At 39.0% G+C, this 72,089-nt stretch overlaps 4 protein-coding genes across 7 annotated transcripts in view; 2 read left to right on the forward strand and 2 right to left on the reverse strand.

Moving 5' to 3' along the window:
* Positions 1 to 1,785: 1,785 nt before the first annotated feature.
* Positions 1,786 to 21,884, reverse strand: LOC119656593 (60S ribosomal protein L12). Of its 2 annotated transcripts, none has more exons than XM_038063020.1 (4): positions 21,870 to 21,884; positions 10,825 to 10,888; positions 10,636 to 10,709; positions 1,786 to 2,211 (listed from the first exon to the last, which is right to left on the reverse strand). In XM_038063020.1, exons 2-4 carry the CDS (start codon positions 10,859 to 10,861, stop codon positions 1,825 to 1,827), a joined length of 498 nt encoding a protein of 165 aa, XP_037918948.1. In that variant the 5' UTR covers positions 10,862 to 10,888; positions 21,870 to 21,884; the 3' UTR covers positions 1,786 to 1,824. The 2 variants fall into 2 exon arrangements, with proteins under 2 accessions (XP_037918948.1, XP_037918937.1); XM_038063009.1 differs by lacking the exon at positions 21,870 to 21,884 and adding an exon at positions 10,961 to 11,010.
* On the forward strand, positions 15,553 to 37,103 carry LOC119656583 (store-operated calcium entry regulator STIMATE-like). 2 transcript variants are annotated; one of them, XM_038062986.1, is made up of 5 exons: positions 15,553 to 15,929; positions 35,935 to 36,201; positions 36,273 to 36,460; positions 36,531 to 36,629; positions 36,826 to 37,103. In XM_038062986.1, exons 1-5 carry the CDS (start codon positions 15,791 to 15,793, stop codon positions 36,973 to 36,975), a joined length of 843 nt encoding a protein of 280 aa, XP_037918914.1. In that variant the 5' UTR covers positions 15,553 to 15,790; the 3' UTR covers positions 36,976 to 37,103. The 2 variants fall into 2 exon arrangements, with proteins under 2 accessions (XP_037918914.1, XP_037918923.1); XM_038062995.1 differs by having other exon boundaries at positions 36,781 to 36,826.
* Positions 37,104 to 56,632: 19,529 nt separating this feature from the next.
* Positions 56,633 to 66,357, forward strand: LOC119646154 (UDP-glucose 4-epimerase-like). Of its 2 annotated transcripts, none has more exons than XM_038046526.1 (7): positions 56,633 to 56,899; positions 57,278 to 57,568; positions 65,120 to 65,591; positions 65,647 to 65,735; positions 65,803 to 65,939; positions 65,994 to 66,049; positions 66,130 to 66,215. In XM_038046526.1, exons 2-7 carry the CDS (start codon positions 57,326 to 57,328, stop codon positions 66,204 to 66,206), a joined length of 1,074 nt encoding a protein of 357 aa, XP_037902454.1. In that variant the 5' UTR covers positions 56,633 to 56,899; positions 57,278 to 57,325; the 3' UTR covers positions 66,207 to 66,215. The 2 variants fall into 2 exon arrangements, with proteins under 2 accessions (XP_037902454.1, XP_037902453.1); XM_038046525.1 differs by having other exon boundaries at positions 56,639 to 56,921; positions 66,130 to 66,357.
* LOC119646156 (N(6)-adenine-specific methyltransferase METTL4) overlaps positions 66,309 to 72,089 on the reverse strand; it is a 7,585-nt gene continuing 1,804 nt past the window's right edge. The window contains exon 4 of the mRNA XM_038046527.1: positions 66,309 to 66,511. Coding sequence (XP_037902455.1) covers positions 66,357 to 66,511 — 155 coding nt within the window. The 3' untranslated portion in view covers positions 66,309 to 66,356. The remainder of the gene's footprint in view (positions 66,512 to 72,089) is intronic.

Here is a 72,089-nt window from a genome sequence, read left to right on the forward strand (position 1 = left end):
CGGTTGCTCCCTGTACTTTTCGAGTTCACAGACTTCTTGGTTCCCCCAGGCTTCCTTTTTCCGTTTGTGAAGTCGCTTCTCCACTCGACGGAGTTCGTGATAAGTATCTGCGTGTGCCCGCGTTCTTTGAGAAAGTAACATTACTCGGTATGCGCCATTCTTCTGTTCCGTAGCTAGCTTACATTCATCGTCAAACCAGCCATTCCGACTTTTTTTGTGGCTGGGGCCAAGTATCTTTATGGCTGTGTCAATGATAAATGATAACGTTCTTCAGATGGTTGTGAAGATCATCTATTGATGCTTGATCTCCAGGACCTCTGTTGACTGCAATTATTGCGCCCCGCCTCCATTCGTATATATGACCCCTTAAACGCCACGCAGAATGATCGTTACATGTAAAGGGTTTCACAGAACACATATTCTCACCAAATTTCGCGTCGATAGCTTCAGCCGTTTCTCAGCAAATCAAATGTGACAAACAGGCATTGAATTGATTTTAATAAGGTTTTTTTTCACACACAACTTTGTGCCTTGAAGAAGATGATAGTAATTACAGAAATGGTCCTAATCAGCTTATATGAGTACATTAGAAAGTGACTAAGACGGCACCCGCTTGTTATAGGAGGTATTTGTACCATTGAGCTGAAAGATTCCCTGCCTACCAGACCTGACGGCCCGGACTAGAAATTTATATGAAAAAAAAGATAATAGGGGGTCTCACAATTTTTACCCCAGCCGCGTTTTCCACATAATTTTCACCCCTGGCCCGGATATTCTTTCTACGGCCTCCTGCCTGCAGAATATAGTTATATTCTATATATAGAACTACGCAGGTATTTCCGCAAAACGAAAAGCTCTCAAATGAAAAAAGTGGAAGCTTCAGGAAATTCTAACGGAAATCTCCCTCCAAAAGTAACACGTCTTCGAGGAGCGAGATTAAAGAGAACGGAGATTGTTTTCAGGAAGATTCCTTACACACGCCGTGCTAGTTCAAACACCTCCTACTGTAAAGATAACAAATTACAACTTAGTAGTTTGGACTCCCAAATTTTTCTCAAGATACCAAGGATTTTGAGGATCATTTCGCGTCCCTGGATTATTTTAGCTGATTAGCCACTTCATGGTGCGAACTGCCAGCTTCATCTTTAAAAATTACCTGCAATTACCAGGTTTTGTAATACTTTCTCGCGCAGTTTTAGTTTTTTAAAGTTGAATCATAATTCTAATTCCTAATGCCCTATGCCAAACATATTGATGATTTGGTGAACGTTAATTTTACAATAGGGCTCAGGGTAGAAATATGAGCACTTTTTTGTTTATGCCGAGCCGAGTACTGTAGTCTAAACACTTTCTCAGCATTAACTTTAGTTATCAAAATGAACATTATCAACCAGGAATTAAAAAATATTCTCCTTAAAACACGATATAACTTCCCTTAATCGCACAATTATATACACTGTATAAGAGATTCGCTGAAAGATCTGTGTGAATGGAGATTTGGAGACTCATCATAACGACTACATTTATCATGTTGAAAGCAGTTGCACCAAACTGAAACGTCAGCGATGAACATTATTTTATCTGTTCATCTCCATATTTTATTCAGTAGTTGCTCGGAAAATAACGGGCTTAGTTGGTTAATGATATTTGAAAACAATCTCAACTTTTTAGAAATCGCATTCATATCCTTCTGTTACGCCCCCCTGTTTTAATGAGACATTTTAGTAATGTTGCGATCTTAGACATAAAAATAATACCAATTTCTTAGAAAATTGAAAAACCATCTTTTTTCTTTCAATTTATTTAAAACTTTAGTGTTTGTATTTATTCAGCTGGACATTCGATGGCGCCGCTATCAATGTCCTCGATAATGTCGTGTGGTGGACGACCATCAACTGTGCAACCAACGCTCTGCGCTGTACCAAGGATCTCTTTGCAGGTTCCTTTTAATTCACGTGCCATTGAGCGGGGTCTCATCGTCCGGGCAATGGCTAGAATATCATCGAAAGCAATATTTCCACTGTGTTTAATATTCTTCTGCTTCTTCCTATCACGTGGTGGTTCCTTAAGAGCCTTGATGATGAGGGAAGCGGCCGATGGGACAACGGAAATTGTAGCTTGCCTGTTTTGGATGGTCAAGCACACTGTGATCTTAAGACCTTTCCAGTCTTGGGTGGCCTTAGCGATATCATCACCAATTTTTTTTGGGGACTGTAAGCAAAAGGAAAACATGTTAAAATTTAATTACGCTGGATTATTTAAAACTTCATTAATTTACATTGTTTATTCAACAGAATCAAAATTCTAAATGCGGAGTCGATACTGGACTTTCTATAATATAGTTAGTTTCAAACGTACAGTGAGCGAAAGTGAAATCCGGACACCGTCGTACGAAATACATGTGTCGGAAAGGGGGTAAAAGAGGTGTGTGTTTTGTTTTTTCTTTACAAGAACGTTACGTACAGTTTATTGGATTCAATGCAAAAAGAATCAACGAAAAAGGATAAAATAAGACCCTTGTTGAGGGCGAAAAACAAAGAAACTAAATTTTCCTATGCAAAATTAAATTCCGGACAGTGGCAAAAAATGGTCGTAATGACATTAAAAACTGACTGAAAATGACTAGTTAATACTGCGTATGGAGACTTTTAACATCAGATACATCCTTCACCCGACAGTGGAATGGATTTGACCAAACGTTGGAGATATTCGGATGGAATTTATCTCCATTATTGCAAAAGACGTTTTTTTTTTGGTCAAAATGGGACCTTCGCGTCGACATAGCCCTGTAGGTTCTCAATAATATTGCACTCCGAGAATTGTGGAAAGATTCTGGCTAGCTTCGAACAATTGAACACTACCACATGCGTGTCTTCATGCTTCATATTGCGGGTCATTGTTTTGGCATATCTTGAAAGTTTAACAAATACCCAATTTCGACTGCGCTGGTATGCAGATTTTTTAAAAATATCTATGTATATATAGGCATGTATATTCTCTTCCACGAATGCCGCAGAGCGCACTGTGATCTTGACTCTGGTTCAAACCTGATGTTTTATTTTTTTCTTGCTTTTTCTCTCAAGTTTCACCTCCTGTGTTAGTCTTTTTAGCTGCCGTGCAAAGTGAAATAGGGCCTCGTCGCAGTTGGACTGAAAGTAGTGTCACGCCGCGTAACGAAGATGCGGTTGAACCTTTAAAATCAAATCATCTTTGAAAAATAGTACTTCAGACTAATATGACAGGGACTTATCTAAGTAGATTAAATCGCATATCTAGAAAGGATGGAACGCGAATCGGTATAAGTGCTGCTTATCCCATTTGATATGTTTGCGCCGAAGAGCATTACTTCTTATATTGACCCCCGTGAAACAGGACAGGACACTGAAACTGCCAGAGAACTGTTGCAATCAATGGGCCAAGTATATTTCGTTTTGCATAATAAAATTGTTTTACGAACAGTGTGAAGGTACGACTCCATTTACGCTACGCAACGCGACCACAAACCACGCTGCCTGTTAAAATATATTTATATGGTTTCTTAGGCAGCGATACACACTTGAGCGACACTGCGACAGTCAGCCAAGCGACGCGGCGCATCCGAGTTGCCTGCCAGAGAATATTTTGCAGTGTCGCGTGTCATTTCCATATAATGAACTCAAAGCTCAAAAATCGTAGCAGTCAACTACTGCTACGATTTTTGAGCTTTCGTTTGTAAAAAAATGGTGAAATATAAAAATATGTATAGGGCCTACAAATAAGTTCTGTCGGTTTTTTTGTTAAATTTGAAGCTTTATTGTGAAAAATTGGTTATACATTCATTGTTCAAAGTATTGCCCATCGCTAGCCACAACTCTCTTCCATCTTTCAGGCAATTCATAGATACAATCGCGCCAAAAATTGGCCGGCTTGGCCGCTATCCACTCATCGAGCCATTTTCTGAGTTCCTCGTAATTGGAGAAGTGCTGGTCAGCCAGGCCATGCTGCAGCGACCGGAACAAATAGTAATCAGAAGGAGCAATGTCTGGGGAGTACGGCGGGTGGGGTTGGACTTCCCATTTCAACGTTTCTAGATATGTTTTAACGGGCTGTGCAACATGTGGACGAGCATTGTCATGTTGCAAAATAACTTGATCATGCCTTTGCTGGTATTGCGGCCGTTTTTTCTTGAGTTCGCGGCTCAAACGCATCATTTGACGTCGGTAGAAGTTGCCCGTGATGGTTTCGTTCGGTTTTAGCAGCTCATAGTATACCACACCCAGCTGGTCCCACCATATACACAGCATGATCTTCTCACCATGAATATTCGCTTTGGCCGTCGATGATGAGGCATGGCCGGGGTATCCCCACGTTGCCCGACGCTTGGGATTATCGTAATGGATCCACTTTTCATCGCCAGTAACTATTCGATGCAGAAAACTCTTCCTTTCTTGTCGTTGGAGCAGTTGTTCGCACGTGAAAAAACGGCGTTTGATGTCTCTTGGCTTCAGTTCATACGCAACCCAATTTCCGACCTTTCGGATCATTCCCATTGCTTTTAAACGGTGGGAAATCGCTTGCTGAGTGACTCCAAGTGTTTTTCCAAGTTTTTCTTGCGTTTGCGATGGATCTTGGTCGAACAATGCCTCTAATTCTTCATCTTCAAAAATTGTTGGCCGTCCGGCGCGCTCTCCGTCTTCCAAGTCAAAATCGCCACTTTTAAACCGTCCAAACCGCCTCTGACACGTTCGCTCAGATAGAGCATGGCCACCATAAACTTCCACCAAAATGCGATGACTTTCGGTTGCTTTTTTCTTCATGAAGTAGAACTCCCCGCAAAAACACATTATTTGGTACAAAATTGGCCATTTTCGTTGATGAAAAAAGTATTGTTGTTTACACTTCAATTAAATAATTTATACTGACGTTTGTGCCTATTGACAGTAGCTTTCCGATGAATGTTTGGAAATGTGGTTCAATGGAATAAAAAACAAGCTACGCCATCTATTGTGAAAACCGACAGAACTTATTTGTAGACCCTATAGTCGTTTGTAGTTGGCTGCCGCGGTAGTGCAATATAGGCACACCGCGTCGCAGCAGTTGTGCTGAATGTAGTGTCGAGTAGCGTAGCATTTATGGAATCGTACCTTGAATGACGCGATTCTTTATACCTAATGACAGAAACGAAATTATCTGGGAATATAAGCTGGACTTTTGGATTTCTGAAAAGGAATCCACCAACGGAATTGGAATTGATGTATACGTCACAATGAAACAAAAGCTGAAACAATGCACTACCGATAAAGCAATGATCTCGATAGTAATTTATTTCCAACTTCAACAATTTCATTTGCCATACTAGATTCGTGAAGAAATTCGATATGTACAAACAACTTCCTAACCGAATTTGCACGTGCAACTTTTGAAACAAATCCTCCACAATTATATTGAACTGAGCTACGAGCTGCTCCAACCTGTTTGATTTCTGATGCCAGCAACTAGAGATTTTTTTACTACATATAAATTGATTAATTCATAATTATCCCAGTCAATATGGGCGCGTTAGTGAAAATTGGCGAAAGCTGGACACTTCAGACATTCAAGATACGTTCATCCTAAACAAACATTTGGATATTGCAAGTTGCAGGTAGTACGGTACAAAACTTTTCGACGTCGCACTTTTTTGGTCGAGATAATAAAAGTATTCATGCTTGTTGACCAGATGAATGTAAATCTTAATGTAATGAGTAATTTTAAGTAATTTGCGAATACCCAATGCCCAACTCTGTTTGGAGGTCAATGCAAGAAGAAACCAAGCATCGAATTTCGACGATCAAAAGGTGCTGACAGAGGATGGAATCATTAAAATTTGATTACTAGTTCGAGGTTCGTCCATCGTTTGGAAAAGCTTAATAGAATAGTTCAAATTGTCTGGATGAATTGAACTCTTTGACAGTCACAAAGCAAAACGTATCTGAATTTTCTGAATTAAGATGAAAAGCCCGCCCAAAAGAACAACATCACCCTTGACAGCGCACTTCTACCTTGTTGAGTGCCACATTCAAGCTATAACCGAGACAAACTTCTACAAGTACCTAAGAAATCTGCAAGGAACCCATCCCCAGTTTTTCGATCGATGTTCTGCTGTCCTAATTCCTGCGAAATGCGAAACTGGTGCTGAAATCGCATCTCTCAAGGCAGAAGAAAGTAAGTACATTGATTTTGTTCGCCATTCCTTCACTAATAGTGTCCCGATATCTGCGTGATTAGAGTATAAGGCTTTTGTATGGAAGGTCGTGGTTCGAATCTCACTGGTGGCAGTGCGATTTGTATCGTGATTTGACGTCAGATACCAGTCGAATCAGCTGCGAATGAGTACCTTATTCAAATCAATGTAATAATCTCGGGCGAACGCAATGCTGACCACATTGCCTCTTACAGTGTACTTTAGTGTACCGTTACGGTTTTGAATGAAGTGCTCTAACACACTTCAAGGCCCAGATCCAAGGCTTATGTATATCGATCCAGAAGCAGATCGATGAGTGTAAGTCGAAGCCCGCCGAATATTTACTGAAACGGAAGGATTTATGTGTGCCATTCTAATCGGAGTAATCACCGATTCTTATAGAAAACTTATAACGAAAGAGCCGATGGAGAACGACCAATGCAAGATGTGTGGTTTCTGGTTTCTGTCTGCAATGGATGTCGTCGGTGCAACACGCGTTCAGGCATAATGCTCTATTTAAGGTGATTCATCAAAACTTTGCATACAACCACGGCCTGATCCCCAGCAACTTGTCCAAAAATGGAATGATCGGCTCACGCAGCACGATCTCAGATGGAATCTGATTAAAACTGTATTTTTGTCGACCGATCACATGAAACAGACACTATCACTGTCAATGGCTCGGATTTCGGATCAATGCTATCAGCCATTGGAGAACTTCGTTATGAAACTGCTTCACGCATGAGCGCAACCTGGATGAAGTGGCGTTCCACAGCTGGCGTTCTTTATGATCGACCAATCAACGAACGTCTCAAAACTAAAATCTACCGTTCTACTGTCGTCCGTCCTGTCGCCCTCTATAGTTCTGAATGTTGGCCGACTATAAAATACAATGAACGGCGTTTTGCGGGGTTGTTGCGTAGGAATAGTGACGTAACACGCCTTGATCACATCCGAAATGGGAATATCTGCGATCTATTTGGGGTTACGCGGATTGTGGAAAAATTGCGAGAGAAGCGTCTTCGATGGTGTGGTCCTGTAATTCGCGAAAAACGAAAAACGAAAATTCACTTCCCAAGATGGGTCTGAACATCGAAGTCGATGGCAAACGACCAACAGGCCGGCCGAAACAACGATAGATGGTGATTTGAACGTCTCGCGACTACATCCAGATCAGCCTTTTGATAAAATAAAATGACGCAACTGATCATGACGAGCCGACCCCACTTGTGAATGGGACAAAGACGAAAGAAAAAAAAAAGTTGGAAGCAATTGAATAGTCCAATGAGGAAAAATTGAGATATATTTTAATTTTTGAAACGCCTATCTATTCACACGATAAACCCAATAGATTTATGTATACAGGTTACCTGTGTTGGCAAACCACAAAATGTGTACAAGCCACAATAGGCCGAATTGCACAGGCGAGTCGACCTGAGCGCTTGTGGGAATCACTCCGGCACGAGTAAAGGAGCGGTCCCACTTGAAATGACATGGCAGAAAATTGCCTAGGATATTTATAAGATATACTTATAGAAGACAATATCATTAACTTAACAAACAAATAGACAAATGTCTGTGCCTGCCTTAGACATCACGGCCTGTATCAGACATCAAACATATAGATGTCTGAACCAAACAGGTGGTTTTGTCTGAATTGAAGAATAGTATTGTTTCCAATGCACACGCTCCATGCTTTGCTTGACATCTATCGACTGAGAAAAATCATAACGTTTTTGCCGGGCCTTACGGGCACCTGCTATCTCTTCTAATGTCGGTCATTTCACTATACTTGACGAACTTCGCGAGTTGCAGAGATAATTTAAACCCTTCATTTTTGCAATTTGTTAATTAATTCTCGGGAATTCATGGGGGGAATTAAGTGCATTTCAGATAATCGCGAGCGATGGGGCGTAGGTGCAGTTGTACTGCTATATCCCACCAATTAATGAATGGCAACCATATATTTATATATATATCAAGTTTTGCACCGAGCCCTTTTGAGAAATTTAATACTGGCCAAATCTTTATGCACGAACGTGTCGTCCGAACAGCAAACAATTGCTGAATGACATATGAATAATAAATACGCCCAGATCTTGCTGTAACAACTAAAGCCACCAATAAATATAGCAATTGTAAATTTACTATTAATCTAAATGGGATCGGTTTGATTCGTCATTGATCGTTGCGGGTAAGTGAAACTCATTGACCTCACTGCAAACTATGCGGAATACGAGAAGTTGAACATTGCAAAAGGATATAAACCTTGCAATGTGCTGTTACAGTCCCCGTCATTCTTAGCTTTTTTTCATATAATGGAACAAGCTGATCATGGCATTGTGTCAACAATATATCACTTCATTTCCGACAGTTGTTTAAGCTCTCCCTGCATCTGAGGTTCCTGTTGATCAGAGTATTGCTTGATCATCATCATCAACGGCGCAACAACCGGTATCCGGTCTAGGACTGCCTTAATAAGGAATTCCAGACATCCCGATTTTGCGCCGAGGTCCACCAATTCGATATCCCTAAAAGCTGTCTGGCGTCCTGATCTAGCCATCGCTCCATCTTAGGCAGGGTCTGCCTCGTCTTCTTTTTCTACCATAGATATTGCCCTTATAGACTTTCCGTGTGGGATCATCCTCATCCATACGGATTAAGTGACCCACCCACCGTAACCTATTGAGCCGGATTTTATCCACAACCGGACGGTCATGGTATCGCTCATAGATTTCGTCATTGTGTAGGCTACGGAATCGTCCATCCTCATGTAGGGGGCCAAAAATTCTTCGGAGGATTCTTGTCTCGAACGCGACCAAGAGTTCGTAATTTTTCTTGCTAAGAACGTAAGTCTCCGAGGAATACATGATGACTGGAAAGATCATTGTCTTGTACAGTAAGAGCTTTGACCCTATGACGAGACTTTTCGAGCGGAACAGTTTTTGCAAGCTGAAATAGGCTCTGTTGGCTGACAACAACCGTGCGCGGATTTCATTATCGTAGCTGTTATCGGTTGTGACCCTAGATCGGAGAAATTATCAACGATCTCAAAATTATAGTCTCCTATCTTTATTCTTCCCTTGCGGTTTAATGTTGTTGGTTAGTTGGTTTTTCGTGCTGACGTTGCCACCACATATTTTGTCTTGCCTTCTTTGATGTGCAGCCCAAGATCTCGCGCCGCCTGCTCGATCTGGATGAAGGCAGTTTGTACGTCTCGGGTGGTTCTTCCCATGATGTCGATATCGTCAGCATAGGCCAGTAGTTAGGTGGACTTGAAGAGGATCGTACCTCTTGCATTTACCTCAGCATCACGGATCACTTTCTCGAGGGCCAGGTTAAAGAGGACGCATGATAGGGCATCCCCTTTTCGTAGACCGTTGTTGATGTCAGGTATTACGTTGCTGAGTACCATCTATAAGATATTCTCCACTATCTTGCTAGGCCGGATAGCCCCATACGACCAGAACATCATTGGCCCATACCAAAGAGGCTTCACTCCAGGCAAATCAGCAACAGATCAGATTTTCTCTCTGCGGCAAGCGATGGAAAAACTAGTGGAATATGGACAACAGTTGCACCATCTGTTCATCGACTTTAAAGCCGCCTATGATAGCATAGCCAGGGTAAAAGTGTACACGGCCATGAGAGAATTCGGTATCCTGACGAAATTAATAAGACTGACTAGGCTGACCCTGACCAATGTGCGAGGCCAAATAAAAGCAGTATTGCTTAAGGCGCTCTTTAACAGAGGTTCTTTCCAGCTAGAGAAAATGAGCTTTTAAAGAATGTCCTTATTTGGTAATGGCAGAAAATTAGTATATTCCCAACACAAATCTTCTCAGCTCTACTGTATCCGATGACCGTGTCCGGAAAGTCTGACCTGATTCGAAACATTTTGTTTGAAAAGCAGTTCGAAATTTGAAAAATGCGCCATACATGTCCTTTACGTACTCATTTTCGACGGTTCACTGAGAAAATGATGCTTTCTTATCTCGACTGCGACAAGTAGTAAGCCGCTCGTATGACGAATATTTGTCTCCATACTTCAAAGCTTTGGATGTTGGAAACCCTTTTTCATGCCAAATGTAAATCGTTCTCTTCTAATAAGATTAAAATTAATCCACCGACATGGACTTCGATTATAGAAAAACATTCGCACTCGTGGGAAGCACACTGTTCTAGTGAAGACGTATTGACACTTCTGAGATGCTGCTAGTGAGGACTCAACACTTTTCTCCGGAACTAGTATGGATCACAGTTTTGTAAAAAGCACTCTGGGTAGGATTCAGTCATTATTTTGCATCATAATCACCGTTCACTGCTCTATATTAAGTCCCGCCGCTTCCACATTAGCTGTCAACTCCATTCAATTTGTCCCAGGTGACAACATACACAAATCTTTGCCAAAAGGTCAATAAAATCGAACTTACCAAACCGAGTGGACCAATTTTTGGAGCCAGGGATGAGGTAGCACCGACTTCTCCTCCGACACATTTCAGGTAAACTGTGAAAAACAAAAAGGAAAACAACAATTAGCACAAACTGCACATAACCAACATCACCTCCGCCGGAGATGTCAAAATTTCAAACCGAAATTTCACTAAGTTTGCAACTCGTACCTAATTTAACTTCAGTAGGATCGAACTTTGGCGGCATTGTTGTTTCTTATTGTATGTAATCAACCTGGAAAAAGGGACCGATTTAGAAGATATTCAATGATTTTCGTCCACGGTCAATACGCCGACTTGTACTTACAGCGCGCAAGAAAAAGAAAAGGAACGGAACACCCAAACTTCCGGTGGCAATGGCAATTTTGACAGCTGGGAACTGTCAAATAACTGGAACGTCTATTCACAATAGCCGGAAGAGTAGATCTAATTTGTCATAGTTTTAATGCAAAGGTCGTTTATAGAAAACTTTAAGAGAAAATAATTTCTTGACCGGTAAACAAGTAGGTAAATATATTTTTAAATGCTGCAATGGTACTTTTTACAAAAATTAGGAAACTGAACGGTCGTTACTTTTCAAAGATGAGGTGCACAACCCTTTAACTTTCCCAAGAAGTGAAATAACTAGGATTTATTCTAGATAAGAAACTTTCTTGGAACAAACCTCCAGAGATGAAGATGAAAATACCTCTCACAGTTTATGGGCTGTGCAGGCGGGTCTTTGCCTCGATACAGAGATTTAAATCTTAGGTAGTAATATGGTGGGGTTAAGGTGAAAGAAAAGAATTTTCACTGAAAGCTGGGCGGATTACATGGTTTTATTGGTGCTATAAGCACAATATCCGGGGCAGCGTTAAATGCACTACTCAATTTGCAGCCCTTGCATATTCATTCAAAGCACTGCAATGAGAGCAGCTCATAGACTAATACGTTTAAAAGATTAGATTTTCGTCTAATACTTGTTGTCCAGCCTAAAACTAATAGGCAAGGAGTCGTTCTAAATGTATATATATATATTTCGGAAGCGACTTACCCCATTCTTCAGTACAAAGCTACTAAAAACAATCGGGATTATAAGATTCTTTTATATTATTCACTAATTACTTTTAAAAAATTTAAACTAATTAACTGCTAATTGCCGCGGTGAGTCTTATTAATTTCTAGGGGCAGTTACCTGAATCTGTGTTTAATAATCGCGTTGCGTCTTCTCTCAAAATTTCTGAACTTTCCCGAGGGTCCAAGGTTGTTGTTAGGTTTGTATGATGCAAGAGTTCAAGATTTTCCCGTTGAATGGTATGACCTGATGACTGATGATTTTATGCACGACTTTTGTTTTCGGACAATATTTATCGCTTCCTTGATGTGTTCGTTAAATCTAGTCGTTACCATATCACAGTCGGTCTATGTATATCTTATTACAATCGCTGTACGTTATTTGGTAGATCCCGCTTTTTTCCTCCGCTGCCAAACAATTCTTGACGATTCTCAGTACATTCCGCAAGGACGATCGGCTTGAACATACAACTTCCAATTGAAACTTTTTTATCCAATTCTTGATGTTGTTAAATAGGTAGGAATACGGGATACTTATCCGCCTCGTGGTGGCCTCCTTATGCTGACAGAATAGTGTTGTATAAGCATGCCTATTGTGTTGCTTGATTTTCTTTACGATCAGGTTCTCAATAGTCAATAACACATTGTCGTTCCTTATTGAAACCGTATTTCGAAAGTGGCTATATGATCAGTCGGTGAATCATGTAATTATAGGCTCCCATTTTTTTGGGAAAATGTATAGTGTGAAGTTGCTAGTATCGTTCTCTGCGCTGCTGTTAGCTTACGGTATATCTATAACTTAATCTTCCCACCCCTATCCTTTTCTACCTCTAGTGTAAACTTGATTTTATGATGAATCTTGTTTACCGAGGAGATGACTTTGTCTATATCGTCTCTTCTAACAATCGCAAAAATGACTTCCACATACCTAAACCATACTTTAGGCATTATTCTCCTCAAATCAATTTCTTCTTCGATTGATGACATGAACCTTTCATCGCTACTCCCGAAGTAGTTTTGTAGAATCTATCCCGAAACGTCAAATAGTTTTCGTTAATGCAGAGCCTGGCAAGGTTTGCATAGATTCAAAATTTTCTTCTCCATTCCGGGCCAGATCCAAACTGGCTCCGCCATCTTTCGAGTCCGAAAATTGACTCTTTCACTGGCATGTTGTGAAAAAATGCCTTCACGTCGAACGATAACATCATCTTGTCCTCAGCCATCCTCTCAATGCGTTGCAGTTTCTTTATTAGTGCATGGGAGTTAGCCATTCAATAGTTACTACTCGTCGTCCCAAGGGCCTGGCACACTGATCAATCACTTGGCATTTCTCGGGGGAGATACAGGGTACAGAACTGAATTCAGTTTTTATAATGCCTCTTAATACTAAGATCCTAAGAAGAGATGAATTATCGAATGTAGAGGAAAGGGGAACGAATTAAAAGAATGCGTGGCGGGATATATTGGGATTTTCCACACCAATAATCACAAAAACAGAACAGGTATCCGTATCGGGAGTCTAGCTTTCGAATATAAACGAGAAGTGAGCTTCTTATTTGGGAGAATATGTTATGGTCTTTCAGGCTGGAGTGTAAGTGATCTTAAAGGCAGCAGTCTGGGTGTTTGACGAGCGCTTAAAGGACAGGCACATCGCAGGTTACAGTGAATTCAAACACTCAGGAATGTAGCAAGCAATTGAATTCGGTTTCTACATTCAATACAATGTAACTGCTCTGGGTACCAAGTCACTGTAGTGCAGAGGGAAATGAAATCTCAGACGCCTTAGCAAAAGAGAGGTATATAGATTTTGTGTTCATCTTATATGAAAAACTCTCTATGCACGATTTTCCATTCGTACATAGATAAGAATACAAAATATTCCTTCATATTTTGCCAAACTCCGGTAAGTACATACATATAAATACACATAAATACTGTGTTCATCCTAAATAAACAAACATTGTCTATTACCACATGGCGATGCACACAATATACAAAATATGTATATGCATCTAAATTAATCTGGCGCATCTTCACGCATTTCTACTTTACTCCATGTACAAAAGTATACATACATATGTTATGTACGTAAATTAATAACCGGTGGTAACCAGGCACACACATGTCTATAATATTAGTTACTACCCGCAAGCTTAATTAGCATATACACACATATGTCTACCTTGAGTAATTGACATTGATATGCAACTAACTAAAAAAAGGCAAACAAAAACGTCCCCATGAATTTTTTACCTCTAGGATGAACTTAAGGGGGGTTTTCCGGTAAATTTCTAAAACATGGTAATATACTATTATTAACTTTATTTGTGCAGTTATCCGAATGAGATGTATTTTCAGGCCTAGATTTCATATAGTTGCAGATTTTTCGGTTGGGTAGGTTCTGAGAACGAGACGAACGAGTTTCACTTCACTCACACACATTTTGAGCGCTTTCTCCCCTGTGTTTTACATTATCAGAAATAAGATTAGTTTCGATTAGTACTAATCGAGCCCTTTCATATGATATCCCACATGACAATATTCTGTGAAAAAAAGATTTCCTCCCCCCTTTTGCATGTTTGGAGAGCTCCCCCTCAGACTCAACAAAAATGGCGCCAATCGATGCATGTAAAGGGACACAAAGACCACATGTGCTCACCAAATTTCGTGACAATCGGTTCAGCCGTTTCCGAGTAAATCACGCTACAAATTCCACCGCCACCAGTGAGATTTGAACCGCAAACTTCCGTACGACAGCCTTGTTCTTGTGCTCTAACCACTCAGCTGTTCGGCCACAATAAATTCACTTGCTGTGTCCTAACCTTATCGTAGCTATGTACCTTCTGACGATATTGTTAGAAATAAGTTTCAATGCAAAAACTCAACGTTATTATCAACCGCAAATTTCCATCACGTCTCTGCCATCAGTGCGTACCAATGCAAAAGTAATAAATGCAATGGTAATTAATTGTATAAAAGTTACGCAAAGAAAACGTGGAATAAACAAAAATTGCATAATTATACGCCAAGCTGGAATTATTGTTGCGATTATATTGAAGTTTAAAGGAAATTATAAAGTGTGCAGCTGACCGGACAAGAAAAAAACATATTTGAAAACTCTAATTTATAATTCAGGTCGCCTTAAATTATTTTTCTTAGGCTGACCATTTTGAGTTATTATTTGTACTGTGCTTTCCTTTCACCTAAACATTTGAGGCAAATAGGTCCAATTTCTTAAAACCGGAATCTTATTATAAATATTATTCTAATCACTTTTTTTGTATTATTTGCAGGGTTTTTGTCATTGCCATACGATTTTTTTAACCCCAAAATTTGTCTAGTTCTTCCAATTCAAAATTCTCTTCTACAAAAATCTTGTATGGAGAAAAGAAAAAATGGTTCTCGCAAGTTTTTACATATATGCAGCAGTTTTACACAATTTTTAAACAGGGAGAAATGGTATGCTATTTAATATTTATAAATTAGTTTATACTTTCTATACTTTGGGGTGATTTATAGTTAAAACTGTTTACTGCATACAGTAGAATAATGAATGTTAATCTACTTAAATAGAGATAATTACATTCCTTAGAGACTGGAATGCAAGAAAAATTATCATTTTCAATTTGAGAATAAAAGGGAAGCTGCCCTTTAATCCCAGGAATATTGAAAACCACTAATATAACGAAATTATTTTGAAAGGAAAATCGAATTTATTTAAACGTTGAACTGAAAGTATATCAAAGACAAGATAACTGATTTTCCAATTGCATTGGAAAGCACACTCATCAGTTTCCAATTGACATCCACATCTTTGAAAACACACCTTACAATTTCCATATGTCAGACCATTCCCACTTGTCACATACACGTCTTATTTCTTGTCTATAACAATGACGGCTCTTTGATTATTTTCGCCTGAACATTGACATCCAAAAACTTTGTGAATAATTTAATTTTTATGTTTTAATTTCGGTCGCGCGGCATCGTCCAGTCTATCCGCATCCTATCGTTATCGCGAGAGTCGGTGAGCAATAGGAGAACATTGCTAGAATCGCGGAAAAGTCATGGTGAAAATCTGCAAATGAATTCGTCGTCACTTTTAACTGTGCAAGAAGAAATCCAGTGGACGAGCCTGCATTGTAGTAAAAATGCCCTCACCGATTTCTTCGGATGGTTTCTGCAGGGAGTCCTAGCAAGCCTAGCATTCACGTGCTTAATAGGTATTTGGAATTTTTCTAGTACTTCGTAGTTTAGTGCGATTTCTCTGCGTGCACTTGTACCGACGAGGTAATAGCTTGGAACCGGTTGAACTATGGCCCCCGAAAAGATAACTGTCGTAATAACTATTGTGATGAAACCTCAGCATGGTGCTTGGAGCGTTGCGAGATTTGCCGCTTTTTGTTCGTTTCAGTTTCCACTTTGATAGTATTTCCTAGTTTTCAATTGCGCGATCTAATTTCGATGTTTCATTTGGTAACAAGCGTAACGACTGTGTCGATAACGATTTGTGCGTTTTGATTCAGTTATTCATATTGGGTTTGGAAGTGAAGCGTCGATGGTCTAAGTGGCGTCGGTTTTACTTTCTTCGAACGTGCTGTTTCCGATATCGCGATCAAGGCGGGTGTAAAGGGAGCCTGGCTACAATATCCCATATACAATTTTAAAGATATCGTCAATATTTGCAATGAATACCAATTATGGCATTAACTTGTGGATGTGTTTATTGTTTGAAAGAAAAACCCATGCAAGTGCTAGCCGAAGGTGACTTTCCCTTGAGATGTTTGGAATATGTCGGAAAGCGGTAATTGAACGGTAATTAAGACTCGCTGAAGTTATGTGCGGACCAGATGCAGATTTTATAGAAATAATTTCTATGAAATTTGAGTAAGCTGGGATTGAGAAACCTTACAAATATCGGGGATGGATTTCTAAGAATCTGTTTAGACTGTCGATAGTAATTTTGGATAAATATATATATGCAAGACTGTGTATATCTGAATACTTTTCATATTATCCGGAAAAACATCTTGCTATAATTTCTTCCTGCTTGCGTTGAGGCTATGCTCTACCTCTACCTGTCACTATTGCGATTATATGCAACTTTGTCCAGAAACACAATCAAGAAGTAAGGGCAAACCATTCTCAGTGCACCATAATCTAAAGATTAGTGAAACACATTTACCAGATTCTAGAAGAATCAGGAAGCTGCTGCTCTGAATGTGAACTTGATACTCTTACAATAGCAGTCGCTCTGATGAAAAACGATGAATGTTCTGAACATACTTGTTTTATGGGCGCTACCATTACAAAGTGGCTACATATGGGCAAATATTTTATGTACATGATACTGTTGTCATCACCAGCAAATGAATGGAATACCGGGCCAAGATATTACTGTTCTCACATTTGTAAATGAAAGGGCAAATATACATCAATTGTAAAGCTCGATTGTATTGGGGAAAAATTGTGCAAAATTACTAGTCGATTTTCCCGGTATTGTGGTAACAGATTCAAGAAAGTCATGGGGTTAAACTCATCCGCTCTTCAGTTCATTGAAATGCGCCTCAAAGCTGGGATTTAATAGACTTCGAATGGGATCAATGCTCACACTGTATACTGCGTACAGTACGTATGACAAGGTAACAGGACCAAACTTTTCCGAGCAAAATTCAAAATTCCACAAATTTATATCACACGTGAAAGGAATGTCATTCCAGAAATGAGGTGAATATACTGACAAGCTTTAAACTGCGCTGAGCTAATTTATTCAGATAATGATAAAAACTCGATGACGTTAAGACGTAGCATCAATAAGAAAAGAATCGCTGGAAAATCATAGTTTAGGATAAGTTCACAGCCTTTGAACACAGTGGACAATATTTCCGCCAAATCAGGCCCTCAAGATCGGTTCACTATAATTGGGATAGCTGAGAATGTGTAAGAATCATACTTTGATGGTGAATTCGAGTGAGATGTGAAGTAAAATTCATTCAGTGTCTTCAACGCTCGTCCTAGATAGTGAACAATTTGCCTTTTCTTTAAAAAAAAAAACATTTGGTGCTTCATTCTAACCATATACAAGGAGTTTCAAGTAGGTTTAAAAATGTCAAACTAATAAATGGCATATGTAATCCCCGCCACTGTTGGGGTTTTCTATGGTAAAATTGATTTTTTTTTATTTCTCGTTATTTCTTTAATTAGCTTAAATTTAAATAGACAAGTTAATTTTTGGAGGAGACTAGGCCGTTGTAAACTCAGTGTATAAAAAGAAAGGCTAAGTTCCTATTTGCGCAGAAACCTTTTCTAAGACCAGGGGCTAATTCTTTTCAGTTCTCTTAGCCATTGTGTTGAGGTGACCCTTCAGTCGGTACTTCCAACCCGGAAACTCAAATTGTGTCAATATTGTTAAAGATTCTGGATCTTTAAGGAGATGAATCAGCTAGGAAATTTCACTGAGAACGCTAAGATAGTTGGTTGCTTTGCCAGAATCCATAGTTCAACTCATCTGTAAATATAGCGTTAAGGGGGGTTATCTGCCTTCGAGTCGAAAATTGAAATATGCTTTCATAAATTAAATGAGATAAAATATTCCTTTTTTTATATAAAATTCGTCTTTACAAAAGTATTTTTGGAAATTAATAATAATCCCTCCTACGACCTTGAAATGTCCTTGACTTCGTTATTGCAGAAGAATCACAGGTGACTTTGTGGTCATCTAACTTGCAATATCAGATCTGAAGCTCTCCTTCGTCTGGGGAATTGCTTATGGTCAAATTTTATCACCAATTCAGGAAAAGTATTTATATCTGAAAAAGAATTTAAAAGTATAGAGCGTTCAATGCCCGTAGAAGCTATGTTTCTGGTTTCATATCCTTACGAAGGAAAATATGTATCACAAAATACTCCAGATGGCATATTTCTCATTATGTCAAATTTTTGAACATAACTTGAAGGTTATTTTCCTTTATGTGCCGCTGAGTGGTTAAGCACAACGCTATCGCACGGAAGGTCACGGTTCAAATTTCACTGCTGGCAGTGGAATTTGTATCGTGATTTGAGGTCGGATACCAGTCGAATCAGCTGTGAATGAGTACCTGAGTCAAATCAGGGTAACAATCTCGGGCGAGTGCAATACTGACCACATTGCCGCCTAAAGGGAACTGTAATCCTTTAGTGTACCGTTACGGTCTTGAACAAAGTGCCCTAATACAATTCAAGGTCCTGATCCAATTGGATTGTTGTGCCAAAGATTATTCTTATGTTATCACAATCTCGGCAGATGCCGGATTTTACCTAATACTAGCACTAGGCTCGAACGACCTAAACTACTTAAGTTATAAAGGGGCGCTGGCGGTAGTGGCCGATGGTAGATGAATGGGAGAATCCGTCAAGAACTTCCCGCAACATCGAGCACGTATGCAGAATGGTATATTTCTGTGTGGTCCACTCACCATGCTGGGTGGGTAACCCCCAAAATCTAACCCAGTATTCTTTCGCTTCCATTACCGGAAACTGTGCTGTCTGGACACTCTATCGGGTTTCGTTGAGAGATCCGCTGGGTCCTCGCGTACATTGCATTCCGGACACGTCTGGAGTGACCTTTGCCATATCGACGTAACCGACTGCATAAAAGTTTCTGCTTTAGTGTGTCCAGAATTTTAACTACGGGTGTCTCACTGGGGATGGTGTAGTTCCTGTAAACCCTCTGCACTTTATTCCTCACCCGTCTGCTGACATTGGGAGCTGAATTAAGTCAGCCTAGCAATGTTCTGCCTTAGTGAGTCCACCCAACCCAACTACTGGCCTATGCTGACTATATCGACATCATGGGAAGAACAACCCGAGACGTACAAACTGCTTTCGTCCAGATCGAGTAGGCCGCGCGAGATCTTGGGCTGCACATCAATGAAGGCAAGACAAAGTATATGGTGGCAATGTCAGCACCAAAAACAACCAACCAACTACATCAAACCGCACTGGTCAAACGGGAAGAATAAAGATAGGAGACTATAACTTTGAGAACGTTGATAATTTCTCCTATCTAGGGTTGAAAATCTTAACCGATAACAGCTACGATGATGAAATCCGCGCACGGTTGTGGTCAGGTTGTGGATAAAATCTGGCTAAACAGGTTGCGGTGGGTGGGTCACTTAATCTGTATGGATGAGGATGATGAAGCCCGGAAAGTCTATAAGGGCAATATCTGTGGTAGAAAAAGAAGACGGGGCAGACCCTGCCTGAGATGGAGCGATGGCGTAGGTCAGGACACCAGACAGCTTTTAGGGATATCGAATTGGTGGACCTCGGTACCTCGGTGCAAAACCGGAATGTCTGGAGTTCCTTATTAAGGCAGGGTTAGATCGGATACCGGTTGTTGCGCCGTTGATGATGATGATGACATAGCTTCCTTCCTGGTCTATTATTTATTGTCGAATTACTTTTTTTGTAAAATTCAGATGTCTTGGATGGACAAAAATCTGTAAGCCAGGTTTTTAGAGCGCGCTCGTTAAAAATTCCTTCATTATAATATGATTGTCCAAAGAGGGAAACAAGTAAAAATCTCATGGTGCAAGGTCAGAGTGGTGCAGGAGTTGGACCAACTGTAGTCAACCTATCTCCGCAATTTTCTCTGAATGGGTTCACCAGTACGAGCCCTAGCATTATTATGGTGAAATATCATCTTGTCTATTCACTAGAGATGGACATTTTTCCTGCAACACTGCCTTGAGGCGCTCTAGATATTAGATTTTAGTTCCGAGATCGAACTCATACAGTAAATAATGTCTTAAACGGGTTCAATCCTGACAGGGATCAACTACTCTTCCTTAGCGGTATGTTTTAAAGATACTTTTCGCAGTCACTCAATTAATAGAGTGCTTTTGAAATTGCGATGGAAAGTAATAAAGTTAGAATTTTTTATTTAAAAGATAAAGAATGAAGCCAAAATAGAAAAAGTGTCCGGTTGCTGTTGACGTTGTACACAGAGTTGTATTAGACGTTGAAATTGCCATTTTTTTCAGACTGGATCCAACTTCACTCCGTGGTGAACGTCGTGACACTCAATAGTTTATGGAAAAAACGAGGGGGCGGGCGTTTGATTTTTCTGACAAGACCCGCGTGCCAAAACTTGTCGAATTCTTGCGCCACATCTGGGAATACTGCTGTGCAATATCTTCCTCCTTTTAAATCGTAGTTTATTTTTGAAATCCGAATTGATGATCGGATATCATGGAAATATTATAGTTTCTGGAGCAGACGTTTTTCAAATTTCAAACCTTAATTTGTTTTGAATGCCATTCTCTCCAGGTTTTGGAATCATTGTCACAATTGCGTTTGTATTTGGAAAATATCCGATTTTCAGGATTGCACTGAAAATACAGCATATCGGTTGAGGGTTTTTATTGGCAGCTGTTTTAATATGAAAGACATGACCTAAATTGATAAAAATCTGTGGGCCAGCCACCTCCATATATTGACAGGTATGAGGGTGGTCTTGAAGTAATGATAAATGGATATTTGCATTTTCAATAAAAATATGAAAAAAAGTCTGCCTGCCTCCACCCTTTTTTATAAGGGCGAGCCCTAGTTCGAGTACTTAGGTGATACTATCCTATTCTCTTTGGACAATCACAAGCATCTATGATCGAATCCGGGGCTCGAGGTCGATATCGCGAAGCTGGTGTCTCATCTATCAGTATTATTGCACCGATATCTCTATTCCTTACTAGTTATATACCCGAAAAATCAGATAAATAAGTCATGATTTTTGTGAGCTGCTTTAGCTCGAATACTAGCAATTCTAACTAGTTCTGTTTGAAAAAAATTCTACTAATGAAATACAGGGTGCGGCAGCATAACTTCCTTTTTTCAAAACTCAACTTTTTCAAAACTATTGTATGCATCGGAAAATATTTATTTATTTTTTATAATGTAGGTACATGTCTAAAGTTTTGAAGATTAAATCTGTTAGGTGACGTCCCCCATTCTCCATACATTGCGTAAACCGATTTCTGGCGTTTGTCATGACTCTTGTTAGCATAGCAGGTGTTATGTAGGCAATTTCTTCTTGGATGTTGGTCTTCAAATCTTGTAGGGTTCTTGGACGGTTCACATAAACACGGGATTTCAAAAAACCCCATAGAAAAAAATCACAAGGGGACAGATCGGGAGAGCGTGCCGGCCATTCCAAATCGCCTCTAATTGAAATAAGGCGCTCTGGAAAGTGTTCCCTCAAAACAGCCATCGATGCTCTTGAAGTGTGTGCTGTTGCACCATCTTGTTGGAACCAAGTGTCCCCCAAATCCAAATTTTCTAGCCGAATTCACTGTCACTGTAACCTCATTTTCCTCAAAAAACCAGGGACCAATAATTCCAGCTGAGGAAATTGCACACCACACTGTGACTTTGGGTGAATGCAAAGGCTTTTGAAGCAATTCTCGAGGGTTGATGTCAGCCCAGTAGCGCATGTTTTGTTTGTTAACCGACCCACACAAATGAAAATGGGGTTCATCGCTAAAAAAACAATAGCATCCTCGGGAACGACATCAAGAAGAAGCTCACACGCGTTCATCCGAGAATTGAAGTGACGTTCTGAAAGTTCCCGCACTATCGCCATCTTATAGGGATGAAAATGAAGATCATCACGAAGAATTCTTCTCACAGAACGATCGGATAGTCCAAGGGCAGATGCGTGTTTGCGCGCAGAACGCCGTGGCGATCGCAACATTGACGCTCTCACTGCTTCAATGTTCTCAGGTGATCTAACGGGCCGAGGGACTCCAGTTCTTCCTTTTGTCGCACTTGCAGTTTGTCTGAATGTAGTGACCCATGTAACAATTGATTTGCAGTCTGTGACGGGAGCCAACGGGGCTAAATTCAAGCGATTCCGAAATGCACGCTGTGTTGCAATAACCGAACATCCGCTTGAAAAGTAAACCTCAACGGCAAAGGCACGCTCCTCACTATTCCAACGCCTGATGGCGACTGAACCGTGTCGGGACAAAACTTTACAGTATCCCCTCTTGAACGAGACCACTAGCGCTCCGCTATGACATCAACTAACAGAGTGGCGCGCATTTTAAAAAAGGAAGTTATGCTGCCGCACTCTGTACATGCAGACGGTGAAAACATTAGACTATTCTGCGCCTCCCTATAATACAATTAAAAGCTGATAGAGATAGAGTTGTGGAATAGAACATCCACGAAAATGTCAACCATCCGAATCCCCTACAAAGAACAACACGACCAGATATCGAAGGCCTGGTAGTAATTGAGCGAAAAATAGTCCATCAGGTATTTAATTGGGTGACAGGGTCTCAATTAGTTGCATCCATAGGATTATTACCATTGAACTTGATATGAACATCCGCACATTGGGTACCGAGCATGTACACTTACGAACGAAAGAAAAAGTGACTTGAAATTTTCAGGGCAAATATTGAGATGTTTCAGGCAGACAAAAATCAATTTTCATCTCGGTTCGTAGGGGGAACCATCTAATTAAATCGAGACACTGTAGTCAGTGGTTGTTTTAGTGGTTAACTTCTAGATGTACACAAGAAGTAGCGCTAAGATCGATCCCAAAAGTTACTAACGTGTGATGGGTGCATATATTCGTTTAAGTGTTGAATCCGCATTTAGTCAACACGAAAGGAAAACTGCGGAAATTGCCGCTAATAAGAATAGATTCGCTACCGGCATTTGCAGTTTCTTCGTTGGTCCTTGCTTCAACTGTTTTATGTAAAACAAGAGATCAAGAAGGCACAAATTGTGTCTTTCGGCCGATCACTGAAATTATAGAAACAATTGAATAAATCTGCCACGTCAGAAGTGACAATGTTAAGGAATTTCAAATCGATGACAAAAGTCGCATTTGATCATTTGAAATCAATTAATTATGAAAATAACCCCCGAATTGTGTGAAAAAATAAAGGAATGAATATCCATCGTTTCCATAACGGGACGAAATCCGGCCATTTTTTAAGTGAATGCAGTTGAAAAAAAAAACGGTCCACATACAACAATCTTGTGTAAAAGTGATTTTGGTAGAAAAACATTATAGCAAGGTCAAGGTCATAACCTGCTACTAATCAAACAATAGATTTAAACGTTTACAACTACTATCTAATGCGGTTGAAATAAGCAATTGAAAAAGATAAAGATAAAATTGGTGAACAGAGTGGTATTCTGTTCCATCCAACATCGCTAACCTACTCATATTGTCATGACTCAGCAAAAATTGAATTACATGGCTTAAAAGTTTAGATGCATCCAAAATTTAGTCCTGAAATTGGACTGTCAGATTATTGGTCGTTCTGATTTATACAAAAATTCCTTGTCGGCGTTAAATTGGCTGCAGAAGACGTATGCCAAAGTCACGTTGTTAACGATGGCGGCACCGACCTCGTTGCCAACCTAAATTCTTCGTCCTCCTCCCCTAATTTAGAAATCCCAACAGCAGCATCAAGCTGAGGCCATTTTCGTCATGCTCTCACGGCTTAAGGGCGAAAATTTCATTGTTCTACAGTTTCGTTTGTTATTATTACTTTTCGCTCCGTTTCATTTTCAATCAGATTGAACTTCAATTTTATTTTTATTATAACTTTTTGCTGTGCAAACGCAAAGACAAAGACAAACACAACCATCCCTCACGCAACCTGCATTTGATTCCCTAGAGATATAAAGTCGTGCCTCATTTGATCATATAACATTTCCGCTTCCAATTAAAGATATTTCAGATAAAATTAATTGAATGTTGAATGAAACTAATGTTTTCTAAATCAAATGAACAGGATAAATTATTGCCTAATTTGAAAAAAAAATTATGTATAGCATTGTAACATATTTTATATGAAACTTGTGAGACTCGTTAATATAACTCCTGTCCAGTCGCTGTAAATGGAAGAAGCGTCATCACTTGATATGATGAGGGAGATTTAGGAAGTCTAATTTCTGGATGTTTATTAAATCCGTAAGCGTTCGATATCACCACATATCACTACAGTTACAGTTGGCTAGACAAATCCCTAGACTTTTGAGAATATCTTTGCAATTAAATTTATGATGTATGGATCCAATTTGGATATCAATTCTCGTAAAAATATGCACAAATTCTCTGCACTGTAGGTTCTTGGCTGCAATCAATTGCATGTTTCCTACGAACTGTTGGAATTATAACGTGTGCCCGAGATCGGGCATGCTTTCAACAAAGATGTTGATTGAACCCACATCCATCTAAGAAATTTATCGGTGGCATATTCTTCCCTTAGTTGAATAGTTCGGGTTCATTTGATCGACTTCGAAACTTAAATTTATTTTTCATGCCAGTTGTTTTCAATGCTGGAGTCTTTATTAGATAATGAATTTATAAAATCGAAAATTCAATGTAAATTTTTTTGCGCTTGAAAAATTAAACTTTTTTGGTAGAAACTTACGATTTGTGTAATATTTTGTAAGCAGGCATAAATCCCTATGTATCCCTATGTCACCTTCGATAGAGGGTTCTATTGCATGGCATAACCCGCAACGCCGTTGTTACCCTTTCTCAGTGTATCACCTATTCGCCGCCACTTTCACCATCTGATTACCACGTACATGGGTATCTTTCCCGTACGAAAACGAATTTCTTCATTTGTTATTGCCTCAGGCCAGAATATCCCGATGCCACAACGCAGACATGATTTGATGAAAGCTTTTAGATTTTGACTGACAGTTGGGGCCACTTTGCATTTACTACTCCTATAAAGCAGCACAAAGAGAGCATTAGCGCAGAACAGCCTCAATTTGATGTTGGTGTTGAGATCGTCGATTTTTCAGATTTTGAGCAATGTAGCAAAATTGATAAAGAATAATTGGAGTGCTGAGCTCACACTGTTCCACGATCATCCTGGGGGTGTAAATGTGGCAGGTCCAAGAGGATTCAGAGCAAAACGCAGTCTGCTCTGACGACCAGACTTTCAAGGTGTCCCTTGATAAACTGCAGGATAATTTTAGCTAACATCTTCGACAGCAGGAAATGTGCAAATACCCTTCCAATTGTCGAGTCGGAATCTTGATGATTGTGCCCTTCTTCCACTCACTACAGTCATGCAAGCGAAGGTAATCGATCATCAGATGATGGTCCCCTTTCGAGGGCGATATTAGCAACTCTTTTGTTACACATAACCAGAAGATAACTCCTAAATTCAATTCTAAATATGTCCGGAGTACAAAAACACGTAAGATGGAGCGGAGTACTCTCCAGAATCGTCGCCGCTGTGGCTGATGAGCGTGCGTAACTGCCGCAAAACAATCATAAACGGTTTCGAGCCAAAGGTTGTAGTCGTGGGGTTTGTCTCTATCCGAGCTGTTGTTGAGGTTTCGGTAGTAATAGAGTTTCGAAATTTGCAAGTTGCTAACCCACAAATTTCTATCCCTTTCGACACACAAGGACTACTTTGTGGGTATTCTTAAACCCCAACTCATAGGGCCTACTTATATTTTCTTATCAAATGCAATAAACATTTACAGAACTTATAAAAATTATTCCTAAAACAATTTTCGACGGAATACATGCGTGTTATGAAGCAAAACATACGCTTATCGACATCATATGCGCAGTATCTTAAATAGCTAATGGTAATTGGTTAAATTTCAAATAAAAACTTCAAGTGCACTAAAAATAAATCAAATATCAATTTACTTTATTCGACATGCACATCACGCTGTGTACCCACAACTTCATTACGTCAATGTTCGATAACGAGACTCGTGTGAAATAGCATCAGATAGCAGTAATTTGATAGAAAAAAATGTGAATTGGCTACAATTTATAGACGAGAGATGCTAATTCGATCTAAGAGTCATAAAGTGTTCAGTGGAGAATATTGTCATGCCTTTCGTGTACTCAGCTTTGCACATAGTTCGCACTTCAATTGAAAACCAATTAAAATTCTTCCAAATCGTATTCCACTACACAATTTGATAACATTCGCTTTTTTTAAGTGAGTGAAGATCAATTACTGATAATCAGTTTTCTATCAGTAATTTTCTGTTGTAGCTTCAAGGTTGCAGAAAAATTGATAATTCGACGCGACCAACTGAGTTAAATTTATCAACATTGAAAATTTAAAGTTATTGTAATGTAGTAGATGACAAGTTTCGCGATAGTTTTATCGCTATTAAATTGAATGATATGTTGATGTAAGCTGCACATGTAAGAATAATAATTAAACAACGACAAATTTGTAAATATTGGGGTTCTTTGGCCAAAATATAAAATTTATAGTGTAAGTTTTTTGGTAGGTTGGTGTGGTTATTAGAAGTTTTGCACTGAGTATATCAAAGACGTACACGAAAGATTTTACAAATCTCCTTGAGTAGCAGCAATCGGCTATAGTTTTCTTTAGCAATAGATTTCCGTCATTGACTGTTTATTGAATACAAAGCAAGGAATTAACCTTTTTTTGTACAGACTCCAACTCGCAATTTGTTGTCTTCAACTTTATATCTAGAAAAAGATATAATTTACTGTTTGATATCATAAAATTCAATTATACTCGCGCGCGAAGTGAAAAATGCTGGTAATGGCTGATAATAACTAGATGTATGCCTGATAAAATCATTACCAAGAGATGTCGCTTGTCACCTATCACCGTCTAAATATTATAAAATATTTTGGCTGCGATTGGCGCAGGCAGAACGGTATACGATATATGAACGGATTGCTCATGGCGTAGAACGTGGCAATGGAAAGTAACAAATGATTCCACAATAATTGCCATTGTCGTCTTCTGAGCACTTCAAGTAATAATCACGCTATTTATATCCGGTACAGAGTCTCGATAAGGCAATCAAATGCGCTTACTATTCTACATTGTTCTTAACAATTTCCATTACAGCATGACAATAGAATATTCGCAAGAAAAAGCTACTTAATTGGATTGAGCTAAGCAATGGATGCACGCTTACAATACTGATAAGCGTCTTATGCTTCAGAATACGTCAAAAAGGTATCTTTCGGATATTGCAACGCCAGAGTGCTTAAACTGGAGTTGGGAGACTTACGTAGAGTAAAGCAGCTTAATAAACAGCTGGAATGAAAGCTTCGAATCGTTTTCACCAAGCAATTAAGGGAGTCATCCCGTGCGTCGGATTCGAGGAATCGAATTTTTTTGGCATTATCTGTATCTAGACATAGTGTAGAATATATGGGAAAAGTGATTTTTTTATATTCGGAGTCGTTCAGAAATTATAGTGTTAAACACGTGATAAGTCACATGCCAGATTTATGTCGATCGCCGTAATTAATCTCGTATTTATCGGTCCGAATGACGTTCGAATGACTTCACTAAAAGGACAAGAATTGAAGCCAAGGCTGTACATGTGTTTCTTCAAGAAACCTAAGGTTTATGGACTATGCATAGCAGTTTTATGGTCAGTTAAGGTTTTATGGCTAAAAATCGCATTCTACTTTTTAAATGCGTGTTTTTCGATACTGCATGTTGGAAATCGGCTGCCACCATAACCCAAAATCTATCCAACGAAATTCTTTCTGAGTGAAATTATGCGGTGTTTCCAACGATTAATTATCTGAAATAATAAAAACTTGTTGTTTCTTTTTTGTTGGTGTGAATATTTTTTCTTGCAAATTCCGGTTTTCGGGAACCACTTGTTCCCTTCATCAGTACTAACAAGTTGTTAGCACAAGAAGTTGTTGTTGCAAGAATAAATATTCACACCAACGAAAAAGAAACAACAAGTTTTTATTATTTCAGAAATTCTTTCTTTCTTTTCACGACTTATTCCGAACATATTTCTACGGTCCGCAAACTAGGATAATTGCGATTCATTCAGTAGTTTTTTTTTATTCATTGAAGAAGATTCGAAAAAGCACCAAAATTCACAAAAAAAAAGTTTAACACGGCACCAACAATTTACCTTTTAATATTTTTTAATAATCCTAGTTTGCGGGCTATAGTTAAGTCTGTACGTTGAAATGCCGTTTACTATTTTTCTTTGAAATGATCGCAGCGCACTCTAGCGTGGCAGTAGAAAAACACCTTTTTTTGGAGATGGGTGTATAAATTGCTCTGTATTTCAAGAACGAGCCATGCTATCGGGCGTGAAAAATCGCTATGCATGCTCCAGATATTAGTAAATATATGGTAGAAAATTCGTATTTGTATCTTTAACCAGTTCTTCACAGAAAATTTCTAAAAAAAAAAGCCAAAAAAAAATACTTCTCTTTTGCAGCGATAGAATTATAATTATTTGAAATATCTATTGTATTGGTACAAAATTGGATAGTATTGTTTAGCTCTGTTTTGTAAACCCATTCGTATTGTAGTTTGCTCCCAAAGAATCAGTTTTTCTCGTAATCGCTACTTGCTTTTTGGAATTTCAGGCTAGTTTTATGTCATTATCTTACCTACAAAGTGGAGACTCATTCTTTCTTTGGAGTTTACAATCAAAATCATTATCGATGGAAAATGCTTTGTGCGCTTTCTGGAAAACAATAGAAGTTTTTTATGGATTCCACTGCAAGCAGTAGATTATGAACTAGAAAGTCGTCTTCCAACCGTTTACGTTGGAGTACCTTCTCAAGCAACTTTTAAGGGTTTGTGAAAGCCAATTAAAAAATGCGAAACTTAAAGTCAGACAGGACTCATTTTCGGGGACCATCCAACCTAAAAATTTGAAAAATCAAGGTGATGCGCTTATATGAAATCTAGGCATCAAAGTACATCCCATTCCGATATCTGTTCACATAAATTTAATAATTTTTTTTCTAATTGACCAGAAACGCCCCTTAAATTCATCATGAGCGCAATAACATAGAGGATAGTATCTGGCTATTAATGTCAAAGTTATAGCAGTATAAACTTATCAGTTTCTCACGAATTTAATGCATCTTAAGCAATAGAAATAAGATGTCGGTGTCATAATTAACGAGAATAATTAAAATATAAGTGCAATTCCAAAGTCCCATATATGAAAAAGCTACATTTCTTCTTTCTTCTTTAAGGTTTTGTTTAAAGCAACACCTTATTAAAATCAGTCCATTGTCTGTTTGTCTATGATACGCTCTTTTCTCAGAAACGGCTATACCGATTAACACGAAATTTGGTGGGATGGTTGCATGCATGGAACATCATACATACAAAAGGAGGGTATACATATTTTTCAGGAATATAGCAATATGGCATATCAAATGATAGGTCTCGATTAGTACTTTCCGAAGTCGGTATTAGTAATAAAGGAAGGGAGGGTGGAGACTGGGAAGTGATCATGTATTTGACGGGGGCTATTCTCAGAATCTACTCAACCGAAAAATCGGAAAAAAACACGAAGCTGCCACTATACGATGCCTAGACCTCAAAATACCCATTTGTCTGCTTTAGTTAATAGTAGTATATTACTGTATTTTAGTTTTATTAACTGGACACTCCCCTTAAGCTCATCCTCGAAGGAGCAGTAATATAGGCTATATTACACGATACTACAAAGTTTGGTGGCAATCGCATTATTACTAACAACATTATAATGCTTTTGTGCCAATTCACTGCAAACTAAGACTTTGAATGTGAGGATCACGCTAAAGTGAATATTCTAACATACCAAATTAAACAGTACGAGCTAGGTACAAATGGACAAATGTCCACTCAAATATATAAGAAACACGCAAACCGTTCATAACTGAAAGGCCCAACTTCCGGTTTCTCGATGTTTTACAATTAACTTCGTAAGTTTGAATTTTGATGTGCATTTCGACACAACAATTTCGCTTTCGATCACACTTTAGGTTAACGTTTAAGTGACACTTATTCATTGATGTTCATTCGTCTCCCAGAAGCTTTGTTTTTAGTCTGAAATTAGATATAATAAACTATAGTTCAAAAATTCCTGGTTATCAATGGATAATTCAGGTAATACACTTTAAAAAGTGCTTATAAATTGGAGAAATCGAGGAAATTTTTTGTTCGATGCTGTTTTGTTTATTGAAACTGGTAATAGGTTACTGAAAAAGCGGAAAGTATTAGGTTGTTGCAAATGAAATGTCGGATTTTTCAATGAAGTGAAGTTAGTTATGATTTTAATGTTTAAAACTGCCGCAAGGTGACTCTGGTGGTATGGGATAATTGAGTATAAATAGTCGTTCGTTCGATCAAGGAGTCATTTCAGTTTCAATCGTCATTGAAGTTCCAAGTAAAACTCAAAGAAAAAAGCATGGAAGGGAGTCAAAAACGTCTACTTTTTCTATATGAATTTAAACTTGGTCACAACGCAGCGGAGGCAACCAGAAACATTAGCAGAGCATTTGGAGCTGACGCAGCAAACGAACGAACGACACAGCGGTGGTTCGAAAAATTCCGATCAGGCGACATGACCCTCCAAAGTGAACCTCGTGGACACCCAGGACCATCGATCGACAACGACGAGTTGCGTTTGATAGTGGAATCTGATCCCCGATCATCGATTCGTGACATTGCAGAGAAAATAGGCGTACACTATTCGACAGTATCTCGGCACTTACAACAGCTTGGAAAGGTGAAGAAGCTTGATAAGTGGGTTCCGCATGAACTCAACGAGCAAAACATGGCGCTGCGAATGGAAATATCCAGTTCTCTACTCAACAGCAACAGGAACAATCCCTTTTTGCGCAGAATAGTGACATGCGATGAAAAGTGGATATTGTACGACAACCGTCGCAGATCAGCGCAATGGCTAGATGCCGATCAGCCTCCACAACACATGCCAAAACCGAGCCTTCACCCGAAGAAGGTAATGGTAACTGTTTGGTGGTCTGCATCTGGAATTATTCATTATTCGTTTTTGGAGCGTGGTGAAACAATTAATGCAGAGAAATATTGTGCCCAACTTGATGAAATGCACGAGAAATTACGTGTTCAGCGGCCTAGATTGGTCAACAGAGATGGAGTGATACTGCTCCATGATAACGCCCGACCTCATGTTTCCAGAATGACGGTCCAAAAATTAAATGAATTACGATATGAGACTCTTCCTCATCCACCATATTCACCCGACCTCTCGCCAACCGACTACCACTTTTTTAAGCATTTGGATCACTTTTTGGCGGGGAAACAATTCAGCAATGAAGTGCTGTCAAAAGTGCCTTTGAAGAATTTCTTAGCTCTAGAAACCCAGACTTTTACGAAACTGGAATAAACGCCCTTGTATCTCGTTGGGAGAAGTGCATTGAAGCTGCTGGTTCTTATTTTGACTAATAAAATTAATTTTCATAAAAGTTATAGTTTTTTGAAATTTTACTCAAATATCCGACATTTCATTTGCAACAACCTAATACAAGGACAGGCGCGCACATTCTTGATTTTCAAAATTACCATGAACGCCGAGCGACTAACGAGATTTTACGTTGAATTTGCGATTGCGACTGATCCACGGTATGATGTTCATTAAAATACGCATTAGGCTTGAAACATCCTCATAAATAATAGTCGCATACAGATAAGTCAGGCGAACGATATGGCCAACAGAAAGGCAAAAGGCAGTGTGGTCACAAATCAAACAGCAGCCGAATGTTTTTGGAAGCAACTTGAGCGAAACATTCGCCGTGTCACATCCGAATAATAACCGTTGTTTAGCTTGTTGGTACATTCATTCGAATTAAAAGAGTGACGCGTTGCTGATAAGCAAGAAACCTCGACGCCACTCTCTGCTCACTAGTAGCTTCTCTACCAACGCTTTAGTAAATTTTAGACGTACAGAATGGGCCATATCCCACAGTTTTTACATAACCAGGATTTTATTGGAGTGAAACCATATTCTCTAATGATTCTCCTGGAGGTTCTGGAAATACCCAATGCAGCGATTTGTTTAACCCCCAATCGCTTCAGATTTCTCAAAAGAGCTTCTTGTACACATTCCTTATTCGCTGTTGTTGTTATCGTACGATCAGCACGCGGAGCTTTATTCGACGTGGAGCAGTTTCTCTAAAATTCTTGATCCACAATTTTTAAGTATTATGAAAAAACAGTGGCTCATTTGGTCTTAAATTATACGAACTATACATTTCACACACGACCGCCTATTCCACTTCTCCATGATAATCGTAACTTAACTGAACCGTCTATTTCCATCACCTTGGTTCTGTGTACTTCTCCTTTCATTCTTGCGTATGGTGAGTTTTAAATGTGCCAAGTTTCTTTGGGTAATTGGTGATTTTGTGCGAATAGTTTATGTCATTGTTAATGCTTCCACTCACCTAGAATCCAGAATAGTGACGGACATGTGATTATGGCCGATATGGCAAAAATGGAAGTACACTATTGGAGGAACTGCGTAATTTAGTTCCCGGCGAATAAAACAGAAAAAATTCCAACTATTTCGGCCTCTATCAAATGCTTGTTCATAAATAGACGTACGTCTCTTTAAAAATGCATAATAAGTCGCAACGAACACAAGGGAGTATGATCAAACTAGTCCTCTAAGTTAGGCATTTTCAACTATGCAAAACTTGCGAAATTTGACCGTTCAGCTACCCCAACGCCTATGTACAGCTCAACTAAAGTGCCTGTCGGCGTATACTTGAGGACAAAGATATTTTCTATAAGCATGATATCGCAGTCCAGAAGATGTTTCCTAAAGGTGACATTGCGATCGTGATGGGTGATATAAATGCCGAGATGGGTTCTGATAACATCTTGTTGGAACATTTGATGGGGAAACACGGCATTGAGGACCATAACGTCAATGATGAAATGTTTGAGTTTGCCATGAGTCCAGTTGTGTATTGACTGATCGGAAATTTAAGTATAGTCAGATTGATCACACCGCAGTAGATTTAGGCGGAGCCCGGCTATCGTTCGGCAGTGGGAAAACTATCTTGCTGGCAGACATTTTGAATAGTTCCTCGGAGAATATTGATAAGCACTGGGCTTTCATCTAAAGTGCTCCTCTTTGCGATGCAAATGAGGTTGTTTGGTACGGTCCGAAGGGGGCGCCATAAGGCTTGGCTGACTGTCTGGATATGGAGGCGGATTGAATAGCGTAAAGAACTAAAGACCCTTATTAGTGAAGCTTAGCATGCGTCGTGACAAAAAAGAAAATTTGCTATTGCACAGGGAAGAAGAAACTGCTGCAAATACAATTGACATATCGTATACCGTTTCACGAAAGAATTTGCAAGTGGTCACAAGTCTTGGACGTTACTTTGATTGACGTTAAGGGTGGAATCGTCTCCCACTCATCTGTAAATCCTGAGAATTTAACATTTTTCCTAGTGAACGAAAGAAGGGGATGATCGTCCAAAGACTCTTGAGTGCGACAATTAGCGGGGTGTTTGTTTACTTCATTCCGTCGCAAAAATAATAGATAGATTATCCTGGAACCTTAAAGAGTATCTCGAAAAAATTTATCAACAGAGAGCAGGTCGGGTTCCATCTGTCTTCCATTGATTACATCAACATCCTGTTAATTATTTTGGGACGAGGTGCAGAGTTCATATCTCCGCTTCATCTATTTCGAGATGGGATTGTCTACGTGGGAGGGGCATTCCGGGGAAATAGACAGCTATTATCAGAGCGATATTTGATAGCGCAATATGTCACATTCTGCTCGAAATAAAATTTTTGAGGAATTTGAAGTTCAACCAAGCAATCCAGCACTGTTGCATTCTGTTCTGCCTTGTCCAGAGGACGTGGAGGACTTAAATGGGCTATGACATCTGTCCACAAATACCTGTCTGTTCTCTCATCGAGTCATGGACTTTGGTCTAATGGCTCTGGATGTGGAAAGAGAAACAGAGTCGAATTGGAGATAAATACCAATGAAACCAAAGTTCGTAGTCTCCGGAATCATCGCCCCCCTGCTATCTGCATTAACGGGCAGGACATCGATGGTTTCGATCAATTTGTCTTGGAAGAGTTCTTTCTATCTACGGTGATACCGAGCTTGATGCCAGCTGACGCATTAAAAGTTCAAGGGCTTCCTTCGCTGATTTATACCAAATTTGGAAATGTAAATACTTTAACATCAACGTCAAGTTGAGGTTGTTTTGAGCCAAAGTTACTTCTTTGTTGCTATGTGGAAGATTCAAACGAAAAATCACTACCACTGTTACTCAAAGGCTTCAAGCCTTCGTCGTATTGGTAGATGTGTTAATTAGCGGATGCAAGTGACATCGGACAAATTACACTTTACGAAAGGGTGAGGAATGTATCGCAGACTAGGCCAATGGAACCCACTTTTCCAGAGTGAAGAACCTGGTAGGTAGAGGAGGAGGAGTCTATGCTCGCAGGGAGATCTGGATGGAACTAAAGTGCATTTCGTCGAACCGGCGCCTAGGCGTGTTCCATCTAGGAGATATTGGCTACCATATATACATTTAGATATGGATGAAAGAGGGTTGAATGGACTTTAAAAAGTCTGTTTTTATTTGCACAGTCAGCTAGAGATTATGTCATGTTCCAAAACAGTTATACTGATTAATTCGTATAATTTTTTGTAAACATTGTCTAACTGACTTAACTTGACACTCATTTTGCTCGGAAACAGCTGGACACGAAATTTATTGAACATATTGTAATTGTGAGAACCGGCGTATTGCAGTTCAGAAAACTTCATGGTCTCGGTTATTTCAACATTCCACGTTTTGCTGTGAAATGGGTCATTAGTATATGTTGTATTGACTTCGATGACAAAATCGGATGAAATTCTGGCGAATTTCCGAACAACAATTATTTTCTCAATAATAATGAAAGAGGAGAAAGTACCTCAGCGACATTAGTTACCATATTGCAACATTCGCCTATTTCGATAATGTGCTTGGTGATGATCCCATCAAAACTCACTTTTATTAGATTTTCGAGGAAATCAATTCGCCCGATGTTGCAGAAAATTTTTCATCTCCTTCGGAGAGGGGAAATTACGATCTTTTTCATCAACGACAATTCCGCACTAATGTTTGCTTTTCGCTGAAGATGTTAAATGATTGGCATCTCATCCGTTCCTAAGCAGATTCTTTTTTTACCTTTAATTTAACTTGAATTCTTGAGTACATCATTTAGCTAACCCTGGACAGCAACAAGTACTATTCCCAAGTGTGATCCCCTCAGAGTGTACTTGACTTCTTTCACTGGGAGCAAAGTTCCGCTTTAATCACTACATCAGAGCTGATTGTCTGCTTTTTTTCTTCCTAAGAGGAAGACATTTAGCTAAATTTATGCATTCCAAAAAGATTAACAAAAAATAAACTTCCCGTTTCAGCCAAAAGATTCTGTGAACCGCCATATATACGACGTTCCTGGGAAACATGGTGGTACGACACATCGAAACAAGGAATTGGTGCTCTAGTCATTCACATGACCAATGTATATGTGGCACCCTTGTTTCAAGGCGACCCATGTACATGGTATATTATAAACTTTTTACTGGATTCAACCATTGGCCTTTTTATTATCTACGTAGGAATAAGGATATGTCAGTTTTTAGCTAAGCGAAATAAATGGGACGCCATTAATTTCGGTGAATACAGTAAGTATCTTTACGTATTGTTCGGAGTTCTAGAAATGTTCATTCTTAATTTGTAAAATTTGTATTTTCAGATGCACCAAAGTCCTGGGTCTATCAGACTTGGATATATATCGGATTAATGGCAATAGTGAAATTAATCACCACATTATTTGTACAGCTTGATGTTTGGGATAATGTTAAAAATTTTGTTTTATCACCATTCTCTAATCCCAAGATAGAATTAGCTGTTGTTATGCTTATTATTCCGTTCTTTGTTAATGTAAGTGAATTATTGTGCACTGACAAATTATAAATATTAAAAAATTTATGTGCTTTCTCTTGCGTTTAAGATTTTAATCTTCTGGGTAACTGATAATTTCCTAATGCGGCATAACCGTAAAAAACGACTTGGCAGCAGTCGCGAGCAGAGTATTCTACAAAAAGTTAAGGTAAGACTTCAGGAACCGGGGAAGGCGTTGTTTTTCAACCGCTATATTTACGTATATGTTCTCTATAATGAAAATATACCTAAAATTTAGTGGTAGAAAAAAGTAGTGTAGTAACTTTGGCAGTACGATAACTTTGTGTATCCTCTTTCAGGGATGAATGACGTTTCTATTTACTTTGCATGTTTTCACGTTGCAGGTAAAATACAGGTCAATACGAAAGGAAAGGCAAAATGATTCTGAATCCGAAGCATTAATATCGGGCGATGATGATCTACTAGGTGGCAACACAAGTAAAATAATGGGCATGCAAAATGTTCAGCAACGAACGAGTATTTCGATGGCCTAAGAAAAATTGATTTACTTGAAAATGATTTGAGAAGATCGTGCGATTCTTTTTATTGAAAGTGTACTCATACGTATTATTTATGATATTGAATTTGAGAAACAAAAAGTTGAAATTGTTTACTTTTGTAAGAACTGCATTTTATTTAGTCCAGATCGATGGTGATGCAAAGTTTGTTCTCATTTCACTAGTTGAAGAATCGTAGTCTTTTAAGAGGCTAAGGTAAACAAGAAGAGGCACAATATTGTATGTTATTCTATGGAGAAAGCGAAGCTAAAAGCGCCACAATCAGTCAATCATTTTTTCTGATCTTTTTCTTTAACCTTCACCCCGTTCACCGCCTGTTTCATTGGGAGCGGCTGACAAAAATTCTGTTTTATTCAGATGCAATCTGAGACCGTGTTGTAGTGATCATCCCATCTTTGGGCAAGTTGCTCGAGATCATCTTTGCTACTAGACGCTAGTAAACCATCATCTGCATAAAGCAGCGTGTAGTGTTGGATGTGGCAATGTGCATAACAAAAACAAAGAGGAGTGGTGACAGAGCGCTTCCTTGATGAATAGCCACAGAGACACAAAGCGGTTTTGATACACCTGCCATAATTCGAACTTTACTTACAATGGCGGCTCTTGCGTTTTACGTGAGTTTCTGTCGTGACTTAACCCCACAGTTTTCCTAAGACACGGATTGATTTTGTGACCACAATCAGAGCCCCAGTGAGACAAGCACAACGGTACAGTACATTTTATTCATACTGGCGGATGCAGATCTTCCTAAATCTCTAGCGAACTACCCGTGTTGGAACGCAACACCACGCTGGAGCCCGAAGGTCTCTTTTTGCTTGAACGTAACCACAACCCACATGAAACTCCCACTAGGGGACCAACTGTAACTCTTCTCCGGACACATGGTGTATTCAGGGGCTATCCCGGATCCCATGGTACCAGTATACCCCTGTTAAGATTTACTGACTTATTGCCAGTTCAGATGATTAAGCCTTTCGAGCATTCGTCTCCTGTATCACGGCCCGCAAACCATAGTGAGTACAGCGTATCCCGGTGCCACTATGTGGAGGTTTTCCTCGGCCACCTGGTTTTGGTCGGGACGATAGGATTGCTGCTCCGTCTTTCTCGTCTCCACGTCAGAGTACGAACTTTACTTGCAGGTGGAATTTCTCCAAATGTGCCTGTGAAAGTGGAAGCTATGTTCGTCTGCTCGAAATATCCTCGCCTTCTATCCATCACGGCTCGTCGGCCAGTAAACAAAGTACTTTCCTTGTCATTAACGCAACAGAGGTGTTCGTAATCCTGTGTGCGTTGGTGTCGGATTTTGACAAGTAGATACATAACTCTTTCGCCATCCCCAGTGTGCAATTTATGGTAAAGATCTTTGTAATGGACCGCTCAAGGGACCGCGATCGCTTTCTTTGCTTCCCGGTTGGCATTGTTGTAAATTTGTCATTGGCCATCGTTTTATCGTCGAGAAACTTGTAGTAGAAGTGTTTCTTTTCATGGACCTTCATTTAAACATTGTCATTCCAAAGCCAAGTTTCTCGGTTAATGAATCACTTACCTGAACCCGAGGGTTGCATGGGCCGTTTTGTGGATCGTGTCTACTTGCTGCTGGTAATGGTTGGTAATTGCACCAGTGAAATCATTTCTTCCTTTTTCTCACGAAGTCGGTACCATTTAATGCGCGGCGGGCCAGTGTGTTCCTCACGGTGTTTTATCGGTGGTTTGATGCGCAAGAGAGCAAAAAACGGCCGGTGTTGAGGTACCTCCTTTTCTGGCCTTAGTCGAATAATGATGCCGTAATTTATTTTAAGTTAGCTTACAGTAGTCCCAACAATGAAATGGGACATGGGATAGTTGCGAAAAAATATTCGAAATTGGCGGTAATTGAAAACCTGGAATGCTATAACAAGGCAGCGCAAGGTTTATATGTACTTCTAATCAAATGTCGGACCAAAGAAGAGTTTGAACTTGTGCCACACCCTATCAGCAGTGCACATTTTGCCTCTTCTGGCATTCATCTGTTAAGGTTATAATTTCGGACGACAATCTTCAAAATTCTGCCAGGGAATTTTTGATTCTGAAAATCTTGATTAATAAGAACAGGCATACAATTACAAACTATAAATCATGACGAATACTTCGAATAGTAGAAATAGTGTAAAATACAATTAGAGACGAATGAAAGGCAACTCTTCTACAGATAATCGTCTTAGTTCTATAAGCACGAAGCAATTCAATGAATAAAAGTGCGGCTGATACATTTTCCACCCCATACCATCAAAGATTGTGGGCTTTGACGCTATTGAATTATAGTTGATGTCCCAAGAGTACTCTTGGACCTGTCTCCGCCGTCTCAATGATTATAGGCATGTTCTATAGAGAATAACTTTAATCTGTAAAAAGAATTCTTTCCCATATCCGAGCCGCATTGAGATCTTCCAAACCTCATTCGCATGTTAGTGTCCGTCAGAAAGCGAACTTTGCTTAAACTGGAGGACTCTTCTAACAATCAGATAAACTGTTATGTTGTTTACGTCTACTGAGTAAATTTTCTCAATGACTACTTAGAGTTCAGAATTTCTGGGCTAATTACTAGATGGAAAATTATTAAAACAAATAAAAACAAGGAAAAGGGCATAAGGAATATCAACATTAAAAAATATTATAATAATAATAATCGTTGGCGCAACAATCCATATTGGATCAGGGCCTTGAAGTGTGTTAGAGCACTTCATTCAAGACCGAAACGGTACACTACAGTATACTGTAGGAGGCAATGTGGTCAGCATTGCGCTCGCCCGAGATTATTACCCTGATTTTGACTCAGGTACTCATTCACAGCTGAGTCGACTGGTATCCGACGTCAAATCACGATACAAATCCCACTGCCGTCAGTGGGATTTGAACCGCGACCTTCCGTACGATAGCCTTGTGTTTTAACTACTCAGCTATCCGGACACAAAAAATATTAGGATTAAACAAATCTGTTAATATTTTAGTGATTTTTATTCGCCTGCAACATTATTATAATTTTCATGAAAGTTTCTAGGGTGGCTATATGCACTTATTTAAATGATTTTTTTCGTATAGGGATAAATTCACTCAGACCCTAAGTAGGCCCACTGTATTATTCCTTTACGCAATCACAAACACCGATGACTGTGGTAGTGATCCGAAGCCATCGCTTCAAAAGAAAAGCCCAGACTTCTCAAAAATTTGTCGGAAAAAGTCAATAATATTGAAAGAAATCACAAGGAAAGCATAGAAGTGTCATGGAAATGCCATGCTCATTGAAAAGTTTATAATAATGAGAAGATATGTACGGTGTGGAGCAGAAAATGTACATAGTTGTTGACGGTTTCTAAGTTTGTCTTAAGATATCAACAAATCGGAATACCGGAAGCTCGCGCTTTGGGTATAAAGGTTTTGTGTTCATCTTATGTAAGAAACTTCAACGCACATTTTTCTATCCGTATATAGCTACAAATCCAACATAATCCTTCATATTTTTCCAAACTACGACACATACGTACATATTACAGCCATATATATTGCGTGCACCCTAAACAAACAAACTGCCTGCTTCCGAATACTGTACACATATGTGCACGCATATAAATTGATCCCATATTTCCAATTTTCTTCTTATATCGATCTAAATTAGGCACTACCCGCAAAGTTCATTAGCACGCATATACTATATACCTACATACACACATATCTGGTTGGAGTAATTGATATTCATATACAAATGACTAAAAAACTAAACCAAAATAATTCTTTGCGACCCCATTCATAAGAACTCATTTCGTTGTGGTATTGACGAATTGATATGTGATGACGTCATGCAGGTTGTAGAGTGCACGAAATTCACAAAAAATTGTAAACTTTCACCCCCTATAACTTTGTTAGTAATAGTTGGATTTTCTTCAAACTTGACCAAACTGTGCATTATACTCTTCATTACACGCATGCCAAATTTCGTACTTCTGGGATGAACATAAGAGAGGGTGCCGGGTAAATTTTTAAAATGTGGAAATATACTATTATTAACTTTATTTGTGCAGATATCGGAACCGGATATATTTTGAGGCCTAGATTCGGTAGAGATGCACCATTGTGATTTTTTCAGATTTTTCGGTTGGATAGGTTCTAAGAACGAGACCTGTTACACTTTTTGGGGGTCATATTTTGAGCCATCACTCCCCTATGTTTCACCCAATATCAAAAATTGAACCAGTTTCGAAAGCACTAATTGAGACCTTTCATTTGATACCCCACATGGCTACATTCTGTGAAAAAAAAATTTGCACCCTCCATTTGTTTTCACAGGATATGGTCATGGTATCAAATGAAAGGGCTTAGTACTTTTCGTAAATGATGTTATTTTTAATATTGAGTGAAGCACAGCTGTCAGGATTCAAAATGTGTGCCCCAAAAAGTGAAACAGGTCGCGTTATCAGAACCTATTTAACCGAAAAATCTGGAAAAGAATCACAATGATGCATCTATACAAAATCTAGGCCTCAAAATACATTTCATTACGATCTCTGCTCAAATCAAGTTAATTATAGCATATTCCTATATTTTAGAAAATTTCTGAAAAACCGTTTTAAGTTAATTCACGAAGTACAAAATTTGACATCAGTATAAGTGATAACATTAGACACAATTCTATAAAGTTTGAAAGCTATCCAACTATTATTAACAATGTTATATAAGGTCAAAGTTTTGTATTTCACATAAATTTATTGCACTCTAAGGCATGTATGACGTCTTCATCATACAAAGTGAATACATATGAACGGCGGAGTTGGGGTTTGCAGACATATCAAGGTATATTTTAAATTTTCAGCTGTGAACGAATGGAAAAATGTGCATAGACAGTTCTCCACACAAAATGAACAAAAACCTTCACAACCAAAGTATCCAGCTTCCGATATTCCGACATGTTTTCTCTTAAAATTGACGGTAAAAAGCGTTTCCCTCTGCAAATGACGGCGTACTGGCACCCGTATAGAATTTAGATTTTTTTGACAATAAAAAAAATGTAATGTTTTCAATCTTCTTTCAATTTTATTATTGGAGTCTTGAATCATGGCAAAAAAAATTTCAATTCACGAATTTGATAATCGTTTATATTTGTTTTTTGCTGCCAAAATGAGTTCCTCTAAAAGAAGGGTGTGGCCTGGTGGGCAGAACATCTAGATGTGGAATCAAAAATTCAAACGTTTTCTTATTCTGTATACTTGCCTCTATCATTTGTACCACGATTATAATTTTACCTTACTGAACATTAAAATGGAGTTATTTTTAATTGAAAATTCAGAATAAAAATCAGAATCATCGAAAATACTCACTCGTGGTTCGGACCATAGCTACTAACGTCTACAATAATGTGTAAAAATTTCAATGAAATCGGTTTTGCAGAATTTTAATCATAGTAATAAATATTTGGAATTTCGATCTAAAATCCCTGTAGTCTACTTCCAACATATTCTGCTTTCAAAATATCTATAGAAGAAAAGATTGATTTCTGGCAACCATCCCATAAAGAAATGCCCTTAAGAGACTAGGGAAAACCTGAAATTTTCAAAGATTTCAATCTTAATCTTTCCGAAAAAAAATATTTAAAAAATTATAACTTTGTAACGGGTTCAGATAAGATATTTTTTGCGGCCGTTTTATTTCTTTCAAAGTACTACTCATTCATTTTTCTATTTACATGACGATTGGGTTATTCTGTAGATTTTTAATATTCCTTGAAACACTGAAGTAAAAATCACTTTCTGTAGAAAGCGAGAAAGTGTTTGTGATGGATGCAATATAAATTATGAAGATCCGCTACAAAGCCAACAGAAGTGAATAAAAAGTGGAGACAGGAAGACAGTTTGAGTAAGTAATTTCCATATTTGATTTTCATTTTTTGCAGTTAAAGTTGAGTTTGACAGTAAAGTAAATTTCCTCTTCAAAACATCTTGCTAGTATCTATTTTCAGTATGCACCGATTTTGAGTATTAAATATTAAGATTGAAGGACTTTTCCTTCATTCGATACTTTGCATTTCCATCGCCATATGTAACAACTGACACTCCAAAAGTAACATAGAACGTTTTAACTCGAACTTTGAATCCGACCAAGAAAAAATAAGTATATATGATCTTCCAGTCTTGAAATCGTGTTCAAAGGTATATGTCGTTTAATTTTTCTTGGGCGAATTCAGAGTTCGGGTTAAAACGTTTTATGTCAGAGTTTCAGTTTCCCCTGCGTCGGATTGAAATATGGTGCTACTAAAGGATTCAGATTGGTTTGTAAGCGTGTTCCGTTCTGAGTAAGACCAGCGCTAGGAATTTGATAACAATTATTAGGATTCAAGCTAACGAATCCCGGCAATTGCCCGAGCTCGGTCCGGCCATGGCCATACACAGTTACTCCATCTATAGTGTGACGACCATTTTGGTAGTCGGTGCTGTGTTGCTGTTGAGTTGGTTCGTTATTCGGAGGAACAGAAAAGCGCCTTTACCAAGCCGAGTAAACATTCAACTGGGCACTCTAACTCCTTCGCACGTGACCGACGTCGCACCAACCAACCAATAATAAACACCGTCAACGCCTCGGTAGTTGAAAACGAAATAGTAATCCACGGGCCCGCCAACGATCGTAGCCTCACCTTCGGACGAATTTAATATACACGTCTATATATCAATCTCATGTACATTTAAACAATAAAATGCTCTGAAGAATAAAATTCCAATAATAATTCAAATGATAACCGGCGGGAGTCGTCTGACTTGATGACTGGGTCTGGCTCCCGTAATGGACAGCACGGCATCGAAACCGCTAGTCGTGGGGCGGTTCGACGTCTAGGCACCACAACGACCAGGAGCATTGCTCCGCCTGGTGCAGCTGTTTCGCCACAATCTGTAGCGACCACTTCAGCACGTTCGCGTAGACAGCGTGTGAAGTAGACTGAAGAAGTGACCCTCTTCATCATCCACTCCTACTACGAAATACCGGCGGGGGCGGGTACAACATCTTACCGCGCTTTGTTGCACCAGAGATTCATCGAGCGTTTCCCGAAATTCGCACACGTGACTGTGCAGCGAGTCGCAGACCAGTACCGCTTTATAACTCGCAGTGACACAATTTCGGCCATCATCAGGAAAGGTGTTCGACTTGAGGTCATCGGGGAAACTGGTGACCGATATGAGCCGCAAGCAGTACTTGATAGTTCTGCTTGAAGCATGTATTGAGACCGACAAGTTCTGACTGATCGTCATATTCCACATAACAAGCCTGACGTACTGTTAGTTGACAAGACAGATCCCTCCGCGTATATTATTGATGTTCCTATCCCCCATAACAGCAACAGCGAACGGAAATACATGGAGAAGAAGGTGAACTATAAGCCCCTGGTTCGGGAAATCAAAGAAATTTGGCGTCTTGAGCTGGTGGTTGTAGTTCCCATAAAATTGTCAGCTGCAGGTATTGTACCGAAATCCCTCACGGCTTCCCTTGATGTTTTCGGACTTTCGCACAGTCTGGTCCAAATCATGCACACTATTCTGCATACGTGCTCGATGTTGCTGGGACTTCTCGACAGATTCTCCCATTGACCTACCACCGGCCACCACCACCAGCGCCCCTTTAGTTTTTAACTAGGTAGGATCGTCCAAGCCTAAATGCTTGGCAATTCGTGCTAGTATTAGGTAAAATCCGGCATCTGCCGAGATTGTGATAACTCGGAAGTAATAATTATAGTAACTAGAAAACTAGAAAAAATAATACAATTCTTACCAATTAAAAAATTAACATTTTTATTTTTAGTGCCTAATAATTCTTTTTGTATTGTATTTTCTGTCCTATTTAAGCCTGTAAAATGTAATTTAAGCAATCATGGTCTAAGGTAAGTAATATTTAACGCAGTTAGTTTTGAAAAAACATATAAACCAATTCCAAATGTACAATCTCTATGGATACATTTCCTGTTTGTATTTCTATATAATTCTCATTCCATAGACTTCCTCGTAGTATATTTGCAGTAACCCGAAGTTGTTCATTGTTATTATGAAAAAAAAAATCAAAACTTGCAGAACAATTTTGACCATAAGAATTTAAGAATTTAGATACATACAAAAAATAAGAACATAGATTCGATTCCTGTATGTAGCTAATTTCAAGGTCGGAGGGATGTAATGACCCCATTTGCAGCTGATTTCAAGATCGGAGGGATGTAATGACCCCATTTGTCTACTCATATTTGCTGCACGCGCTAACCAGTTTCTTGAATATTTTACTTGATCTTAATTATTGCTTCGCTGATAATTTTTCAATAATTTACAATTTGTTCTTAAAAATTCAATGACCTGAAATTGGGTCATTACATATGTACGAGTAACCTAAGCGCCCGTAAAACAATATTTGAGGAAGTGTCTATAGGGAGTTTAATAGTCAGAAAAACATCTTGACCTAGATATATCAGATCTTGCTATCTTTATGCAAACTATTATATAAGAAAAAATCAAGATCCGAAGTAAAAATTATGCCCTTCTCAATCATTCTGTTTGGTTTAACTATTTCATGGTGCATCTATTCCAGGCCCGAAGTTTCACGCTTCTCTCCTCTTTCATCAGGCCTGGATTCAAGGGTGAATGATCATAATTTTTGCTATTCATCTATTTTTTTCCTTTTAGTCCTATCACACGGGACAATATTTCAAGAGAAGAATGAATCCAATTTACCTTCGGAGCATGAATATCTGGAAAAAAATGTTCCCATTAAAGATTTGAAAACCTTGTCCGCATATCCGCAACATGCTAGTTCAATTTCGTTTTCTTTTTAATTAGATTTTAATTAAATAAGTCCACTTCTAGTCGTTTTTGCGTAAATTTTCCTTTAAAGTACAATATACTTCGTCTCGGAAATGTTACACCTGTTCCATCTATAATGTGGGAAACAATATACTCGAATGTATATTTCACTTTCATTTTTTTTCGAACCATTTCTAATATATCCAAGAACTAGTGAGAAAAGCTGTTTGTTTACTTTTTTTCCCTAAAAACTGAACGCTCGCCAAAAATGATGATTCTATAAATTGCGATAAATCATTTTATCAACTTCGTCTTCAAGTCTATGTATTGAACAGACCACCGTCACTGACATGACTCATGATTTCAGCTTCACATTGTTCCGGCCACATCACAATGGAAAAAATATCTGAAGTTTATGTTAAATTTATCATTCGATTCAATATCATTAACGTAGCTACAAACATATAACCAAAAAGTCGGAGAGTCAAACTTCGCCTGGATTGTTTAGTGGTATACTCTGCACGAATGTAAGCATAATTGTATTTATTCATTTAATTTTTAATTTACATTACGTAGAATAAATGAGCGAAATTTATTGAATAATTCAGCAAGACATATTTTTACTATTTGATTTTATACTATCCTCAGTAAAAATAAAATGCTGGGATCAGGGGAAGAGATAAATAAAGTATAGTTGGAATTACTCCTCTATATTGAATCCTTTCTGATCCTCTTTTGACTGGCTGATAAAGGAAATATATATTAAAATTCAATGTTGTTAAAAAGCAAAAATGACTGTATTGAGAAGGAGTTCAGGTACTGCTAGGGTGTTCACCTCAGTCGACGCGGCAGCACAGATCCCGGTACTGTCGAGAAATGGGTAAAAGTTCTTGACGTATGGACGGGTTCAGGGCGTGTCTCCACGCTAAATATTGGTACTTCTACTGGAAAGGCGGAGGAACTCGAAAGAGCCCTTCGGAAACGGCACATCGATATTTGTACTCAACTGGAAATGCTGACGGCAACAGGTGCCACTCAAGTCACCAAGAAAACAGTGTGTGGAACACACTGGCCCACCGCGCATTAAATGATACGATTTCGTGTGAGGAGAAAAGAAAATATCCCACTTAACGATTACCAGTCATGGAACCAAGTTAAAAATGCGATCTACAAAATGGCCTATGCAACCCTTGAAGTCCCGAAACCTGGTAAGCGGTTTCTCAACCGAGATACTTGAATTTTTAATGACGATGCCTAAATGAAGGTCCGTGAAAAGAACCGCCTCTACCATAAGTTCCTTGATGATAAAACGCTGGTCGATTGGCAAATTATAAAGATGTTTATGACACTTGGGCCGCAATTTGTGAAAAGCCGACACCAACGCACACAGAATATCGGACACTCCTGTTGCGTTAATAACAGGGTGCCAAGATTGATCTGAACATGGAAGTCGATGGGAAATGACGAAAAGGCCGGCCGAAATAACGGTGACTTGATACGATGATTTGAAAGCACCGCATCTCCATCTAGAGATCAAGCTTTTGACAGAGCAAAATGGCGCAACCGATCAAGACGAGCCGACCCAAAGTTTGAAGGCAATCCAACTATTATTAACAAGGTTATAGTAATGCAAATGGTTTGTATTTTACGTGAATTTATTGCACTCTAAAACGTGTATGACGTCATCTATAAGTGAACACAAATGAACGGTGGAGTTGGAGTTTGGAGACATATCAAGGAATATTTTGAATTTTCAGCTGTGGTCGAGTTGGGAAACGTGCATAGATAGTTTCTCACACAAGATGAATACAAAATCTTTATATCTGAAGCATCAAGCTTACGACTTGTTTGATCGATTCTAGTTGCTCAGTGTATTCGAGTCGTACTGTCTCTCAATTCTAGCCAGCGTATTGGCACTTGTCCCAGAACAGTAGAGGAGGAGTACGGGTGTCTAGGGAAGTCGTGACGGGAGCTGAAGGTTGGGGGTAAATGGCAACCATATATGATAGCATAGTCAGGGTAAAACTATACACAGCTATGAGAGAATTCGATATCCCAACCAAACTAGTGACTGACTAAACTGACCCTGGCCAACGTGTGCAGCCAGATAAAAACAGCAGCATCATTGAAGACACTATCCTTTTCAAGTCCATCCAAGTGCTGACGTATGCTGACAATAACGAAATAATATAAAGAAAAACACAAATGACTAGAAAAGTATTACAATTGGAGCACATGTCTGGTTTCATTGGAGTTGACGTTGTATAAGAAATTCTCCGCAACAGCATAGCTGGAAAACATTTCAATGTTTCTACTTTAATTCACATTCAGTAGATGTAGATAAGCCTGGGTGTCACGCCCGACATTCCTGATTTTTTTTTAGTTGACTTTAGGAACTATTTAGTTTTCCTGTTGTATTTTCTGCTGTGACTAAAATAATATTTACAATGGACATATCTTCCCTAAAATTGATAGACAAGGGTAGCTTCCTGCAAACTACAATTTTTAGTTTCCAATATAAATATATATTTCGGGAGCAACTTACCAGTATAAGTACTGATGAAGGGGGTAAGTTGCTGCCGAAATATATGTTTACATTGAAAACGAAAAATTTTAGTTTGGAAGAAGCTACCCTTGTCTATCAATTTTAGGCTAGACTACGAATACCAGACAAAAATCTAATTTCTTAGAAATATCCTTCCATTGAAACTTTTTCAGATATTTCTGAAAGAACCGAAAATAAGGCCACTATATTGGTATATGGACTTCCTTTTATTCTTTATTTCCTGGTCTCATCAGCAGAATGATCTGATATTGCATAAAACATGAGAAAAATGGGAAAAGAATGCGAGAGATTAATTCGGTCCGTATTTTGCCAATTAACACTGTGGCTTGGCCCGTGAGATAGATGCATGCGAAAGTTTTAACCGTTCGGCATTAGGTTCGAATTAGAAGATCTCAAGGATAGATAAGATTTTAAGGATTTGCAAAGACTTACATTTTAAGGTTTTTGGAAATACAATTTTGTATATTTAGAATAAAATAAAATACATATTAGTGAGTTCTATCTTTAGGGCTTAGAAAATCAAGGTGACATTACAGGTTCCTAATTAAATTCCGCTCCATAAGAATGGCACGATTTTGAGGAAGTTATGAGAAAAAAAACGAATGATGGATGGTAATTATGTTCTTTAAAAATGACCTTATAATTCAAACTAGAATCATTTCAAAAGAATACTCTAGCACAACATGGTAGTTTGAAAATTAAATTTAGGTTTTCAGCAGGTTTTCTTCGAATTACTTTATATATAAAAAAAATTAAATGCGGATCGAGATGATTGTAGATCGACCAAAAACCACATTATGTATGTTAGAAAGCTTCATTCAAAGCTACCGTTACGGCTAAATCGTGGGTATTTGAACGATTTCAAAGGAATGAAAATCCTATCAACGTACCACCGGTAAAAATACAATCAACCTCATTTAATCTATAGTATAACACTATAAAATAGTCAATAAATTTCCATTCAATTTAAATATGCATATAAATGCATAGCCGGAATTTGGAATTTACCGGTTTTTGTTGTTACCTTGCCAAAAATAACCGGCTTCATCTTAATCATCACTCCCTTGTCTAACTGGTTTGCCTTCTCCACGTGTGAAAACTATCGTATTATATACGCTTTTTATCTAAGCGAACGTACAATATTTGGACACCTAACTGCCGATTTCTTCCATCTTCATATCGATCGATTGAAATGACCTTAAAATATTGCCAATACTTGTGACGTGTTTCTCATGGGAAGTTGACCAACCGGGTATTTGCCACCTTCTTCAAGTAGAGGCCGCACGTCGCCTCTCAATGAAATTTTCACCTGTTCGATGAGCTTACGAAAATGGTAAGTGCAGGTTGTATGAAGTACTGTTTGGTAAGCAATTAGACTATACTCAAGTTCAGAGAAACTCGGTTAAGATTTTTCTGTCACTAAAAGATGAGAGTGTGTTGATAAACGAGTAGAAGAAGGTAGGCAGCGGTGTTCAACCAAAAATTTAAAAATAATTTTATAACAGAATCTAGTATGATAAGACTAATTTAAAAAACATTTTTTTTATGATTTTCATTTCAAATCGGTTTTGTGTGATAATAAATAGTTCTGGTTCAACCTTAAGTCATTTGTAGACAATACAACATGAATCCTAAGGAAACAACCCACTGTTATGGCGCTTATGATGAGTGTTTTTTTTTTTAAATCGCCATTAAAAAAAATAAAAGGTATTAATTTGAAATTGCGACAGTTTATTAACGTTTCAAGTTGAAATTTTAATGGTCGAACATATTAGAAAAAAAAAAATGAAGACCGCACTTGTCTGCAATGCAGCACTGATCGTCGGAAAATAAATAAATCGAATGCCTGATCTGGGTGCAATCTCGAAGCTTTTAAATCCCCATCCGGCGTATCAAGCCACCGGTGTTTCGGCCTGCCTTTTGGTAACTTATTGAGCCAGATTATATGTGGTGGTGGATTTCCTCGTTATATAGGCTAGGCGTCCATCCTACAAAAATTCTTCTGAGGATTCTTTTCTAGAACGCGATTAAGAGTTCGCAATTTTTCTTGCTAAGAACCCAATCTTCCGAAGAATACATGAGAACTGGCAAGATCAAGCGCTTCAACTGAAACAGTTTTTGTGAGCTGAAATAGGCTCTGTTGGCACCCAACAACCGTCCGCGGATGTCTCCATCGTAGCTGGTTTTGGTTGTGATCTTCGCCCCTAAATAGGAGAAATTATCAATGGTCTCAAAATTGTACTCTCCTATCTTTATTGTTCTCGTTTGGCTAGTGCCATATGAGGCTGTTGCTTCTTTGGTGCTTACGTAGCCCAAGTCGCACAAATCGCCGCCTGCTCAATCTAGATGAAGGTAAACTATAAACTTCGAGCTGCTCTTCCCATAATGTCAATATCGTCAGCATAGGCCAGTGGTTGAGTGGACTTGAAAAGAATGGTGCCTCCCGCACTTACATCAGCATCACGGATCACTTTTTCCAGTAGCATGTTAAAGAGGATGCATGACATGGAATCTCCTGGTGTTAGATCACTGTTGATGGTGAATGGTCACGAGAGCAACCCTGCTGCTTTTATCTAGCCTTGCACATTGGTCAGGGAGAGTTTAGTCAGTCTCATCAATTTGGGCCCGCTACGCTACGCTATCATAGGTGGCCGTGAAGTCGATGAAAAGATGGTAGTCCAACAATTTTTTCATGGCTTTCCACGGAAGGGAAATCTGATTTGTTACAGATTTACCTGGAGCGAAGCCTCCTTAATAATAATAATCGTTGGCGCAACAATCCATATTGGATCAGGGCCTTGAAGTGTGTTAGAGCACTTCATTCAAGACCGTAACGGTACACTACAGTATACTGTAGGAGGCAATGTGGTCAGCATTGCGCTCGCCCGAGATTATGACCCTGATTTGACTCAGGTACTGATTCACAGGTGAGTCGACTGGTATCCGACGTCAAGTCACGATACAAATCCCACTGTCATCAGCGAGATTTGAACCGCGGCCTTCCGTATGACAACCCAGTGCTCTAACCACTGAGCTATTCGGATTCAGCCTGTTTGGTTTGGGGCTATGTGTCGTCAGTAGCGTGATATCTCCCCTTTCATGTACGAGGCAGATAATGCATCTTTGCCCAATCATCAGGCATTGATTCGCTGTCCTACACAGCAGGACTTCCAAATCGCAGATATTCTGGTTGTTGAGTAGTTCATCGAAATACTCAACACATCGTTCTATTCATCATCATCATCATCAACGGCGCAACAACCGGTATCCGGTCTAGGCCTGCCTTAATAAGGGACTCCAGACATCCCGGTTTTGCGCCGAGGTCCACCAATTCGATAGCCCTAAAAGCTGTCTGGCGTCCTGACATACGCCATCGCTCCATCTTAGGCAGGGTTTGCCTCGCCTTCTTTTTCTACCATAGATATTGCCCTTATAGACTTTCTGGGTGGGATCATCCTCATCCATACGGATTAAGTGACCCGCCCACCGTAACCTATTGAGCCGGATTTTATCCACAACCGGACGGTCATGGTATCGCTCATAGATTTCGTCATTGTGTAGGCTACGGAATCGTCCATCCTCATGTAGGGGGCCAAAAATTCTTCGGAGGATTCTTCTCTCGAACGCGGCTAACAGTTCACAATTTTTCTTGCTAAGAACCCAAGTTTCCGAGGAATACTGGCAAGATCATAGTGTTGTACAGTAAGAGCTTTGACCCTATGGTGAGACGTTTCGAGCGGAACAGTCTTTGTAAGCTGAAATAGGCTCTGTTGGCTGACAACAACCGTGCGCGGATCCATTCATACGGTAGAAAAACAGATTTCTCTCTTTGTCTCGACAGAATAACCATCGAGATTCATAGAATAGATAAATTTTGGATACAGAGGAATTTAGAGTATACTAGCTGAGTATTTTTTCTGAATTCTTATGACGCGCATCAAAAAGTGTGTTTCGAGAAAAATGCGTTTAAAGTTTGTAATGCCCCAAAGAGAGAGGAAGACTGCGTTCACATCTAAGCGCTGTAAAATCAAAACGAAAGTAAGTATCGATTTGAAATTTTAAACAATATTCTTGAAATACTTACAACTACAAATTGTCCACTTAGCAAAAAAGGTAAATCGATTATTTTACCTCCAAGTATTTGAGTTTTACGGATATTGCTAAGGAAATAAAACCAATCAGGTTTAGTTTAGTGTTAATTCAAAAACTAGCTAAGCTAAGGTGATAGGCCCAGATCAACGCCTTTAGAGAAACAGAAAGTGTAGCATATAAATATTTAAGAACCAGCTTAGAGTTAAAGCTGGCAATAACTGCTACAATGCCGTAACGGTTTAAAAAACGTTTTCGCTCATGCATGTTTTATTTATTACTGAATAAAGGGATGCATTAATTTTAATATCAGGTGAAAGTGAAAGAATGCGGGTGTTGGAAAGTGGTCACTTATTTCAGGGTCCCGCTTTCAGAAACTAACTACATATACTACTAAGTTTGCCCTAGAATAAAAAAGTTGCAGTAATATAGGCCATAATAGTTGTACATCTATCGCTTCTATTTCCAACTAATTCGTACAAACTTGCCGGTCCCCATAGTTAATTTCCTTTCTTTTGCACTCCCGATAATTCGTAATCCCGATATTTCGTACCAAATCGTCAGACACTTGACGATACAAATTATTAGGATTCCACTGTTGTAGGCCCAAGTCGTCCACTTGGCTCGATAATAATTTTGTGCCGTTGCTTTCCGCAAAAATGTAGGAAACTGACGCTATCATAGAATATAGTACTTCGACGGGATAACCACGTCGTTCAATCTTTAATCTCATTTTATGATGCAGTTCATGGCTTCAGGCGATATATAAATTTCGCGAGCTAGGACTATCAACGAAAGTATTAAGAGGTTACATCTATATAATGGAAAAAAAAAATTATTTTATTTTTCTCTACTTTTTTTTTTATTGGCGTAAAGTACGCTAACCAATCCTTAGATTCATAATCAATAACGCTCTTGTATGCCGGGCAAACTAGATAGTCAACAAATGCTGCATAAACTTCGCACTCGAAATGCAATATCTGTTGGAAAAAATGGTAATGTAAATAAGATCTGCAAGCAGAAGACACCACTCATCATCTCATCACAATTTTGCGCCCAAAAAAGGTTGACACGTATTTCGTTGAAAATATGCAACAGAATCAGCAATGAAAGAGCCTGGCTTGTGAATGACGAAGGATGGGAAATGGAATCCGAAGCCGACTCCTTTTCCTTATAGAATTACCCCCCAAACAAAACAGAATCCACTAAGATATAGGCAATGCTACTTCATCGAGAAATATACTGCAAGGGTTAGTTGCCTTTTGGGATCAATATCAGGTTATCTAATTTTAACTATATGGTAGAAAATATCCTTCGAGATGTTCACGAGACTCACGTTTATTTTGATGATACCATCGACCATGGTCGAAAAAACAGTACACTTCTGAAAATTCGTTCAACTGTCTTTAAATCGCAGGAAGTGTGAATCCTTCAATATTTGTCTTACTACATCGTTGAAGTAAATCGAACATCAACACTCTATCAGTTTCAGGTTTCAAACCCGTTATCTGGTAAAATTTGGCAATGGTATTTTCAAATGCTAACTAAGTCAGTTGCGTACATCCAGCATCACCTTTAACTAACTGGAGACGAGACTTATAGAGAAGACTGTTTTTGGACCAGTTAATTTGAACTTTAAAATGACTAAAATCGAAATAAATTATTTTTTAGAACCGGAACTTCTACTTCTTTAACCTGTGTCCCATTTACAAGCGTCCTGACATCGCCCATGCGTCAAGAACCCTTGCTTATTTCTCAACAGGACCGGAGCCCGTCCCGTCACGTCGACTCAGGTGAACGCGCTAACATTTTTCCGAGGTTCTAAACCTCTGTGCCCGGATGGTTCAAGTGGTTAGAGCGCGCTAAAATTTCTCCGATTTCTCTGGACTATCGAAGCGGAATGGCGCGGTTCAAATCTCACTGGTGGCAGAAGAATTTAATTAAAAACAGAATAAGTTTTCCGAAGAGAACTTTTTCGAGCAACGGCAATTCATTAATTAAATATTTTTTTGGTATCTAGGTGGTTAAGTCTGTCAGTTGTATTTTGATTGTGAATAATCAAGTAAAGGTTTATTTTGGCTTAATGTTTTGGTTATTATTTATTTTACATATCATCTATCTTTATTCTAAGTTTTCAATTTTTAAAGTTAATTTTAGCAGTATCGGGTATCGAAAATCAAAATTGAAATCGTCCATAGGCGTCATTCATCGGCATACTTAAACTTGTAGAAAATTGATCTTCCTCCGACGTTCTTTCTGGTATTTGGCCTTTTGGGTGGTGAACTTTGGAAACTTCACGGCATGAGCGATCGATCCGAAAATTTCGTTTTCCGCCGGTTTGTTTCCAATTTGGATGACTCTTGCTTTGTTACACAAAAACTTTCGAACAACACTTTACTGCGTACGTGCGTTGACACGAACCGACCGCTTCTGCAGTTTTTTGATCGGGGTCACCAATTATAGTTTAAACACTTTAATTTATTTAAACTGATTATCTTTATTTTAGATTCTTTAACTAAATTTAACAACAATCTAAACACTTTATTTTATTTAAAAGGGATTATTTTTATTTCTTTAGTGAGGAACTGACTTCAAAAAGCAATTTCCGCTGTCAAAAATCATTTTTCGATATCGTGGCCAACTCGATTCGCACTTGTGTGCGTGCGATAAACAAGCTGTCCGCTACGCCACACACTTATGTAGTTTATGAAAAAAATTTTATTATGCTTCTAGATGGTGATCCAATTGAGTTCTACTAGTTGCCGCAGAGGACTTCCAAAAAAAATTGTTTTGTTTGTACGGTCCTCCAGTCGTATTTTGTAAAAAAAATGTAGGTAATAAATTTGTTAATTACCTCTGAAGAGTTACTAAATCGATTGATATATTACTTTTGGACTATAATTTAAAATTATGCTCACAGAAAAATTTTAAACGAACCTTTTTTGGGGGGTTACAAACAGATATAAACCCTTATTCACTCTTTACCGTATGTTTAAATTCTGCTTGGTCATGCAGGTTTGTATTCATCTTTGTGCTATTTGGAAAGAAAGTAACAAAAAAGAAAGTGGATGGATGCCCCCAAAGAGGAACTCTCTGTAGAAAAACCATCGGATCATGCAAGTGGTCGGCATTGAACTTGAGGGGGTGAAATTCTCTAACCCTTCGAGAAACAACAGATGTAACACGCAAGTGTTAGTGATGATCATGCCCGTAGCGGTTTTTTTTTGCGCAACTTCAGAAGACAACTCTTAAATCTACTGCTGATCGCAATGTGGTCGAAACGATGGCTCATACGCTGCCGACTGGTTGAAATCTAACGGTGGAAGCTGCAGAAATACATCAACTTTCTACTGTTACATTGTCATTCAGATCACCCATCACGATTGCAACGCCACCTTTAGCATGTCGTGCCTGGACTGCATTCAGTTGCTCATAGAAACCCTCCTTCTCCTCTGTATTGGAAGTCTCCGTTCAAATGTTTTTCATTCTGAACCTTGCAATCAGTATAATATTCGAAACTGACTTCTAAGTGGTTGCCATAAGCGTTAGTCCAAGACTGAATCCACGCGGACTTCCTTCGATAGTATAGTGCCGCAACAGGAGAATGAATGTTCTACAGAGTCGCACAATCTAACCTTGATTAACACCCGGAAATTAAAGATGAATAAAAATGTTACCCAATTGGAAACTATATTACTTAGCATTCTAAATACTTCTAGGAACCCAATCAGAGTGTCCGCACAACTAAGGTTTTTTCGCACTGAAATAACATATCATCTTCACTTCTCTAATTTTAAGTATGTAGATAAACTACTTTATGACTCATACCAATAGTAAGCTACAACAAATGGCATTACGACATACATATGTACAGCATACGCGAAGAGGAGCTCATATGAAACGTGCAAATGAGCAGACACCCGGAGCTTATTTTAGACTTAATGGGGGAGCTATCAATGAGCTTCACTCGTCGTCCATGCCGCCCTCTTCACACTTCCATGATGATGACCCTACCGCTTCACTGGAACCCATCAAGTCTGTTAAATCACAAATAATCCATGTTGAGCGACTCCAACTCAGACTCTCAATATCCATTCTACAGCCACTTGGAATGGAGAATAGTGTGATAAAGTTGCTTCATCTATGCTATTCTTTCTCACAGATTTAAGGCGCTGCCCGTGAGAGAGAAACATTGGGGCCTTCATTGGAGCTGGTTAGAGCCTCAGTTACAATTCGCTATACACTCAATGGTTAACTTCGCTGGTGTTCTTGTTCTGCTCGCGGACTTCTAAAATTCACTTGGAGACAAAACTTCAGGTGAATAAGGTCCTCCTGACTTCGGTCGTGCGCCCGGAACAATTTGGCTTTGGATTGTGCTGATGTGTCAAGTGACTTGTGGTAGTTTCTAAGGGCTGCAATTGAACAAGTGTCTGGAATTGCGCTATCAGTGATATTATCATTCCTGTCAAGTGAGTTTTCAAGAGTAACATACAAACGGAAATAACATTCATAATTGTTTGAAACCTGGTCCTCCAAAATTTCATTTACTTTATGTTAACTCAGTAAGCACTTCCGATTTTGCCTAGTGGGTCAATAGTTCTCAATGCGGACAACTATTAAAGTTAATATGCGTGGGGATGAGTTTTCAAAGAAAGCAAATGCACATTTCTAGGTGCTGCAATCGAATGTGCATGTGTATGGAATTTTTTGCTTTTGCTTGGATCACTGAGACATGACGAGTGATCAAAACGTGCCGTCACAATATCATATCCAAGTGACTGACCTTAAACCGTTTTGCCTACATTTTCTCGTCTTTTCTTTTCAGCTTACATTCAGAGATACTTTATCTTCACGATACAAAGTCAAGGACGCCATGCCGCATCTTAAAACTATTCTTGTCACAGGTGGTGCAGGTTACATCGGCTCACATACAGTAGTGTCACTGCAAGAAGCTGGCTACGATGTTATTGCTTTGGATAACTTTGCCAATTCCGTCAATGGAGCTGAAGATGAATCTATCGCCCTGAAACGAGTTGAGAAGATAACGGGCAAACCTGTAACATTTTATAAATGTGATTTGCTGAACATACCCGAACTCGAAGAAATCTTCAATAAGGTGAGTACAGTTACAGCACTTACGAGTAAGCATTGTTTGTGCTATTGACGAGAGTATGAAACCATTATAGTCATTAGTTAAATGAACTTTCTCTGATACATTGTTCGCGATAATGATGACAGCGAGATAAAGACCTGTGCGCAGTCAATTAGTGGAAATCGATTGGTGTTCCAAAGATGAGACATTTTGTTCGCTTTGTTGACGATGTGTTTCGTTATCTTATCAAAAGGTATGTACATGCATTATGTACATGTTTTTGAAAGATTTAAGATAGAAACTTGGTTTTCTTTTACATGATTAGCAATATGTTAGAAATGTTGCATCAGTGTCTCACAGGATGTACAACGAAACTACGTGCGTTACTATGTATTTTATTAAATGATGATGCGGTCTAGTGTGTAAAAAAACGCAAAATATCACCAACATCCGAGATTTTTTGTTGGTTTTTCTTTGATCTTGAACTACATATACTTTTTGTAGATTTATCAATTTTCAAGTTGCACTTTGCTTGTTTATTCATGGCGAGCAATACCTAGCATTGTCACTAGTTGTAATTACATTTTCATTGTGGTAAAACGATTGGTGAATTTGCTTGAAATATTCGATTGTTATTTCTGGGATATTCGAACGGTTAATCTAGGGAAGATATTTATGGTACGTTGCGTTAAAAACAAACATTTGTCCACAGCGAAATAAGACAAAGTGCCATAAAGGGGTACACAGATCGCTATTATTAGCCCTGAAGATCAGAGTTAAATTGGGTTGTGCCAACTCAAGGGGCAAACATCTAGAAAGTGTACGGAGATGATTCAGATGCCTCGATTTTGGCGACTTTGCAGCAGTATGCAACAGTCAATACGATCGATCGAAAAGGAGCTAAAAGTTTGCAGAAGAGGACCATTTCGTCAATTATTGTATTGGAAGTCCACGGTGCACTTTGTGGAGGGGAAACCAGAATTGGACTACCGACACGTTGCAGAAGTTGGTAGCTATCCTGCATATAAGAGGAAGCTGAATGGCATGCTTAAATCAGGGTGATACAATTTAACTTCAACCACTACGAGGCAACTCAAGACCTGCTTGCACAAACTATTCAAGAATCGAATGTTAACGCGGCGGTAATCTGCAACTGTACTGGAATTACGGCAGAGGCGTATGTGTGAAGGATACGTCAGGTTATAGGCATGTGGAAAAGAAGATATACAAGAAACAATGGCATTCCCGGAAGCTGGCCTTGTAAGAGTAAAAATCAACGTCGTCCACACCTACTGGAAGATAAAGACCACAGCCCTAAAATAAATGCCGGCAATTTCAATGTGTGGGTCTTGTACGGCGTTGAGGAGAGGGACGGTCAGCCTGGTGTGTGAACGCTACACCCACAGTGACCACCAAGCTGTCGGAATCGCCATTGAAAGCGGAGGAAGCGACAGCCGAAGGCGCATTGAAAATAGAAAAACTAGAATAGTTCGCTGCTCCACTGGGGCTTTCAAGGGGGAGGCTTTAGAAGGTAGAAAAGCTGAGATTTGTGATGCGATGCTGCAATACCGTTTGCACCACAATTGAAAGCAAACCTCTGATGGAGCTAGGAAATCTCAATGTTGGGATCATCTTGTCTGCCAAAGGACAAAGCAGAAGTCAGTAGCTGTAGGAAAAACACTGAGATCTTCATAGGAGCCTTAACAAAACCATCCGGAAAATCAAACGGAGTGGCTACAGGCAATTGCGCCTCGAGGAAAATACGAATTCGTAGGGCGCTACGTACAAGGTTGTAATGAACAAGATATGTGGGCGAAAATCATCTTAGGTAATTTGCCCATAAATTATTTAAGTATTTTAAACAAAGCTTTCAAGTTGGCTGCTAAGGGAAGTAGCGCTTCAGCGTGGTTCTCAATTGTATAACACACGGTGAAGCTTCGCATCTCGTGAATGAAATGGCTATTCATTGTAACATGCAGACTGTTCCTTCAAACGAAAGAGAAATTACCTTCGCCATCAATATACTTGAGCAGAATAAGGTCATCGTGCTTCGGATCATTACAAAGCAGTGTAGGGACCTTAGATCACCGCTTAGCCTGCTTTTAATCAACTTCGTACAAGCGTTCGACAACATCAACTGGAAGTGTATTTAGAGTATTGTGTGCATCAGAGAACGTGGACATGTGGCGGGGAATGCCACATGCTGCATGGAGGTAAAATTTTAAAGGAGCCCAAAGCAGAGACCACAAGGGATGTATCGTGTCGATGAAACACCAGTGTCGCGGTCGTGTCATTTCGGACTATTCTAGCCCGACAAAACGAAGAATGATATGGGCCTACGGGCCAATTACATGTAGACGTGTGGATTAGAGGGCAGTTCTCCATTGCCGACTAGGCCATGCAGTGAAATTTACTATCCCAAGATCGCCTATGAGTAGGTCGTCCTAGAAAAACATGGCACAGAACAATAGAGGAAGAGTGCAGGCTTCTCAGCAATGCCTCGAGGGAAGCTTATTTCCCGAGAACGATAACGATGGACAACGGCAAGTATCAGTTTCGGTAGTTCGGATGCTGATTTGGACCATTTCACTTGAGTCTTTTGTATAGATTCGAAAGAAATTCCCCAAAAATGCCATATTTGCATTTATAAGGGGATGTACTCATCGAGTTCGGTTAGCCGGTTATAAAAAGTCATAAACACAAAAGCATGGGTTTGATACAATTCGACTCACATATGCTGCTTCGGTTACTAGGCATTTAATCGTTCCATTTTCTCAACGACGCAAGTGGTGCAAGAAGAAAACCGCCGGAATAGACATATCAGCAGAAAAAATAACAAGCCTAAGATATGGAGCTACAATTCGCCTATTTCCTAAGCTTAACCTACACTAAGTATGAAAATATTGTATCTAGGTTTGAATTGAATCGAATTCCACATTTGTAAACTGTGTTAATAAATTAATTGATTTCTGATTATAATCCCTGTGTTGTATTCGGTGCATCTAAAAAAAGAGGTTCCACCTCAAAAAGAAAGTAGAATAAAAATTCAGATGAAATGCTGGTGCTATTAGCTAAAGTAACATTTAGAAGATTACGTGCTTATCTAAAAAAACAGTTTATATGGACCACCGAAATGTAGATTTCGACAGTCTTTTGCTATGATTGCGATGAAATTGCTTTTGAAAATAAGAATCGAGTGAAACGAATCCATGATAATAGTGGGCACTGTTCAGAGGAACACATAAGTGTTTAAATAGAGTGAGATTTCGGATTAACTAAGGAGAGTGGCGAAATTGACCGTACAGGTTGAAGAACGCCTACATGCAGCTGTCCCATGAATCTGGAACTAATCGCTCCAATACACCGTCGAATCTTGTGCCCAAAGCATCGAAGTCGACACAATGATGATTTCGCAATTCTTAGATGCGTTGATAGTGTCTCCAGTCCAGGATACTGATTTTTTGGTTGTTTTATGTGGAAGACCGCATGAATTTTGACTATCGAAAACTGAATCGATTAGAGCGATTTAATTTTGTACCAGCGACCGGCATTGAATTACTTTCGACAAAGTTCGCAAAGCACTTTCTTTTGATCTGGCAGCCCATTTCAAACATTCAAAACTTTGGGGTTTCTAAATTATGCCCGTGATAAATAGTCACAATGGAGTTCTGTGCAAAGTTTTTCAATTTTTGAAGGTCAAGGTCAAATCAGCCACTATTTGGTTCTCTATTTTCAGTTGCCAAAGTGTCCCTTTTCTATAAATCGACAAATCCAAGAAGCAATTTGTGCTCGAATATATGTATATAATTAATGAGTATATGAGCATTTCGGATGGTCCATGTGGTTAGAGCGCTGGGCTGTCGTTATCGTGACTGGATGTCGGAAACCAGTCGATTCAGCTGTGAATGAATACCTGAGTCAATTCGGGGCAATAATCTCGTGCGAGCGCAATGATCGACATGGGGTCGCATCCATTATCGACAAATTGGGTGTGAGACGTCTTTGATAGTATGCTTGTGTAATGCGCGCTAACGAGAATTGAATAGCTAAGATCGACTCAGATATCGAAGTCGGTGGTAAACGACCTAAACAGAGAGAGAGAGAGAGGCTTGATACTCTAGATTGAGATTTGAGAAGCACTCTATTCCACCAGACTAAGCCTATGATCGAGAAAAGTGACAACTCCGATCTAGACGAGCCGACATTGCTAATGAACGGCGCAAAGGCTAAAGAAGAAGAAGACACTCACCGAAAACTATCAACCAACATGACCCTTTCTCCACATCTCCAAAATTCTCGTGAGATATCTTATAAATATTGTTAAGGAGCCCTTGACTGTTTTCAACTTACTAAAGTTCATCAACTTCATTTTGTTGACAAAATTAGTTTTGGTCTTTTTATCCACTAATCCTAGTTTCATTAATCGTAACCATGATTTCCATAAAATTCCACGTCGTCGGAGCGCTTCGCAACTACAACCACCAACTGGTCGTCTGCAAAGTTAATCAGTGTTGCCTCTTTTGGTACACGAAATCCGAGCACTCCATCATACATGATATTGTATAATCAGGGGTCCCAATACGAAACCTTGGGGAACACCTACTTCCACAATGTATTCTGTCGCTCCGCAAGGTGATTCTCAATTAATCGAATTTTAGCCAAGATGCCCTTGATGCAATCTCGGTCGGTCGAATCAAAGACATTTTTGGCATCCAGCGTCACCGCTGCGCAGTATTTACCAATTTTGAACCAGGTTCACAACCATTTGCTATCAAATCGGCTGTAGAGCGAGTACTTTCAAACCCATACTGCCGTTCCGAAAGACTGCCCGCTAGCTCCAAGAACGGAAGCCGTCTGTGGACAGATGGTGTCGGGGGCTTCGGTAGCAGAACCAACTTCTGCCTCCTCCACTGGAGGGAATTAAATGATTTTATGAACCATTTAAATTTATTCTTAGCAGCCAACTTGAGGGCTTTGTTTAAAATACTTAAATAATTTATGGGCAAATTACTTAAGATGATTTTCGCCCACGTATCTTGTTCATTACAACCTTGTAGGTAGCGTCCTACGAATTCGTATTTTCCTCGAGGCGCAATTGCCTGTAGCCACTCCGTTTGATTTTCCGGATGGCTTTGTTACGGCTCCTACGAAGATTTCAGTGTTTTCTACAGCTACTGAGTTCTGCTTTGTCCTTTGGCAGACAAGATAATCCCAACATTGAGATTTACTAGCTCTAAATCTCCCACCATTATCATTAAGTCCGTCTTTCCCATTACATACATATTCGACCAAGATGTTATGAGAGCCAACCTTAGCATTCGGATCAAATATTATAACTAAGATCCTTACAGTATAAACGCACAACGTCGGAAGGGGGACAGGAGTGCCTGTAGAGTCCCATAAACTTACCCCGCTTAACTCCAGGACCAGAAAAAACCGGTATCGCTGGGATTCCCATTGAATTCGGAGAAAACGAACATTCTAACATAGAATCCATTGCTAATTTATTGACGTTGCCGAAAAATCACACCACCGCGGAGGCGTGGTTAACTTTCTGTAGCATAAATTTAACTCGTGATTTACAAACTGATATTATACTTTATTCGTATTTTTTTAAACTTTAAATATACTATATTGTAAATTCCATATCTTGATGGTCATCATTATTATGTGTAAATATTTGTTTAATGAGGCGTTTTTTTTCGAAATTAACTTCCGCGGTTGGTTAAATAGATAAACAGCAATTTGAAAGTTGAAGGCCACAATACATCTTAATTTGCTTATTTCCCGCAAAATTTAGGTAGCTCTATTTTATAGCCAAATGCATTAGAGAAAAATAGACATATGGAATGAGGACAGTTATTTTAATTGATTCTTTTCATGCATAAATGCGGCCACTCCTATTGCTTTGCTAAAGTACATAGCGAGGCCATATGCGAATTTATAGTACAACACAAAGGTTTAGCCATGCAAGGATCAGTCTTATCCAAGCCAAAGTGAACGAGGACAAAACGCCATGAGAGTATTTTTAATTGCAATAAAGCACCAACTTTTTGAAGATAAAGTGGCTCAGAAACTCTAAGGAAACTGTTCAGAGAAGGCGTCTTTCTGGCAATTCACAACGGTGAATCGTAGTTGCTAGAAGAATCCTAAAACATAGCCAGAAGTGTCTACAAACAGTCAACGTGCAAGGCTTGAATGAAACGAAAAGATTATTTTTTGTTATTTGCAAATGTCAATATTTTGGGATCCAGTTGCTCCCTTTCTCAGTGCTTGCAATCTACAAGGCTTGGTAAGTTAACTTATATGTTTGCCGCTTACCCCTTGGGGCATAGTGCGTCAGCCACCCCTTTGTAAAATCGTGCACGGCCCAGTAAAACACGTTCAAGGCCTTCCTGAAAACCCTATATTCCTCCTCGACTGTTCTGCGCTCCAAAGACTCTTGAGTAACAGCAGGGGTCAGTTTCCATGTGCTACTCTCATATCGCAGCACAGAAAAAAACAGTAGCACCGAACAGTCTTAATTTGATTTTGGTGTTGAGTTTCTTTGGAATGTCCCTCCTGCAGAGAACACGCCAGATACACTCCCTGTTCACGCTGTCGGAAGCCTTCCCGAAATCGATGAAGAGCAGATGTAGCGGAGATCTACACTCTGCACACTATTCCAAAATGATCTGCAAGGCGGAAACTAGCCTGCTTTCTGTGAATCAAATTTCGAGATGTTGAAGGATTATTTAAGCTATTATCTTTGCGACGGCAGGGAGCGAGCAGATACCCCTACAACTGTCGCATTCAGAACAGGTCTTTGAAATCTGAACAATCATCATCAATCAATCATCAAAGGTCTCGGATTCCCAGGATGAAAAGAAGTAGCACATCTGTAGAAACTGCAGTGGCAACGATGAATAGCTCTGCGAGGAGACCGCCAACCCCAACGGCTTTACTCCTTTTGAATACATTGATGGCCGAGACGATTTCTTTTCTATTCGGAGGAACTTCACCGGATGTGATATGATTAAGCGCCGTGATGAAGTGCTCCTTCTACCTTTTCAGCTGCTCGTCACCGTGAATGAAGAGTCGACCATTAACGTCCTTCACAGAACCATCGAAAGTGTGCAACCGCATGCAAGTTCTTTCGTGATACAGAATAAGTTTCTGAAACCATTGCTATCAATTGACTTCTTACAGTGAAACTATTTGTTGTAGTTTGCTAAAACTGTAATTCTCATTCATGTCAAATGATCGTTGGTTACGGTGGACTTCCACTGTTTTTGTTTTATTAGTGTTGAGAAAGAAAATTCACTTTCATTATCTTTACATCTAATTTGTGCAGGGGAGGAGCCAATGTAAACGGGATAATATACAGACATACAACCTTTAATGAGGACATGCAGTTCATTTTTGGTTGTTAGCGTTTCATTTTTCGCATAGCTACTGTTCCTTTGCAGACTCCCTTTTTGGAAATACAAAAACTCGGATTTGTTTGCTAAAAAAATCGCAATATGCAATATTGTATATTAAACCAAGATAAGCCACAAAGCATCTAATTTTTTCTAACTTTTTCACCGTTTCTAGCACAAAATTGATGCCGTTATACACTTCGCCGCCATGAAAGCCGTTGGCGAGTCAATGCAGCTTCCTCTACTCTATTACAAGAACAACATCATTGGCATGATTAACTTGGTTGAAGTAATGGAAAAACATGACATTTATCAATTGGTATTCTCAAGCTCATGCACAGTATACGGTGAACCGAAAAAATTGCCGATCACAGAAAATGAGCAAACAGGGAACGTCACAAATGTTTATGGTCGCACAAAATTTTTCATCGAAGAAATGCTCAAGGATTTGTCGAGGGCAAATTCAAAATGGAATATAATTGCGTTGCGTTACTTCAATCCAGTTGGTTGTCACAGTTCCGGGATCATTGGAGAAGACCCTACTAAGGCGTTCACAAATTTGATGCCTTACATATCACAGGTAGCAATGGGAAAGAAAGACACTCTTACGATTTTCGGAAATGATTATGAAACGCCAGACGGAACAGGTAATGATTAACAAAATCCTATGATTCATATGGAAACCTGAAATATCTTCTTTAGGTATTCGTGATTATATTCATGTTATGGACCTTGCCACAGGACACGTTGCCGCCCTTAAAAAATTGGTCAGCGTTCACTTGGGAATCCAAGTAAGAAATATATATTTTCTAAGCTATTAATATTGCGTGAATTAAAATCGAATTTTCAAAATTCTAGTTTTACAACTTGGGCACGGGTAAAGGTATTTCGGTATTGGAACTGATAAAAGCATTTGAACGAGTTAATAACGTTAAAGTTCCATACATGATAGAGGCACGGAGAGAAGGCGATATCTCATCGATGTATGCTGATGCGTAAGTTGTTTTTTTATTTCAAAGTGAATAGGCTACTAGACTTATTGATTTCAGGTCGTTTGCCGAAAAAGAATTAAGCTGGAAAGCAGAGAAGACTGTTGATGAAATGTGTAAGTAAATTAAGTCGAAATTTAAAAAAGCAGTTGCCAATCGACAACGAAGATTTATCCGATTTGTCTTTATTTTTTAGGTGCCGACTTCTGGAGATGGCAGACCTTAAATCCAAATGGCTATAAAACGCCCTATACTAATGGGCATTGTCCATAACAACACATCAAAAGCATTTCCAAATATACGGTTTCCTTTGTACATCATCATTGATCGTATTTCCTCAAACAAATCCCAAGGGCATAGAAATGAGAAATTAAATTATTGTGAAAAAGATTTTTATTTCATTTGCACTGCAACACGTATTTATTATTCGTTTGGTCGTTTCGTTTGCAAATCGTACAAACGGATATCTTGTAACTTTAAAACTTCTAAGCCTACCGATGTAAAACCTGGATATAAATACCTTGCAAAGAGTTCCAAACATCGCGGATTTTCTGTCGGGAGGTATTTTTTAAATAGTTCTGAAATTAGAATAGGAAAAAGTTAAAATAAAGATTATAAAGTAAGTAAATTTCTATTTTCAATTTGATTTGAGTTTTTTCCAAGTAAAAACAAAACCGTATTAAAATTGTTTCACGATCTGTTTGTCACACTTACTTTTCTCCAAAACGATTACACCTATTGGTACGAACTTAGGTGGATATATGCAAACTCAGAAATCCTACGCATCAGTGAATAGTATGATTTTGGGCGGAATTTAAGAGGAGCTTAATAGGGGTGTGAAATTTGTTTTTTTTTATGTATAGCCATGTGAAATATTAAACGCAAAGGCGAAAAAAGTCTTAGATTTGACATTGACTGTGAAAAAAGGAACTAAGCCGTCAAAAATAAAAACTTGACATTTTGATATTCAATACTAAATATAAAATCAAGCCGCCTGGATGGGAAGCTAACTCGCTGAATTATTTTGTGTAGCACCTACGATTTCTGTAAATCTATTACGTCTTCTTCTGAGAGTGCATGGCTAAAAACAATCTATGAAAGCGCATGGTTAATATGATGTGCCTAGTTGTCTACAAAAAAGCATATTTTTTTTTGTTTTTATCTAAAAGCATCCATGACCCATATGATTCTATTTGTATGTGAAAGTGCCACTCATCTAGTATGATCAGACATCATGTGGATACGTCGATCACAAAGAACACCGTGGAACGCGACTTCATCCATCATAGCGCAGTTCCCCATTGGCTGATATGACTGATCCGAAATATTTAAATTGCTCAGTTCTCGACAGGTGGTCGTCATTGACAGTGATAGTGGCTGTTCCATTAGGCTCGGTTCTCAAGGATTCTGTTTTGTTCAAATTCAGTTTCAGGCCATACTACATGAGGTGATCATTTCACTTTTGGATAAGTTGCTCGAAATCAGTTTTGTTATAAGACGTTAGGGAAACATCATCTGCATAAAGCACTGTATACGGCATTGGACGTTGGATATTCCGGTTAACAATGTCTATAACAAGAACAACGTGAGTGAGTGTTGAAAGGGTGCTTTCTTGATGAAAATCGACAGAGACATAAAGCGGCTTTGATATACCCACCACACTTTGAAATTTACTTTTCGGATCGTGGTAGAGCAATTCAACTCAGCGAACGAACTCTTCTAGTACTAGGTATTGCCACAGTGCATACCAAATGAGTTCGTGTAGCATACGGTCAAACGTCTTCCCTAGATCCATAAATGCAATATAAAGAGGTCGATGCTTTTCACGATGTTTCTCCATGAGTTACCTGGCAGCGTGTATTGCCTTAGTAGTTCCGCAGTTCTTTACAAACCCTGTTCGATTCACGGTTATTTGGATTACTTCGCGAATACAGTTTTCAAAAATGCGTTCAAAAATCTTCGTGGTAAAAGACAGCAACCGGATTGGACGGTAATTTGAACACTCTACTGCGACTACCTTTCTTCTTCCGTATTGGAACGGTGGTGCTTTCTTGCCAGTTAGATGGTGTTCTACCTTCCTTAATAACCCAATTAAAGAACTCATTGCGTCACAGTATTAATTCTTCGCTGTCCAGAGCTCAAATGCAATGTCGTCAGGTCCTAATGCTTTCCCCAATTTCATTTGTTTTATTTCAACGATTCAACGATTTCAGTTGCACTGACAGGCGGAATTGTTCCAAATGTCGGCAGTGCTGGTGGAAATGGAGGATGAACGCATTTTTCCGTTGAAATCTGCTTGAAATATTCTCGCGAACTATCCGTCGCAGTTCATCGGTTGGTAAGCAAAGTTCCATTCTTTTCATTAATGCAACAGGAGTCTTCGATATCCAGTCGGCGCTGATGTCGGCTTGTGACAAGTCGATACAGATCTCTCTCGCCACACCGAGTATCTTTGTAATAGACCGCTCGAGTAACGACGATGGTTTTCTTTGCTTCCCGATTGACATTTCTGTAAATTTGTCAATTGGCAAGTGATTTATCACCGCGAAACTTATGATAGAGGCATTTCGTCCCACGGATCTTCATTTGGATATGGTCATTCCAAAGGCACATATCTCGGTTGATGAGCCGCTCATCAGGCTTGGTGACCCCGTGGGGTGCATAGGCTGCTTTGTAAATCATGTTGACTACGATTCTTCGACAGCCGTAATGGTAGGCAATCGTGTGAGTGAAATCATTTCTTTACTTTTCTCACGAAATCCCCAACATTTAATTCGCGGCGGGCCAATGAGTTTCTCACGTTATTGTATCGATGGCTTGATTCGTAAGACAGCAATCAACGGCCGATGTTGGGGCAATGGTCACATAGAAAATGGCTTTACAGTCAATAATGGTCATAAAATGCCGGCGTCTTCGGGGGATATAGTCTATGTGTGTTTTACTTCCTATTTTAAAATGCGGGGATATGACATATTTCTCGGCATCAGGTCGACCTTTCTTTGATGCATATGCGGTGAAAGAAATGAATCTGATACAGTAGTGACTTCTTTAATGGCATCACAGAACCACCAGAGATGCCAATGACTAGACCATATTGCGTGGTAGGGTTTATAGCCATTTTTACCGCTTTCTATGTTGCAGATTTTGGCACCGCATCATCGAATTTCTTGTAGAGCGCAAATATCAATGCACCTTTTCCGAAGGGCTCTCGCGAGTTCTTTCGTCTTTCCGATAGAAAAAAACCATTCCGTAGCCTACACAATGACGAAATCTATGAGTGATATCATGACCCTCCGGCTCAATAGGGTACGGTGGGCGGGTCACTTAATCCGTCTGGATGAGGCTGATTCCACCCGGAAAATCTATAAGGGCAATATCTATGGTAGAAAAAGAAGACGAGGCAAACCCTACCTAAGATGGAGCGATGGGGTAGGCCAGGACGCCAAACAGCTTTTAGGGATATCGAATTGGTAGACCTCGGCGCAAAACCGGGGTATCTGGAGTTCCTTATTAAGGCAGGCCTAGACCGGATACCATTATTTAACGTGCAGACACGTATTTGCTTGCTTCGGACTAATTTACTTACGTCCTGATTACGTCCATGCGTCAACAACCCTTTTCTATTTCTCGACAGAACCGGTGCCCGTCCTGCCTCGTTGCCTGGGGCAAAGGTCCCAACAAATTTTCGAGGCTTTTCACTCAACGCGATCATTTTTTGATAGTTAACGACATTGAATGCGAGATCAAATAGGTTTAAGCATAGTGGAATAACTCCAACTATACCTTATCTCATTCCCTGATCTTAGCATTTTATTTTTGTTTTACTTATTTACCCTCCTCCTTTTTCTGGGCTTGGGACCACCATGGCTATATAATAACATGCGGAGTTCGATGAGAAATTTCATAATATGTTTAACCGACATTACGTATCTTTATGGAGTTTTCCTATAACGGTTTAATTGCTCATCCACGTGGATGAGAACTCAAACATTAATATCCTAAGTGGGATTAGAGGGCTAAATCATTTCACAGCAACTACGCAAACATCGCCCTAAAAGTGCGGTCATTAGACAATATAGTTTGCCATTTTTTCATAGAAAAGTTACCGCTTACAACAATGTACGTTACCTGATATGATGTATTCTCGCTTGTTGATTTTATTTCACAGTTTGCAGTAAATACTCTGTTATACTGAATTACTAATGATAAAGAAATGAGAGTCGCTTGAATTAACAAATAATTCACAGTTGATATTATAGTGGTAATGTCAGGACCTAAGAAAACCAAATTTTTCTGTTCCAAGCTAACACCGGATTTAGCTTGTCTCCTCAACGCTCATTAGAGTGCAATAGCGCAGAACGGCATGAAAGAAATGATTTATTTCGCAAAGTTGGCTGCCATCTAACCTCGCACAAATCGGAATATTTGGTATCCATCTTTAAATTATTATTCATAATAATCGTTGGCGCAACAATCCATATTGGACCAGGGCCTTGAAGTGGGTTAGAGCACTTCATTCAAGACCGTAACGGTACATTACAGTACAGGAGGCAATGTGGTCAGCATTATTACCCTGATTTGATTCAGGTAGTCATTCACAGGTAAGTCACAGCGAGTCCGACATCCAGTCACGATTACACATCCCTCTGCCACCAGTGAGATTTGAACGGCGCCACTTGAGGCCCCCGGACACTATTATTTTTAACCCAACTTAAAATTTGAATAATTGGTAGCCACATTCTCTCTAATAAAGGAGTAGTTTTTCAATCGGTCATTAGGGAGGGAAACCAAATTAATGTAAAGAATTAGTTCGAATTTAATTAAATTTGGACATTATATTAATCATATTTCGGACAACTTTTAAGAATTTTGTTGCATAATTTAAGCCAAAAATAACACTGAAAACCGTAACTAGAGTTCTCTGACTTCGGGATTTATGGTAACTCCAATTTTTATCTAAAAACCAAAAAGGTTTTAATTTTACATTGCTAACTTATTTTTTAAAAATATGAATCTCAATGCAGGTAAATATAGACAAAATGAAAAAAATTGCCGGTGTTAAAAAAAATATTTCAATTTTCACCACTTTTAAGGTTTTGTGGGAAACAAAACCTTATTAAAATCGATTCAATATCTGACTGTCAATCAAATGTCACGAAACTTGATGAAAAGATGTGATCTATGAATCCCTTTGCATATAACAAGTCGCACCATTTTGTGTTGAGTTTGAGCGGGGTCTCCTCATGAATATGGACATGTGGGGTATCAAATGAAAGGGCTCAATTAGTACTTTTCGAAATTGATCTTCTTTCTGATATTGCCTAGACCGGATACCGGTTGTTGCGCCGTTGATGATGATGATAGTGATTATTATTAACAAAGTTATGGACGTTGAAACTTTTACATTTCATGAAAATTTATTGCATTCTACGAGGTGTGAAGTTATATGAACGAGGATGTCCATGGGGACATGTTAGTTTTCCTTTTTTAGTTTTTTTGATTACTTGAGACAGGCTGTATGTGCTGATCAAATTTGTGGACAGTGTCCAATAGGATGGACAGTGACGTTTGCATCAGTGGTATTAACTTTAAGTACATATTTGTATGCTTTTGTGCACAGAGTGAAGTGGAAATGCGTGAAGATGCAACATACAATGTTGATGTCTTTAATATGTACGTACACATGTACATATATCTGGAGTTTAGCAATTAATCAAGGAATATTTTGCATCCTTAGCTATGTACGAATTTAAAAACCGTGCATTGAGAGTGAACACAAAACCTTTTACTTGAAGCGCCCAGTATCCGATATCCCGAAGTGTTTTTCACTAGTTATGCAAAAAAGGCACCCTTAAAGAATATGACCTCATCACAAACGTTCATATTCTTAGTAATTTTGTAAATAATCATACTTTCAAATTTCATAATGATCGGAATATTACTTTTTGAGTTAGAATTCTCGAAAGTGTAAAAAAAAGTCATTTTGAGAAAAACGTGTTCAGTTATGAACACATTTCTCACTCTTAATTGCACATAAAATAAAGTTACAATAAATATAAATGCACTTGTACAAGGGACTAACGCCAAATATTCTTAAATACGCTATTTGCATGGCGCTACAAGATTATTTAAGCACATAAAGTGAACATTTCCTGA

The sequence above is a fragment of the Hermetia illucens genome, chromosome 1, assembly GCF_905115235.1.
Source record: "Hermetia illucens chromosome 1, iHerIll2.2.curated.20191125, whole genome shotgun sequence".
NCBI classification, from domain to species: Eukaryota; Metazoa; Arthropoda; class Insecta; order Diptera; family Stratiomyidae; genus Hermetia; species Hermetia illucens.

What these genes read in the sequence shown, in the direction of transcription:
- LOC119656593 (XM_038063020.1), bottom strand. Translation starts at nt 10,861, where the DNA reads ATGCCGCCAAAGTTCGATCCTACTGAAGTTAAATTAG. An exon ending in TCCTACTGAAGTTAAATTAG is followed by an intron (nt 10,710 to 10,824) that starts GTACGAGTTGCA and finishes TGTTTTTCACAG; the next exon opens with TTTACCTGAAATGTGTCGGA. An exon ending in AAATTGGTCCACTCGGTTTG is followed by an intron (nt 2,212 to 10,635) that starts GTAAGTTCGATT and finishes TTTTGCTTACAG; the next exon opens with TCCCCAAAAAAAATTGGTGA.
- LOC119656583 (XM_038062986.1), top strand. Translation starts at nt 15,791, where the DNA reads ATGAATTCGTCGTCACTTTTAACTGTGCAAGAAGAAATCCAGTGGACG. An exon ending in TTATTCCGTTCTTTGTTAAT is followed by an intron (nt 36,461 to 36,530) that starts GTAAGTGAATTA and finishes CTTGCGTTTAAG; the next exon opens with ATTTTAATCTTCTGGGTAAC. An exon ending in GTATTCTACAAAAAGTTAAG is followed by an intron (nt 36,630 to 36,825) that starts GTAAGACTTCAG and finishes TTCACGTTGCAG; the next exon opens with GTAAAATACAGGTCAATACG.
- LOC119646154 (XM_038046526.1), top strand. Translation starts at nt 57,326, where the DNA reads ATGCCGCATCTTAAAACTATTCTTGTCACAGGTGGTGCAGGTTACATC. An exon ending in TCGAAGAAATCTTCAATAAG is followed by an intron (nt 57,569 to 65,119) that starts GTGAGTACAGTT and finishes CACCGTTTCTAG; the next exon opens with CACAAAATTGATGCCGTTAT. An exon ending in GAAGACTGTTGATGAAATGT is followed by an intron (nt 66,050 to 66,129) that starts GTAAGTAAATTA and finishes TTTATTTTTTAG; the next exon opens with GTGCCGACTTCTGGAGATGG.